A 71,767-nucleotide genomic window follows, 5' to 3' on the forward strand; every position below is an offset into this window, starting at 1 on the left:
GGTATAGTACATTGTGTGAACCATGGTACTATTTGAACTAGCTGAATTCAATATAGGGAGTCTCTGTCTCCAAACAGATTTTCTTGCATGGCCCTAACTGCATTCTTCTTGCTAGCTGAAGAATCACATTCATTGCTGTAATAAAGAATGGCTCAGTTCATGCATGAGTGAGGCTGCAGTACATTTTCATGCCATATTTATCTGGCACACAGAAAGAAAAACTATACTGCATGACAAAATCTGTGATCTTTCTGGGGGGGCACAGAAGAAGTATAGTTTCCTTAAGGTGCAGGATTTCTCAGTGAATGTGTTCAACCTGGTGTGAAATAATCATGATTTGCTGTCAAGCTGCTATTAGATCTATTAGAATAAATATATCAGATTTATCCAAAGATCATGCTGTATCACCTATGGCCTACACACTACAATGAGTGGCTGGGTTCACATAATAAGTTAAGCCTCAGCAAGCAAACCATATCATGTCTTAGTGACACAGGTGAACCAAGTAATGGACCGGCTAGTATTATTATTCAGCTTGAGCCTTTGAATATTTTAAATGAGTATGTTTTCCTAACAAAAATCCCCTCTCCCTGCAAATGTTCTTTCTTAAGGGAAACTATTCGTTGCAATAAACAGGGGATAAGTGTGTACATGTTTTAACGTATGCCCAAAATCAATACTCTGAAAAGGTCTACCATCTGCTGTACAAAGGATTAGGTTTCATCCCTCTGAATCACAGCTCATGCCTTTGTCAGAAAGGAACATGTGATTTTTCTCACTCATTTTGTTTACCTCAGCCTTCTTGCTCTATCATTCACCAAGCCCCAGATCAACCTTGCTGAAACTTGCAAGAAAATTAATTACAGGACAGGGGTGGATATGAAGGTTTCTGCATTCCTTCCCACTGAGCCGCACCCATGGCAAGTTGTTCTCTCAGAAACACAGCGATTACTCAACAGGTTGTGTGGTAGCTTTCCACTCCTTTGAGGGAACGAGGCCTAGAACACATCTTTGTAGGCGAAAATGCACCAATTCTATCACCCCATGGTCCTCTAAGCCACGGGCAAGGCCAATCTGTACTTTCCATCTGGGTCCCCCACAGTGGTTACCAACCAGCCCATATGGCAAGGAAAGATATTAGGAGTCTCTCCTCACTTAACAACTGCTCCCAATACTTTGAAGGAAAATAATTCAAGTAGAGACAGCTTTTAGTCTAGCACAGTGCTGCTCTCGAGATGACACTGCATAAAAACCAGCAGTACCCAGCACCAAAGAATAAGTGACATGATAACATGATCAAGAGGCAACTTTTAGTTCAGGGATGGGCAAGAAGGGATCTCCAGAGGCTGCTGAACTATAACAGTTGGTATTCCTCATAATTGACCATGCTTTGGGGATTTCTGGGAGTAATCATTCCACAGCATCTGAATGGCACCAGGTGTTCCATCCCAGGCGTAATCCCGAGGGAGAGTGATTGGGAAAAATTCAGATCTCCAGACTGAACCAAAGAGGCTTTCTTTGCTCTGAGCCATGGAGAAGCTAAAGTCTGACATACACTCAGTTGCATTCGGTTCAAGATATCCATCAACCTTTGCATGTTGTCATATAGAAACCCTCAAACAGAATTTGAGGGGAAGGGAAAGGAAGGGTGGAGAAGGGAGAAAATTATAGGACAGTGAGCTTGATATTTATCCTCTGAAGATCTGTGAGGAATATTAAAGTTGTTACCATGACACAAGAACAAAGGTTACTGAGGGAGAATCAGCAGTTTCTGCAAAAGAAATCACTATCTTTTGAAGTTCTTTGAAAGTACTTACAAGCATGTAAAAAAGGCTTGGCCTTATATACCTTGAACTCCAAAATTTCAACTCAACTATTCCAGGCATTCCAGGCATTCTATCTTTAAATAGCCCTATTTCTCCTGACAGCAAAGGGACCCATATTAACTCTTCTAATCTTCTTCCCTTTATAAATGATCAAAACAACTCTTTCTTCCATCATGTCTGTACATCTCATTGATTCCATAAATGCAGCAGCTACTAGGGAAGAGACATGATGGTTATATACCAACATTGTCACAGTGTTACTATCATGCAGCTGTGCAGATCCAAAACAGAAAATATATTTTAGAAGGGCTATGGGCATGCTCACTGCACCTGTCAATGCCTCCTTAAAGAAGACCTGCCTTTTTTTCCAGGACTTGCATGGCAGCTGTGCAGTCCCAGCACAATATATATTTGAGTTAAGGAAGCAGTGACAGTTGAGCAAGTATACCCAAGCCTTCTCCAAAGCACCTTTTCTATTTTGGGTCAAAATAGCTCCACATCCCTATAGCCAATCTTTCAAATATCCCCAGGCCTTGGGGTGACTAAAAACTCTTTTCCAAGTCATAACAACCTGGTTATAACAACCCATAACTATAGATACAGTGGGGCAAAAAAGTATTTAGTCAGCCACCAATTGTGCAAGTTCTCCCACTTAGATGAGAGAGGCCTGTAATTTTCATCATAGGTATACCTCAATTATGAGAGACAAAATGGGGGGAAAAATCCAGAAAATCACATTGTCTGATTTTTAAAGAATTTATTTGCAAATCATGGTGGAAAATAAGTATTTGGTCAATATCAAAAGTTCATCTCAATACTTTGTTATATATCCTTTGTTGGCAATGACAGAGGTCAAACATTTTCTGTAAGTCTTCACAAAGTTTTCACACTGTTGCTGGTATTTTGGCCCATTCCTCCATGCAGATCTCCTCTAGAGCAGTGATGTTTTGGGGCTGTCGATGGGCAACACGGACTTTCAACTCCCTCCAAAGGTTTTCCATGGGGTTGAGATCTGGAGACTGGCTAGGCCACTCCAGGACCTTGAAATGCTTCTTACGAAGCCACTCCTTCATTGCCCAGGCGGTGTGTTTGGGATCATTGTCATGCTGAAAGACCCAGCCATGTTTCATCTTCAATGCCCTTGCTGATGGAAGGAGGTGTTCACTCAAAATCTCACGATACATGGCCCCATTCATTCTTTCCTTTACACGGATCAGTCGTCCTGGTCCCTTTGCAGAAAAACAGCTCCAAAGCATGATGTTTCCACCCCCATGCTTCACAGTAGGTATGGTGTTCTTTGGATGCAACTCAGCATTCTCTCTCCTCCAAACACAACGAGTTGAGTTTAGACCAAAACGTTCTACTTTGGTTTCATCTGACCATATGACATTCTCCCAATCCTCTTCTGGATCATCCAAATGCTCTCTAGCAAACTTCAGACGGGCCCAGACATGTACTGGCTTAAGCAGGGGGACATGTCTGGCACTGCAGGATTTGAGTCCCTGGAGGCGTAGTGTGTTACTGATGGTAGCCTTTGTTATTTTGGTCCCAGCTCTCTGCAGGTCATTCACTAGGTCCCCCCGTGTGGTTCTGGGATTTTTGCTCACCATTCTTGTGATCATTTTGACCCCACAGGGTGAGATCTTGCATGGAGCCCCAGATCGAGGGAGATTATCAGTGGTCTTGTATGTCTTCCATTTTCTAATTATTGCTCCCACAGTTGATTTCTTCACACCAAGCTGCTTGCCTATTGCAGATTCAGTCTTGCCAGCCTGGTGCAGGTCTACAATTTTGTTTCTGGTGTCCTTCAACAGCTCTTTGGTCTTGGCCATAGTGGAGTTTGGAGTGTGAATGTTTGAGGTTGTGGACAGGTGTCTTTTATACTGATAACAAGGTCAAACAGGTGCCATTACTACAGGTAACAAGTGGAGGACAGAGGAGCCTCTTAAAGAAGTAGTTACAGGTCTGTGAGAGCCAGACATCTTGCTTGTTTGCAGGTGACCAAATACTTATTTTCCACCATGATTTGCAAATAAATTCTTTAAAAATCAGACAATGTGATTTTCTGGATTTTTCCCCCCATTTTGTCTCTCATAGTTGAGGTATACCTATGATGAAAATTACAGGCCTCTCTCATCTTTTTAAGTGGGAGAACTTGCACAACTGGTGGCTGACTAAATACTTTTTTGCCCCACTATATAGCATAATGCTCTGGGCACCCAAATTGCCTTGCCAAGTGTTCTTCTTCTTTACTACAGCAAGTAAGATTTTGCTTAGAATGTGTCAAAAGCATTGTTGAACACACAGCTACAAGCTACACAGAGGTTAATCTGTCAGCTGGAAAATAGTTATTTATAATCTTTCATTGCTTTCTACTCTATAGCAAACCTAAGACAAAACTGAAAAACAGGTGGCAGTTCCTATGTTATTGAACTATAGTCCCAACAACCCTGCTGCCTGCTGGGAGATATAGTTCAGCGACACCCGATGGGCCACAAATTTCTCAGCCCTGCACTGAGATGACCTATGGATTATCTGCAGAAAAGATCAAATGACCTTAATTTTTAAGTGTGGGTACATTCCAGCTATATTGCACCTAATCATCTCATGCAATCCAGGTCACTATTTAAATAACCAGCAGAAAAGAGACAAACAACCTGCTGAGAAAATAGATTTAAGCACAGAACAGTATTATTCAACTAACCAGTATTTTGCCCAGGAATAGACATGTCTTGGAAAAGGGAGATTTGAAAGGGAAATGAGCCTTATAAAAAAGACAAAAGGGAGCTCAAGTCACTGTTGTACATGTTTAACAAGAGCCTCTTGGTATAGGGCTATTGATGGCCTCCTTGGACCTCTGGTCAAGTGTTTTGTTGGACCACAATGCTAAGAGTTACTAGCATCTTATGACTCATGCTGTGAACCTGAGAACTTGGCAGCGACCCTGAGAAATGCCTTCATTCCTTCTTTGCCTTTAAGATGTTGGAACTGAACATCGTGCACAGGCATGTAGAAGAGCTTCCCAGCATCTTCTGACACTTACTATATACCCCTCTCAAATAATTGCATTTTGATCCATACAAATCTTATACACACTGACCCTGCAGTTTCTTTTTCCTAGTACATAAATCCCTTACTGGATGTGGGTATTTAAAGCATACACTATTTTTGTTTATACCTAGCCATTTTGGGGAAGAGAGGATCCAATAGTGACTTGACTGTCAGGCAAAAAGAGATTTTAGAAGGCTGAAGGCCCTTTATAGTGATTGTCAAGAACATCTTTCTCCTACATGCTACTCTGCAAATGTGCCGGCACTACAACTTCCCAGGCAGCATAAGTGATGGGGAACTGGTCTAGGTATCCTGGGCCACTTCTGAAATATGCAGTCGGGGAGAACCTGATGAGAAATCAGACAGCAGTTTGGCTGAACAGTTGCAGAAGCAATGCAATTAATAGTTTTTGCAATCCATAATGTGCAGAGATCCAAGTTCTCCATGTTCTTGATATTTTCTGCTCTGAGCATTAGGACTGGCATCAGGCTAGATCAGTATTTGCCATCCTTGATAGATGACCTGCATCCAGCAGCAGTACTAGTATACTTTGTGTTATCTGCCCAGTTCCCTTGGTTATTGACTGATTGATTGATCAAATGTATATGTTGCTCATCTCACTGTATAAGTGACTCTAGGCAGCTTGGTTATGGGCTTATCTGGTGATGCAGCTACATCTGGGAAGTTGCCTATCATTTACAATTGCCAACCTTCTGTAGCACTGCTTCAAAGTATTATGGGAAATTTCAATGGCAGGCAGATTCCAGATCAAACAGCTCTTACAAGGAGGCCCAAACCAAGCAAGGACTGACTCCAAGATCATTCGTATCTTTAGCCAGTTCTGCGACGCATCTTTCCAGTTCACTTTTGTATCCATGGCTGATAAAATATTTCTCACTTTTTAACAGAGTTAGACCACAGGTGTGTTGACCTAGATAGCAACCCACAGCTCAGGCTCTTCTTACAAAAATGCCTACGCTGCAGTTTGCTTCCTTATATGGTTGAAAACATGGTTTGTTCTGTGAAGGGTGTGGCAGACAGCTCAGGTTTATACAAATATCCCTTCCCATCTGTCTAACTGTTTTGGCAAGACCTGAAAGAGAAGGAACGCCCTGGGCACGGCTCTGGAATCCTCTCCCAGAGCAAGAGAGAAAGCACCCAGCTCTTCCCATTAATCAGTGACTAAGCTGAGGCATGTGCTGCAAAAACAGAAGTGTCAGCTAAAATTGCCTGTTTGACAGAAAGGTGCCATTACTAAAATGCGCTGTCCTTCTGTGGGAATGTGACCTTCTACTCTGAAAGTCAACCAATGAGGAACCATGGTGGTCAGGGACAGTTCGACTAGCAGTTCTAGCCTTATGCTGGAGCAAGTTGTCCTTACCTATAGAAAACTAGCATGTTGGAAAGGAAGCTAAACTGCAGTATGCCTTTCTTTCATGGCATGCTGATTTCCAGTACATAAATTTTCTCTTTTTAAAAAATATGAAAATGCAATCATGTGAGCTTTTCCCCAATTCTGAAACAATGCAGCAGAAATATGTTATTGCTGCAGTGAAAATTAGGGGCCTATCCTGAATTTCCTAAAGCATCATCACCCTTCAGTCCCACAGTGCCTCTTTTCTTAGAAAGGAATAGGCAACATGGTACAGTACTCTCAAAACAATATGGCAATCAACTCTATTGGTTTATTGGAAAAGTAGACATTTATTTTCCATAGCAATGGAAATAGGTAAGTTGAACAGCAAATGCAAAGGACACCTGCCCCCAGAACAGCTGAGGGACAAGGACATTTCTGAACTGGAACATCTCTCTCCTTGTATAATATTCCCACATTCTTCATCATCTTTATTAAAAAGTAAGACCTCTTTCTTGTTTTGCTTAAGTGCTGTCGAAGACCATGTCAACATGATTGCATGGGTCTAGGAAGTCAGCAGGAAAGAAAAAAAGAGAGCTTGATAAAAGAGAAGAAAGATTTGGTTAAAGAGAGGGGAAGATAAAATGAGCAGATGTGAACTTCATAGCAATAGTTTTTAGATAGAGATTATGAGAGTTGTAAGCCCATATATCTGGAGGGTACAAGGTTGGGTGATGCAGAAAAAATACAAGATTCTGCAAAAGAAAGCGGTACTACAAAGAAACAGGATATTACACTGAGGAGGGAGGGAGATCCAAAGAACTCTCTCTCTTAAAAACCTGTTTTCTTCTATCCAAACCACCCAGAGAAAAAGTAGGGTATTAAATGACTCTACCTGAACAAGTATTTGTGTGAATTACATGCAAAGTTATAATGTTGTCAAATGGCTTTACAGGACAGCATAGGAGCCTTTAGGAACAGGATTTGACTAGGTACCACCACGAACATCTCTGACCTCCATCCAACTCAACTGGTTCTTTGTTAGATGTGATCAGTGACTCTTAAAGGGACATCACACATCTATTCTTCTTGTCAAGTATTGGCCATCAAGTTCAATGAGAAAATAAATGAGCATGGCTGCAGTATACAAGATCAGTTGTGTGGGCCTATTAGCCCTGGTGGTCTGCAAGTTTTCTTGACCTGGTCCTGTTCTTTCACTCAGTTTGGTGGACCACCTGGAATATATAAAACCCTCTTGGATGCCAGGGATGTTGCTTTTGGATCCACCCCACTCATTAGGTCAAATGAGGTGGTTGCTTAAGGGAGCTGATTTTGGTATCATGAAGTATGAAATGTCAACAAATTATTCATTTCCAAAGTTTTAAAGGATTTTCTCTGCATCATGTGCCAAAATGACTTGGATACTGTGCCCCTTTTCTTGGTGCTAGAAGGGAGTATTTACCATTCTGCTTGAGCAGCACACTCTTTGAGCAGCCCTTTATTGGGAAGAGAAAGCAGCTGTTTAGAACAAAACCATTCATTTTAGCCAGAACCAATTGCTGCCAGTGCTGAAGAACAAGATGACACCCTGTCTTCCTTTTCATGTACAAAAGCCAACTAATCTGCAACCAAATTGTATTTCTATGTTGATGTAGAGGGATGTAATGGGCTGTGAGAAAAACTTGGGAGAGAGGAGGAAGAACCACAGCCTAGATAATGGTCAGATAAAAGAGAGCTGAGTCTGGGGCAGGAATGTAACCTGAGTAAACATCTCAGACAAGACCCTCCCTAGTTCTCACCAAGGTAAAGGGAGGGAGGGAGGGAGGGGAGAAGCACATTCAGGCTTGCAAGATTCTGTTAGCTTTACAATAAAAGTAGTACTGACCTACATGACATTGGATTCTTAGTCTGATCTACGCTGAAGGGCTGATAGTTGGTGACATGGTAGCATCCTTCACCATAGCAAGATAATTTAGGGGAGACAGGGCAGATCATGTGGCACACACAAAAATCTCTCTTCTAAAATATTGCCTCAGTCTTCCACTATCTACCCTTCTGGCAGCTATCTCATTATATTTAATGGTAAGGCTAGCCCAGGTCTAAAGGGAATACAATACATTTTCTTTGGCCTCCTTCTATTTCACAACTTATGGCCATTGTGGATAACAGGCCCAGTGGAGGTGAAAGTTGTGGGGCTACCTCTTAACCTTATACAAGAGGAGGCCTGTTCTGCCAAGCCTTCTTTTGCTTTGTCTCCAGTGAGATATTTCACTGACAGAGCAGAATCCAGGGTGTGTCTCAGTCTGCAGCTTTGGTTCCAGCCCTCACTGTTCCTGCAGGGCCTGGCAAAGAGGGAGGAAAACAGGGAGAGCAAGAAACTGAGATTGCTCCCACCCACAGAGCTTTCCTTCCCTCAGGGCTAAACACCAGCAGCCTTTCAAACGCACACTTTTGTGTGAGTTGTGTGCAAACAGCAACCCTGCCCAGAGCCTAGAGGAACCTGGGCCTCCAAAGCCTGTTGCTGCACTCCACCCTTTTCTGAAAAGCCCTTTCAAAGGGTTTAATTCACCGGAAACTTGTTAAGGAGACTCCAGTACCTGTTTCCCTCTCTGCATTTCCTGTACATAGCACTTGAATTCTGCAAGACAACAGTCTATAGGGCAGTTATAGAGAGGTTCAAATAGATGGCAGAATTCACTAAACCAGAATCACAAGAGAGGTATTTTCCTATCATTTAAAGCTAGGGTTTTTTGAGGATGCCTTTATTAATTCATTGGAACAACATATCCATATAATTAGCAGTGTTAATAGCATTATTAATTAATTATCTAGCAGTATTGCCTTTAGGTTGTATTAAACTTGTTTATGGAAGTCCTCTTCTTTATATGGTACTCTAAGTTTATGGTGGAGGGCTTCTAAAAGTCTTCTGAAAGGAATCCTCCTTCTTGAAAATGTGGACAGCAGAATCTGCTGCTCATTCCACTAAGATAGCCTTTGATTTCTACCCTAAAGTTTGCTACTCTAACAGTACTGGTAATCAGCAGACCAAAGTACCAAGGGATAGAAAGTATACCAGAATAAAACAGTACATTTCTCACTGCTACATGTTCTTTCACTGAGCTAGGTTGGACAACATCCTAAACAAATCCAGGTTCACGGAGCCCAATTGCTGTGCTCATTTAGGTCCAAACAAATAAACTATATGATGACTTAATATGATGACTTGATTCACACAACATGCTGAACATTGGCTGGGTTCCTACAAGTTAATGACCCACAAACTACCAACTCCATTTTAGCTTCATCTAGGATGTTATATATCTTAGTGGGTGACTAAATGCAGCCGATTTTGTCTGGGCTCAGAAGCTAAGCAGGGTTGTTTATGGTTAGTACTTGGATGAGATATGCCCAGAATTTCCAAGGCTTTAGGCTACATTAGGACATCAAAAAACATTTATCTACTAATGCCAAGAAAAGTGCATGCACACATACAGTACATATAATTGCCAGGACTTCTTTATCTTTTTAGTATGGTTGTGCAAACCCAACCTATGTGTTAGCTTTCCCCAACCTGGTGCTCTTGTAATGTGGTGGACATCACCCGTATATCATATTTAGTATGGTTGGAGTTAAAATCCAGTATAATACAAAGGTTCAGGTCAACGTAAGTTCATACAGGTTGTGTTCAGACTGCCATTCACTTTGCATACTGTCACACTGGAGACCTCATTACAAACCAGTGAGGTGGGCGGGCGGACAGACAGACAGACAGACAGGTTAAATACCACAACAATCTACTTGAAATAAATTAGATTTCTGTGAGTGTTGCAAAACATTTCTGAGTCTGTTCTATCTGGTCTCAATGAATATGGAAGACTAGCAGTCATGATGGGGAAAAGAAGGCAGAAGACAATGAGCTCAGCAAGAGCTAAGAAAACGTTGATTTAAATAAATTGCTAAAGTACATTGTGTACTTAAGGGATTAAGGAATATCTTCTTACTCAGTCTTTACATATATTTGTCTGGTATTTGTTGTTGGTTTACTTGAAATTGAAATATTTTGAAACCACCTTGAAACCATCAGGGAAAGGTATATCAAAGTTTGGAATAAATGACATGTGAGCTCTGCATTGTCTTCTGAACAGTTTTGGCACCAGTAGAAAGCTAGGATGAAGGGTTCTTGCCCTGCCTTCTTGTTGATATGCTAGGTTTCAATGAGCATGCATATTTTCATGGTGGAACATTCAAATACGCACCCTCCCAACAGGAATATTCAGATGCAAACATATACATTCAGTGTGAAGCAGCACTGTATTTTATGTGCTAAAAAACATTTTTATCTTGGTGTATAGATCTGCAGTCTTAAGCATATGTATTTAGAAATAAACTCTGCAACATGCTGACAATAAAGCAAACTGTCAATGCAAATATTAATTTGCAGGCTGTTCCTTTCTCCTTTGAGTTGCAGCTTGAGTCCCACACCCATTGCTCAGATTTCCTCCCCAACATGTGCAATTATAAAAGGAAATCCCAGCAAGCAGGGCCAGGCCTGTCTTTGCAAATGCTCTCAGCAATTTCCTTTTTCTGGGTTGGGTTTCTGTTGCCGAAGTTTTGTTTCAGAAGCACAAGCTGTCAATTATATCTTGCACCAGAAATGAAGAGTCTTCTCTGTGATTGTTCTGATATGCAGGAGTCATGCTTTTCTTATGTATTTAGCGAGGGTAGTCATGAGGACATTTATCTTGGCCAATGAAGACCTGTATAGAAAGTATCACAGGTTTTTTTTTTTTAAATGGGACCTCCTCCACCCCTCCACACACACACACACATTTTGTGGTTAAAGATTTCTTGCAACTCCATCCACAACCAGTCCCTGGGTCATAGCTGAAGTAACTATTTGCAAATACCACAAAACCAGCAGAATTATCTCTTTTTACAGAGGACTCAGAAAGATCAAGAAAAAAACAGAGCCTTTTCCTCCCACTTCAGTGGATTACTCTTATAGAGTGAACCATAGGAAGGTTGCATGGCAGTGGCAGATCAAAGTAGAAATCACAACTCAGCATGTGGGATAACTTTAGATGGCTTGAGCCAGGAATCGCTATTCCCACACATGTTCCCACACTGTCAGAAATAAAAATGGTGGTTCCTGCATCTAACTACCTCAGCCTATTATACTTGGGGGGGGGGATAATTAATGGGGTGCAATTAATCAGCACAAGGTGCCCTGTGTTGATGTAGAGGCAATATTCCTCATAGTTTGTATGGTCTCCTTCTTTGTTAAGAGGGCCCACGGACTTTGGTTCTCCACATGCTTCCAGTGTCCTACAGCCAGTAGCAACAACAGCTAAGTCAGTTTGGATTAGGTTTTCAGATCAAGAGCTTAGGCCAGTGTTGTCCAAACTTGGCCACTTTAAAATGAGTGGACTTCAACTCCCAGAATTCCCCAGCCAGCATCTTAAAGTGGCCAAGTTTGAACAACACTGGCTTAGGCTCTGAATATATGAAACCCTAATCAAGGCAGGAATGAGCCTCTGAATGGGTGCAGAGCTCTTGATTTTCCCAAGTACTTTACATTCTCTCATGGGGAAGTAAGTTGAAGGACTGAGAGAATTCTGCCCCGCCTAGCTTTGAGAGCCTGCTTGAGACCAAACATCCCCCTTTTCAGAAAGTAAGCATGGAAGAGCATTTTATGATCTTTTTATAAACAATAGCAGATTGTTTACAATCAAAATCATTGTACAGATAGTCCCCAGTTTAAAAACAAGTTCGGTTCCCAAGGTCTGTCCTTAAGTCAAATTTGTATGTAAGCCAGAACAGTATTATTGTATAATAATACAATATTGTATAAGTAGTAGTGTGTAATTAACTTGAACGATTGTGTATTTCTCAAATTTTGCTACAATAGACTCTGTTCTTAACTATGGGTCATCTGTAACCCGGGCACTAACTGAATTTGACTGCCTTTCTAGAATGGTGCTAGCTGATCCCTTGGGTATATTCCCAGTCAACCAGACCCAAGGTGAATGTGGGGAAAACAAACTAACATTTTTCCTTTTGCATGATGGTTTTTATGCTTTCCTTGTTTTTCAATGTTTGCCCACCGTTTTCACATTCTTCGGATATCTCCTGGCTAAATTAAGGCAAGATGCACTCTGTGTAGGGAAACTGCAGCTGCTATGAAATGTAGCAATCAGTAGCAATCAAATAATCAATGCCTTTGTATGTAGCAATCAGTTGGCTGATGTAACAGGACAAAGTATGTCACTCCTGCATAGCAATGGTTCAGAATTTCATTAGTGATTTTTTTTCCTTTGTGGAAGATACTAAAACCGGTACATTCATGAATGATTCTTCAAGCTTGATGGGCTAGAAGGCATGAGAAGGCCTTCACCAAAGTATCACCAAAGTTACGGCTTTCTTTCTCTTGGACTTTCAGAGAAATAATCAAGGCATTCTCAGTTTGCCCTGTATCTTCTTTGTCCCTTTTAATCTCTTCACCATAATTCCATAAGGCCAAAGCCTTCTCAACACACAGCAGATATTTACAGTAGAATTGCTGGCCATATTGTCAAGGTATTCTGGAAGTTGCAGTCATGACACATCTGAAGGACAATTGGTTGGAAGAAATTGCTCAAGAGTATGTTCCTCCTGGACACATATGTATCATTCCAGAATCAGCTTCATGCTTTATGATTCCATGATAAGCAGCTGAGCCATTTATTTCCAGCTCAGTTACAGCACAACCAAAAATGTTGCAAGCCTGATTTTCCAGCTAAAACACTGGAGCTCCGCAGAACTTGGAAACAGAAACCAGACCATTTTCCTGCCTCCCAGATTCAATCTCTCTTCACCTCCTCCTCTCCCAGTTGAGGTTTAGCCATGGGGGCATTCTAACGAGGCATTAGCATTTCACTATTCTTTTAAACTGGGAATTGGAGAGAAAGTATCAAGGTAAATTTCCCTCATTTTGGCAACCATGATGATTATAAATCACTAAAGAACAGCAGAGCTTGGATTTGGGTAATAATGGTCAGGTACCACTTTTTAATACTCTCTCACTGGTCAGCTGAAGGGTGCACTGGCTGGTTCATGTGTAGTTCCCAAATTGTCAAGACTGAGTGCAGTGAGGACCATTGTGAGTCTGTTTGAAAGTGCTCCTGTGAATATGGGTGATGAAAATGGTGCAATGTGGAAAGGACAGTGGATTTACTTGGAATGGGAACCCATAGTGTTTAAGGGAGATTACTCCCAGGTAAGTATTAATAGGATCCCAGTTCCAGGCACCATCACACTTCCTGGAATCTGGGCCTTCATGGCTTCCTGCAGACAGGCTATTCTTCTGTAAGCCACTTACTTCCCCCTTGCTCCTCTCTGGTCCTGGCTGGACTCAGAGGGTTGCGCTATTCTGACAAAAGACAAACGTTTTTGTCAAGCTTCTTCACTAAAGCTAATAAAAGTGAAAGAGCCACCAATAATTTGTCCTTGCATCCTAATACAATCAGCATAGTACACAAGAAGGAGGCAACTGATCTCTTTTTCTGTGTCAAAAATTAAGATAGTCATGGGGTGCCTAAAGTTCTCCAAAGTCAATGAATTCTTATCTCCTAGCCATTCCAGGTTGCAAAGTGAGAGGAATGCTGGGAATTATACAGATTTCCTGCATTGTTTTCTACCAGCATTTCATCAAAGTGATAAATGTGAATTGGCCTTCCAAATTTCTTCTCTAAAGGAGAAGAGGAAGTTCATGAAATGTTTATGGATGGAATGGGATAACCATGTACTTATTTAATTACAAGATGGGCAAGTCGTCTGTTCAAATGTCTGGTTATTTGTAATAATATCTCCATAATCTGCAGCCTCTCTGCCTTCTCATCCTTCCTTTGACTCACAAGGAAAAATACCACGAAGGAATGTCTCCAGTTGGGCCTTTTCAGATTAGGAACCATGGACAGCCAAAGAGGCTCCACCATAATGGAAAGATGTGTAACCATAAATAACACAACATCAACACTCCTGTTGCATCTCCAGCAATAAAATAAGCTCAAAACCACCACCAAAGGAAATTCCAAAGAAATTATCAAGCACTGAGAATATCACATGCCTTTTGAGCAGGTGAAAAACATTTCCAAGAAATTGCCAGGCAGGTTTTGGTGCAACATTATATAATTCTGTAACAGATGGAGAGCCGCATTTCACCCTACAACGGCCCAGATACACAAATAGCTTAAATGTATAACTTCCTCATTATCCCCAGTAAGGAGTTACAAAACTCTGGCCAGATCTCCCATCATTTAATTTTGAACTGTTGTCAGGGCCCCCAGACTGAATTGCACTCTCCCACTAACTCTTGTTTACTGCACTATTTGCCTACTAGAAAAAATAATTATAATTAGGAAAGTGATTCAAGAGAGGGGATGATAGTTGTTTCTGAATCAGAGCAACCTTTGGTCTAATCTGGCCCTGAATTAATTCACTTCCATGAGTTGTAAACGTGGTTTATTAAATATATTCTTAACCCTGCTGCACCCCTAGCTGGTGAACCATGCAAAGTATAGTTTTGCCCATTTCCCCTAACATATGGACTGCACTGTCACCTGGTGGTGATGAAGGGAACAATTTTCAGCCAGCACCCAACACACATATTTTTCAGCAGGCTACATCAGATTGTTTTAAAATGTCTACAGTAGTTCTGCTTCTTGTTTTCATATTATGCACTTGGCAGCTGATATGAACCATTTCTAATTTCCCCTTCTGAGATCAGGGTTCTATCTCACATTTTGGAGGGGAAACAAAAATCTTACAGTCCCTTGAACACCATTGCATGTGATTACAGTCTTCAAGAAGAATTGCTTAGATTTAAGGCTACAGCTAAATTCCTGGCAAGGCTGTATAGCCATAAGGGTTAATTTAACAATTTAAATTATCTGCTGGGTTATTTAAATCACCTAGCACTTCAGTGCCACAGACGATCTGATTATTCAGCCTCTACCACCACCTTGTGGCTGGAAGAAGTTATGTGTACAGAAGTTCATACCAGTTGGTTTGCCCAGATTTAAAAACATCTTACTCTGTCACAAACCTAGTTTGGCTGTAAAACACATTTAACATCAAATGCCCTCTTAGAAGGGTGCATTGCACAGCCATGTGATTGTTTTCAAGGTTTTGTGCTATGGATAGAAGGTATGGGAGGTGGATAGAAACATGGGAAGCAGCTTTGTGCTAAGTCAGATAATTCATTTATCCAGCCTAATATCATGTATTACATCCTTTTTTAACTATGTGCCCTCCAGCTATAGTGAAAATACAACTCCCAGAATTCCCAGTGAGCAGCTGTAGTTCAATTATAACAGGAGGTACCCATTTCAGAAGTCTGGTCTAGTCTAGTCAGAATGCAATGACTCTTAGCATGAGGCAGACCATCCTTCTGATCACCTACAACCTGAGATCCTTTTAGCCAAGATACCAAGGATTGAAGCTGGGATCTTCGGCCTGCAAAGATGCACCTAACTGCTGAGCTACAGTCCTCCCAGGTAAATGCACAATGGGGGGGAGGGGGTTACATAGAACCAGTGGGCTAAAGTAAATGGCAGGATCACAAAGGGCTCTTTCTCACAATCATATTAATGTGCATTCCTCCAATCCTTGAATTGGCATAAAAATATGGCAGACCCTACTCTGATTTATTTACAGGCTTGTGAGAGGTCCTATCCTTACAGCTTTACTGCAGGACAATTTAATGGCACAGTTGGTAATTTCCCTGGCTTCTCTTCCCACACAGCATCGCCAGTTACTCAGGAAAAAAGCCCCCTCTACTGTGGAAAGCTTGGGCTTGGGCAAGTGTGGGTGGGTGTCTGGGATAGAGGCTTTACTCACATTCAGGTTGCCCAAAGACAGGTTGTCAGTGCAGAGGTATTTAGCATGGTAAACTATTACTTGGGCTATTTCTGAACCCAGGTCTCCTGGAAGACTGTCAGACTTGTGTCCAAAATTAGCCCAATGGACAGGTAGGTGGGGTGGAGGAGAGGCTGTCGCATTTCATCCTGGCCCATCTCCCAGAAAACTAGTAAAACCCTAGATGGGATTTACCCATCTTCCTGTCCCTTGGTCTAGAAGGGGACACCAGCAGAACTCTGTCACTTTTACCCCAGCTCCCAAATAATGACGGGAAGAAAATGACACCGCAGGCAAGAAATGGCTGCAATCAGCTGCATCTAGAAGTATTCCATGGAGTACACAAAATGGTGTTAGAGTGGGCAAAATGGCCCTGCCTCCCTCCCAAAGTAACAAGAACAGCAGAAAGCACAGCTGTGCAAAACTCCTTGTCAGCAGAAGCAGCAGAAATTCTGCAATCCCTCATTTGGAACAGGACCTGCGACACGTTTTTCCCAGTTTAAGAAAACTGGTGGCTTTTTTTTTTTTAGACAAGACAACTGGTCTTCTGAAGAGCACTGTTTTAAACAATTTATTTCAAAAGAGAGAAATAAAAAAATAACCATACTGTACATCACCAACAGAAGAAAAAAGTTAGTGAAGAAAGAAAACCTAAACATGCTATAGTGACTTAAATAAACTAAATATGACAAAAGAGAGAAAAAAAGAAAAGAACAGAAAATATTGATACGCTTAGTATAAATAACAATATAAAGTTAATCCTTTAACCTTATCATTAAATCTAGACCATACCTCAACCTACTGTGTCATCTTCTCATTTTTAGAACACAGAGACTTTTCAAAAATAAGCTCATATCCTGGATCCATTTCTTAAATTAGGACAGTAAATTACTTTCCAAATACGTGATTATCCTCCTTGCCCTAGCCCAGGCTTGGCAGACCAAAGCTCTTCATGAAGTAGCAAAATCCGTGTTTTAGGAATATAGTTCAGAAAATAATTGATGTTCTTAACTATGATATTTCTTCCCAAAATTGTACTGACGTATATAGTAATTTGAAAGCAAAACAAAGATATAACTGGGTAAGACCAAATCATTGACTCTCAAATTTCTTGTAACACCAACATAAAAATCTAATGTCTATCCCTTTTTAAGTATTCTTGGTGGGGTCCAATAAACATGAAATAATATTTTCTGAGTATTTAACTTCATTTTTAAATCATATTTCACATTTCTTAACACCTGGATCCATTGATTCTCCAAAACTGGATATTCTAATTCTTCACACCATGATTCAGATATATAACTAATACTAACTTTCGTTTTGTTTTTTAATTCTTTTAAAACGGAATTGTTGATTTTCGTTTGAGCACTGCATCTCTTAAGAAACTTAAAATTTCAAATACCTAGGAGGCTATTTAAAGTGTATGAGCCATACCATTTAATAAGTACATTATTTATTTATTCATTCATTCAATTTTTATCCTGCTGCAATCTTGTGACTCTTTGCAGTTACAATTCACAATGAAAACAATTACAGAATTAAAACAACGTTCAATCCAAATAGGAAAAACAAAACCAAAGTAGGACAGAAAAAAAAAGAACAAGGGTACAGTTGATGTTACTGAAAGGACTTTTCAAAATCTTCTGATTTTAATAACTCCCTAAAAGATACCAGGGAGGAAGTCTCTGATCTCCATAGTATCAGTACTACTACAGAGAAGCAGCACTTTCTAGCTTTGGCACCCTTGACATCCCCACCTGGTTGAATCTGGTTGGAGGAGGCAGTCCTGTAGGTGCCAGATATTTCATATATACTGCCAAGCAAATATTATAGGTAAGTCAAAACAAATATTGCAAAATCTTTAAAACAACCATTAGAAATCAACTGATTTAAAGTACTAATTCCTTGTTCAGATCAAGCATTTCAATAAAAGAAGTTCTCCAATATTTTCAAATGTGGATCATTTTACAGTTTCTCATGTGATTGAGGATCCAAATATAACTGTTTACCTATTCATAATCAAATGTGCTTAGTAGCTTTCAAGGTTGGCAATGAAGATCCCAGTTCAATATACCTAGCCCTTAAAACTTGCGAAGATTTCAAAGGTATTACACACTTTCCAAATGAGCCCAAAGAGGAGAATAATCATAAAAAGTCTCATTCAAAAAAGACCACAGGTCTAGCAGTATTCCAGAAGACCAATATACCTGTATCTATTAGGAGCCCACCAAATGTCTGAATGGTGTTTTGAAAGGCATGGATTAGGCATCACACTGACAAATGTCTCCATGGAAACCAAGTTGGTTTTTCCTTTTGTTCAACCCAAAATGGCCATGGAGGGCACTGTCCAATTACTAGAGGAAAGGAAGCATGCCTGCAGCAGCCTCAACTGGCCAATCATAACTCAGAAGATCCCAGTCCCTGACCACATCATTACCAAATTCCTGAATGAGGCATTGTAGGTCATTCATATGCCAAGGCTTGTGTTAGGAGAAGGCAGAAAATACTGCTTTAAAACTGGAACAATTAAAAATGAATGAAGGTTATGTCATGAGGACACGTCCTCTAAAAACAGTTAATGTAGTGTCTCCAAGACATGGTTAGCAGGTTATGCAGAAGAATTCAAGGGAACTATGGAAATTAAGATTTAAAGACTTCAAACCCACTACGGTACCTAATTTCCAAAGTCAGAGTCAGCAGATACCCTGGCAGAAATGAAAGGCTTGCTTATTTGCAGGCCAAGTTTTTTTTATATGAAATCAATCAAAAAAAGTCATACAGAGATGTGCTCCCTTCCCCCTCTTCCTCAGCATCACCATCATCATTGCACTGTCACCATTGCTACAGAGAAGGCAGCATCTTTCAAAGCTGGTGCTCCACCTCCTCCACACAGGATGACACCACCTTACCATCTACCAGTTCTTCAATGACAGTCTTCACCCGACGGCTTACAGAAGGCTCTGCAAGGAGTGTCACAAGATGCTATATCAGGAATGGAGGGAGAGAGACACCATGGAGTATCTAAGGAGTTAGGGAATGGATAAACCTGAAAGGACAATGCTGGGGATTGGTATTGTACATTCAAATGTGTTCCAGAACCATTGACTGAATTTTCAGCTCAATATTTATGTCTTCAACTTGATCCACTGGGATTTTAGGATGAATAATATGAATTAAGAATCACATTCATTTTGCATAGTCATCTTGTTTAATTTAAACCTAGTATATCACATCTTCATTCTATTAGAGAGACTTGACCTTTACTGAAGCCAAATCAATTCCAGATATTCACCATCTAGTGCCACCATAATCATCCTTTTGAGTTCCCTTATTAGTAATTTTGTATTCTCAACCCAGCTGAAACGAGACACCAGCCTCTTTCCATTGTATATGTATAGCTGCTGCTAAGCCCCAACTGCAACTTTTGCCATACAGCTGTCAATCCACGTTTATGGTACCTTGCAGCAGGATGCAAAAACTGCATTGTACAGGTGATGGGCATTGCCAGCTGTGCATCTGCTGGACCTGGCTGGAGTCACATGGGCAGATTTCTACCACAGCCAAGTATTGAAGTTCTTTTGAGAACCAATCCACTGTGACTGACTCTTATTCATGTTCAGACTGTCTTTGGAAAAAAATTTCTCTAGTTCAAACTATTAAGAATCCCTTAGGCCTTCCTGGTTTCCCTGCATGAACCACCTTCTCAGCTTGTCATCTAGATCAAAGGTAGACAGTGGATATGAATGTACCAAATCTTCCAATATATCCCTGAGGTACAGTAATTTGCAATGATTTCTGACTCGGTTTTTTAAATTTAATATAACATCTTCTCTAATAATATCTTCTCACCTAAAGTAGGAAAAGAAGGAACCTTGGTGTGGAGTTAATAACTGACAGACCTCAAGTAAAAAAACCTCTGAACTGTGGTTCTAGTACTCCAACAAATTTTGTTATCAACGTTCTTTTTTTCTATATACATGTCTTTCTCACCAGGTACTCTTGATTTTTTAAAAAATCCTACAAACTGAAATCTGTTACTTTTGTGAGGAACTGGTAAAAAAAAAAAAAGGCCCTACCTTTAGCAAGGATGTTTCTCCAGTTATAATGCTCCTATGATACTCAGACAATGTGATAATGATAGAAGAGCTTTACTGTTGCACAGTCCCTGAAGACTAAATCCCACAGCTAAAATCATCCATTATAATCTCTTTGTTGGCTGACACATTCTGGGATGATTTATTTATGTCCTCTACTGATTTTTTTTTTCAGAGAGTTTGGAGAATGTTGTCTGCTTACTCCAAACACGTTCAGCCACTCATTCAGTATCCCAATTTAGCCACCTTTCAAAGATGGTGCCTGCTCTGCACACCATTAGGGATGGAATCATGTGTTCACATTGCAGTTCACATAGCTATCAATTTACTTTAAGCATCATAGTTAACAAAGAATCACGGGAAATGCAATTTTGTCTCAGTGCTGAGAATTCTCTGTTAAAGCCTCTGTACAGGATACTTCCTTTAGGAGACATGGCAATTAAGCAGGATTGAAACTAATTTAAATTTAGAATGTAAGCATACCCACTATGTAATCTGGGGGAATCTTCTAAAGGTGAGTTAAGCATATCAAAGTCCACCAAAAATCATAGTAATTTTACCCTGTGTGATGTTACGAGTATATCAGCTTTCATTCAAAGCAGTAGTGTAAACTTCCCCATGCTGAATGAAAGTTCTGAAAGTTGAAGTCCAACACACCTGGAGGACACCAGGTTGGGGGAGGCTGAACTAAAGTCTGAGAAATGTAGATGTGGAAACTGAAAGTACATCTTGCACCACTAACCATGTTAGCTGGGTCTGATGGGAACTCGAGTACAACTCAATTCAGAGTTTTTTAACTATAGCTATAAAAACAAAGTTTTTAGTAATAAATCAATGAGTTGGGGGTTTAAGTGTATTATGTAATATTTATAAAATATTTTATTTGTTAAATCATTTTACTTAATGCCAAATTTTAGACTGTATTTGTAACTTGGTATTCGGGCCTTTTGGCTGTAAATAAAGATTGAATTGAGTACAACTCTGGAAGGCCACAGGTTTCCTGTCTCTGGTTAAGGGTAGGTAGTCTGGGTTATGCTAAATCATTGTAAGACCCATTCAACTCTAGAAAAGATGCTGAGAATAAATGAATCTTTCGTTAACAGTTTTCTCATCACAAGCCCGCGGTAAGAGTCTCTGTCTAAAATTGCTGCAAAAGTTATGAATTGATTTTCATGTTGCATGTATGAATACAGATTTCCCCAAGGAGCAGTCTTAAATATCAAATCATTTAGCATACCTGGAGTAGTCAGTGGCTCAGATTCAGACCTAAAGAAAGAAAAGAACACCAGATCTGTGAACAGATTCATGGTTTTCCAAATTGCCTAACAAAGAGTTCATTTGTACTATCCAGTTCCTACTTGAATCCACATGCATTTCCCAAAGATCAGGCTCAGTATGGCTTAATATTCTGGGAGCTGCAGTGCCAACACAAGTGAAAGGTTCCAAGCTGGAAAAGATTGGTTTTAGGCCATATTCACATTACAATCAGTTACAGTAAGCGACACAGTCTTTTCACAGGATGCCTCCAGTAAACTTCCTTCTGGCTTTATTCCTTAGCATATCTGGGTAACGCAAACTTCTTTCATTGCAAGAAATTCTTTGCTAATCAACTCTACGTGCACCAATGGTCTTACAGAGCAACCCTCACTTATTTTCATGATCTGGTATTATATTGCTGTAAGGACTTTACTTCCCCATGCAGTAAGACATTCCAAGGACTGTCAGTGCTAGCAGAATATATAGCATAGGTACTATAACTAATAATTTGCACAGTATTTTATTTATTTTAAAAAAATGTACACTGAATGTAAAAGAAGGCCTGTAAAGTATAAATCTAAATCAAGCAACAGTTCTACAATCTCACATCAAATCCCAAGGACACACCATGCAGCACCTTATAACCATGTTCAAGCAGGCCCAAAGCCCATGTTGAAGCCTATAAACTCTGATATTTGAGACAATCTATAATTAGCATGACTCTTAGCTATCAATGGCTTATTTTCCAAGTATTTATGTTATTCCCTTTTAAAGTCATCCATAACTATTATCAAGCTCTATTGTCTCCCCCCTGCTTGGTCTTTAAAAAAAATCTAAAAAGACTCTCAAACTTATAGCTCTTCTTCACAGGGGATTTGATCCAGCCTATAATCTGCCCTACTATATATTTGTCATTTACTTATGTATTATTTATTAAAACATTTTATAAGTGGTCAACTACCTAGAATCTAAGTATGGTTTAGAAAATAGAAAAATAATGCAACGATTAAATATACATTAAACAGCCTTGAACAAAAATATTTTCCATCTTTTCCAGCTTACAGTTCCTTTCTAAGTTGCATTTCATATGGGTTCATACAGTAAATTTATATAAAGCATACAATAAGGACTTTAATTCTGCATGGAGACTACTGGTGAGAGCTGAGCAAAGAGATTCTTCTGTCCAATAAGCCAGCTCTGTCTTCCTCCAGGAAATTCTATTTCATCCCTCCCACTCACCACCAGATTTCCTTTCTCATTTTCCAACTGTCAGTCAACAATCCATGGCTGTCAGTGGGTGGAGGAAGGAATCCCCTCTTAGAGTTCATTTTTTAAAAATCAGTTCTTCATACTTGTTCAGTCCTTGGGTTTCCCAAATCTCCCACTTGAGTGCAAATGGTGCTGTTTGGGTTACATAAATATCAACATTTCCCTCTACATTGTAGAAATAAATGGATCGACAAGCTATCTGGACAGATGGCACTCATCTTCCCCACTCCTTCCTACCCTTCAAGAAGGCACCGGTAGGTTGCTATCTCCTGCTCCAGTCTGTTCTTGATATCCATCAGCCGCTTATAATCCTCAGCTTGGTGCTGGGCCCCAGACCTCAGTTGCAGCAGCTCCGCCTCCCGGGCAGCCACAAGATCACGTAGCTGTGACAACTGCATCCCATAACGGGATTCCACCTCAGCCAGGGTCCCCTCAAGGGCTCCTTTCTAGGAACAAGAAAGATTTTTTGTGAAGATGCTAAATGAAAAGATGGTACCTTTGCAGGGCCCAGGAACAGCAGAGAGTAGATGAAAAGAAACTTGAGTCCAGCTTAAAAACATGGCTTGCCTTCAAGGAGATATTATAGGGGACATACACAAATGTTTAGTTGAGGATATCAGCATGGTGTCCAAGTAACTTCCCTTAGATTGTTTTTAATAAAATAAAATAAATGGGAAGCTTGCGTACTGCAAGGAAAGCATCTTGTACATCATCTTTATTTACAAGAACCTTTCAGGGCATTCTTAGAACATAAAAATGGGGGGAGGCTGAAGTCTAAGGCTCAGAGAAATGGCAGACAGCATCTTGGAGGAGAGGGGGTGCAAACAAGCATCCCAAGCAGTTACTTTGTGAAAATGTTCATAACCTGCTCTAAAATGTCTAAATATGTCCATCAATCCCCCACATTGGGGCATTCCTGCTTCGGGCCACAGAAGAATTAAATTCATGCTAATCCTCAAGTCAGTAGCACTCTTTCTGCATTTGAGCTTTTAGCATAAAATCCACAAACTGGAAAAGTGAGTGGCACTGACCATGCTCCAAAGGGACTGCAGTTCAATCTCCAAAGCCTGGGCCAGCCGTTTCAGCTCCGTGATCTTCATCTGAGCACTCTGTAGGGCTTCAGTGCTGACAGAAACCTCCTGATTGAGCGCATCACACTGTGAAAGAGAGGAGAAGTTATATGTTTTGATATGTCTGACCATATTCTCTTCCATACAGAGAGTAGGAATCTTTGGAAATTGGGATTATCATTTGTGTATGAACAGGTGCAGTGATGCTGCACATTACTCAGTTGTTCACTTGTTTCACTCTAACAATTAAGAAGCCTTTGACCAGGATTCATATAAGTTACATTTGACCAGAGACCTCTGTTTATTTCTCACAAAGCAGAATCAGATACCAAGGGCAGACCTTGGCTAGTGACATTCATTCATTCATTCATTCATTCATTCATTCATTCATTCATTCATTCATTCATTCAACTTGAATTATAAGCTGCCGTTTTCTATTCAAGCCAGACCAGCATCTGAAAAGGGTGTGCATATGCACATGTCTATAATTGGAATGAATAAAATCAAAATTATGTACTAAGGTTATTCATATTTTGAGGCAACCCGTCCAGAGTTTTTGGAATCTAAATAGTGCAACCTATTGCAGATGAATGCTGTGCTTGCTCATGTCATCACTGGTTTAGCTTCTGTTGGCTGTGAGGAGGTGCAAGGAGAAAATGCAGAGTGCTGACTGCAAGATACCCAATGCTGCTGCCATCTATTGCCTATTTGCCTCTAAGCTGGTTTCTGAGATTTCACAAAGTCTTATTACTGTCCAAAAATGTTTGAAGCTGAACCTTAACAGTCACGGGGACTAGAAACATGAAGCTTTTTTGTTGTTTGAATGGAAATGTTGAACAGTCTGGGTTTGCAAAGTGGGATGGGAGATGTTGCAGAAACAGCTCTTCCTAGAAGCTGCATCTAAAATACTTAGTCTTCTTAAAAAAGAAAAAAGGTCTGGCTTGGATCTCAAGGTTGTTTCCCTCATTGTCAGTGGTTTGTATATCTGCCCAAACCTGCCAGTGAAAATCCACCTGAATTGGTATTTGCATTGGACTCCTCCTCCTCCTCCTCCTCCTCCTCCTTTTCTTCTTCCTTCTTCTTCTTCTTCTTCTTCTTCTTCCTCCTTCTTCCTTCTTCCTTCTTCCTTCTTCTTCTTCTTCTCCTCCTCCCCCTCCTCCTCCTCTATGGCCATGTCCTTAATTCTATCTGAAGCCAACAGGCTGACATCGGGTGTGAGCTGGACTCATTACATGGCACACAGCTATATCATCTAAGACCTCACTGCTACCTCCCAGCATCTCCTATACATCTGCTTAAGATGAAAGACGGGAACTTATGTCTTCCCTTATTTCTATCAACCATATCCTCTCTGACCACACATTTCATGGTGCTGGTGAAGAAATAACAACACAAAGAGGAGGAAATGAAAGGATTTAGGATGAAGGCCTACAAATGGTATAAATAAAAAGTCTTTTGGCTCTTCACTATATCAGAGAAGGAACAGCTTGTTACTGTGACATGAGAATTCAGCCAACACAGATTTCTTCTATTTTTATATCATGCTCTTTCTAGAGCCTACAGACAGCCCACACACACATGAGCTCACTTAAGGTTTAACCTCCTCCCTCTTCTGGCAGTGGAGAGTCATTTTAGTATTTGCTTTGCCAACCCTCTTCTCACCTGGGATTGGTGCAAAGCTTCAGCTTCCTGGTGGTTCTTCTCCATGACACCCTCATACTGGTCACGGATCTCACCCAGGATTTTTTGTAAATCAGTGCCAGGCATGGAGTCAACCTCCACATTGATAGTGCCCCCCAGACGCCCCTGGAGAGAAGCCACATCCTAGAGGAGGAAAAAAGAGGGTTCAGGGTTGATTAGTTCACCTCTATAGGAAACCAACCAAATGCCATCAGGGGAAAGAGATGGATGGAAATAGACAGCAACCATCAGTGTCACACCATATTAACTACATGAAATTAAGTAAAATTGTCACAGGTGGGGCCTGCAGAAAAATGCTGCATTGGGAAATGAAGCAATGGAACAGCCTGCCCCCTGGTGTCATGGGTGCATCACTGGAGGTTTTCATGAAAAGACTGGACAGCCATTTGTCTGAGATGGTCTCCAGATTCTTGCCCTGGACACTGGGTTGGACTAGAAAAGCTCCAAGATCCCTTCCAACCCTAGCATTCTATGATTCTGTGATTCTACAAAATAATCCTGAGCAGTATTCCGGTCAGTCAACCACGTCTTCTTTTATGTTTAATTTTATTTAAAATGGGAGGGTAAGCAGAAAACTCAAACACAAGCAAGCAAAGCAAAATGGAAAGGAAAATCAGGATTATACTGAGGTTCTACAACATTTTGAATTTGATTGTGCCCTGGGGGGCACAAACAGCACCTGTCTGGAATGCTTTAAAGTCACTGCATCTTTTCCCAGGATTATGCAGCTGACTCCAGTTGCCACAAGTCCCAGGAGAAGGATGGCTGCTTGAACTATAATTCTATAGTCTAACATCTGGGTTTCTCTTAACATAAGGTTTAACAGTTAAGTTATGGAGGTATGATTTGGATAGATTGATCTTATTGATTAGATACAGTATATGGACATTTTTCACCTTAACTTATATTTCATACTGCTCTGATTACTGTGGTTGATACTCATACTAATTTGATTTTAATAATGATCTATAGTTTTAAAATGACTTAAGGATTCAAATATGTAGAACTAAATTCACATTATTCTCAGAATTTATACTTAATTTTTTCAGTCAAATGATGCTTGTAAATCTCTTGTTCTATTTACTTTCTGGTTTTCTTTTTTTTTTTCTTCTTCATGCTTCTTTTTTCTTCTGCTTTTTATGTTCAATAAAAAATAAAATTAAAAAAGTATCATGCAAAAAACTGCCATAAAAAGAGTTTTTTCATATATATAGAGAGATATACAATATTAAGGAAAATATTAAATAATATTAAAACAGAATATAATGTGATAAATCTGTTTGCAGATGGCATACATATTTTTGTTGAAAATCCTAAAGGAGATTTAACTATAGCCATGAAAATTAAATATATGTAATGCAGTACTGATTTAGAAGTTAATTTTGATACATCATCCGCTATATTTTTTAATCTTAATAACAAAAATAATAGAGATGGTTTCAGTAATCTACTGGACTTCATGCTGGACTGGGTGGACTTAAAAAGATAATCTAAACTGGTATAATCAATGTAGGTATAGTCATGATAAAGAATTGATACCAATTAAGGAAATGTAACTTCTTCACGTTGCAGGTTAAGCTGCAGAATTTCTATGCCTAAACCAGTTGGAAATGAAGCTGGCTTAAGAAGTCCCTTTCCAGATTTCATCTCTTTCTCCCAGTTTGGCCATTATGATGGTCTGTTGTTCTGTCCAGACCATGTTTACCATGGCCTCTAATTGCTGGATTCCTCTGCTTCTTTATCCCTACTAAATCAGTAAAACATCTCAGTGTTACTATTTTTCCTATCATTTCAGCTAGAAGGGGAAAGTGACAGAAGTCTTGTCAATTTCACCTAGTCAAAAAAAGAGGGGGGAAAAAAGACATGGTTTTACTGTTCTATCAGGAAAATGGTTTTTTAAAAAGCCCAGCTTTTCACTGTCCTACCGGTTAAAGAAACTGGTAGTGGAGGCCAGCAACCAGTGAGTGGAGGGAAGGCAGTGTTCTAACCATAGAGCATAATAACCAAGTAGATAGAGGTGTTTGCCTACAATGAAATGAAGCACAACAAGTGAGCCAGACAACATCATGTCCCATAGCAGAAAAAAAGTGAACAAAGGTTTCCTTAATGATGGGCCAGGGTTAAAGAGAGGATAATATCATGCATTTCTATTCTCAAGAAACAGTAAGTGGCCCTTACTCACATTAAAGCACATAGATCAGCACCACAACTCTCTTGGGTGCAAGATTAAAATTTAGGTCACAACAACATATTTTGCTTTCATTGCTTCTTGATTCCATTCTCCCTCCCACCCATTTTTCCAGTCCTACCACTGAAAAAAGTCACTATTTTTTGGCGATTGAGCATGCTCAGTCCTTATTCTATTGCTTTGGCCATGCCTAAACATTAAAAAATAGAGGTGAAAATATTCAGCAGAGAGCAAGTTGAACATTCAGTTTTCATATGGCCCTTCAACAAACATCATGGAAGAATTTTTAAAGTACCATTCCTAACCATTCAGAAAGGAGGGATGTGCAACACTTTGGATTCCAAGGACAAAAGGTGCTTTAGAGCACGCAGGGGCATCAAGCAGCACCTCTCAACAAAGCAACTGCTGCTTTTCCCAGAACGGCATGGCTGCCTTTTGTGGCTACAGAGCAATCCTGGGGAAAATTGCATTTGTTTCAAGGCAGCAGCTATAGGTGCAATTCTTATATGCATTCTGAAGCATCTTTTCTTCTTCAAATTGGAAGTGTTGCATAGCCCTATTAGTAAAAAAAAGAAAAAGAAAGAATCCATTTTTTTAACATGTGTTCTTTATTACTTAGATTCCAAACCCAGACAGTGTAACAAAAGGAAACAATATGATAAACATTTGTATTCTGGTAGCCATGTAATTCCAAGCTACTTCTATTGAAGCACTGAGTGGCAAGACTGATCCAGCAAGCGTATCATTTAACTTGCATGAATACTATCATGGACCATTCTTCACACAGCTGTATGCACACTTACCTCCTTGTGGTTTCTTTTGAGGCAGGCCAACTCCTCTTGGAGATTGTCAGCTTGCACATGCAAGCTAGCTCGACTTGCATTCAGTTCTTCAAGGGCCTTGCGTAGTCCCCCAAGGTCTCCCTCCATAGACAGGCGCAGAGCTACCTCAGATTCCAGCCTACAAAAGGCAGAAGGGTCCACACAGCACATTTCTAGCTATGGCTCTCTATGACTACATAACTGAGAGAGCACCAAATGCTTGAGTCACTAGCATTTGTTGTTGGGGGCAAGGATCTAGGCCCTTGAGCAAAAAACAGTGGTCCTACCCAGATCTCCCCTAGTTACATCTCTCTTGGCTTCAGTTCAGATTATATTAAATCTAGGGACAATTAAAGAGACAACAAGAAAGAAGATTATCCCCCATTGCTCCTGCATACAATCCAAAGATACTAGTCACAACTTCTGTTTTGAAGCAATTATACAAAACCCACACACATTGCAAATCTCTGGATTTCATGTTCCTTTCCTAAAGTTCTAATCACTGTACTCTACAAGTAGCTTGACTGGCAGTTAAGGTTCTAGATTAAAGAACAGGACAATGAAAGTGTCAGTTCTTCAAGGTAGCCCAGATCAGGAAACAGACTCCACAGGTTTGACTAGAACTATACTTTATTGATATAGGTTTTAGTAACAGCATCTTGAAAGCATGACTGTTTTTTTCCTTCCTTCCCTCTTATACCTCAGTGAACTAGGGTGGAGCCAGTCTGAGCTTCTTTCTCATGCTTTCTCTGTTTCCCAAGCTTAAAGCGTACTTTTCTTTTTGTAACTGTTTCTGATACAGTATTTTCTCCAAGGTCGTCTCTGTGGCTCTCTACTGGAAGAAAGCTATGGAATATGTAAGGTCCTCATGAGGTCCAATTTGTAATTAATGATGGAAAACCTGCCTAATTAGATGTCCGCAGAACATGCAGAAATCAAGATTTCCTGACTTAATTACAGATATAATGCCATATTTAGTTCTGTTTTGGATACCCAGTCAATATTAGCAGATCACACATACAAGATTGGCACTGACTGTAATTTATTAGCAATACTTTACTTAAACGGTCTCCCAAAAGCTGAACAACTGGATCAGAACAAAAGTTTCTTTAAATAACTGAGTACATTTGCAAACTAACATTGATAAAAGGCTTTGGGGTGATTTATATTTAATATCTTGCAAGCCAGCCTTGGGAGACTCCAGTCCACATGCTAGTCAGCCTTGCAAAATGAGAATCTTAGTATTTATGAACAGACTAGAATTACAGTAAACGGATATGGAGTCCTCAGAGTGGCACTTAGGAGCACCAGCATGCTTATGGACACACCCTTTGCCTCCCACTAGGTTATCTGCTCTATCTGGTTTGTGCATTTTAATCTAAAATACACACTTTTGTACATCTTCCTTTGGCATTTTTTTTCTGAAAAGTATATACAATGCTAAATGCCAAGGATAACTATATTCGGATCAACATATCAATAAAAGAAGTGTGAAACTGTCTGATTTGCTTTAAAATGTAGACCAGATTAAACGATGAGCATCCCTGCATAGAATTCTAATCAGTAATTTGAGTGAGTCATCTTAATTCTTTCTTGTTGGTGATACCTTTTCAATACTAAAATTTTCTTTAAGGGCACAGCCAGTCAACCACACTAATGTGCTGACCTCTAGTCTGTGAGCTGGTAGAAAAGTATGTCACCATCAATGATAAATGATAATTGAATGAAAAGGTTCTATCTAATTATCACTTCACAAATTCCTTTTTGCAGCCTGCAGAGCAAGCAACCCAGGCTTTGCTTGTTATCAGCTGTAATGGCTGATCACACAGAGGGGAAACAATTTAACCATGTTTTGACCTTGCATCTATTACCAAAATTGTTCATAAAAAAAAAAAAATCATTTAATGTTCACATCATGTCAGGATGCCAACAAATGAAAACACAGGTACATGGTTAATTTAAAAAAAAAAGTCAGGAAATATGGTCATGTATGCGATGTAAAAGTAAAAGACGACACTGATTAACTGAACTTACTTCACCCTGAAATCAGCAGCAGCAAGTCTAGCATTATCAATCTGTAAGAGCAGTCCAGCATTTTTCAAGGTCTCCTTCTGAATCTACCGAAAAAAAAGGAGAGAGAGAGGTAGGACTTCAAAACATCATCACAAAGAACACCATTTAGCAAGGAAATTTGTGAGATTGCCAAATAAATGAACTCATCTAGCCAAATCTGGATAATGACAGTGCAAAACTCCAGGGAAAGACACGGGCACAATATTTGATTCCTGTAACAAAATGTAGAAATGCAAATTTGTCCCTTAAATTTTTTTGTTTTTAATTTCTAGAAACCTCAGGAATTTCACATCAGCATGATGGTACTTTCCTCTGAGTGCAGTTTTATGACACAGCCAGCAATTTTGTGAGACAGAATGAAACCACCACCTCAGGAAGCAGATGTTGAGGGCCAAAAATTGATAGAATTTCACATGCCATGTGTCCAACTCTTTGCCCTTAAGTAGTCTCCAACTTCAGCTGCAGTAGAGGACAAAACAGCATGACTGTGATGTAGAAGTAAAATTCAACTATCAATCTGTTCAGCTATCAATCTGTATATAGAATGGGGAGCCATCATCTTGATCTCTACCTCAAAAGCAAAATATCTTGAGCCAGTCCTGTTTCGTGTCACTAACACATCCTATCTCTAATTATGGATACTCTAACAGGAAAAAATAGAAAACCATTTCAACATAACACCTCGGACTTCAGCTGGGTCATGGCATTAAAATAGTCACTCAGACCGTGGGTACCAGCTGATGCTCGTTTCATATAGAACTCTTGGATATTCTGCTCCAGTTGCATGTTAGATTTCTCAAGGGAGAGCACCTGTTTTGAGGAAAAGAAAGCGAAATTTAATTAGAATATCAGAATAAAAAACAGCTTGCAGAATCCTAAAACCACTAGATATGCGCTGGCTGTTTGACTTTAAGTATCATCACTAGAAGGGGCTACTGTTAGCTGTGGAGATAGACAGACGGACAGACTTCCCTAACTGGTGCCCTCAGACTTCCAGAATCCCACTCTCATACAGCCAATATTAATGATTAGGTTTAAGAAAGTTGAATTACGGGCAGAAGCAAATCAGTCCCTCCTTCCTTCTGCCATTCCTTCCTTCCTTGATCTCACCTTTAATATTCTATACATTCTCAGAACTGGCATAGGTCCTTGGCCAGTTCCTCACTACAACCTATAGCATTTTCTCAAGTCATTGAACTATTGTTGTGTTGATGTAACTGAAAGGAGAACAGGCTTTATTTTGCTCCAGCAATGGCTGGTTGATGTTAGAAGACATCGTAAATCCTCAGTGAGGAAATGGCTTTAGTCAGTTTGATAGGAGTTGATACACACACACACACACACACACAGAGTAATTAATCCTGCAATTATCTTTTGAGCAATCCTGGATTGGTTCCATTCAGGAAATTTGGATGTAGAAAGAATGACAATGGGAATACCTGGGCTTTTTAAAACCACCAGAGGGAACAGAAATGTGGGGCATGAAAACTGGATGCCTTCAAAAGTCATATGGGCGGAATCCACTAAGACAGCCTTCCTAAATGATTGGCAACTCAGAAAGTTACAGTCTTAAAACCTCTGGAAGGTACCAGATGGGGGAAAGTTGTTGTAGGAAGCTCATTTGCACAGTTGCACATGTACTGTATTTAAATGAATAAAAGCTGTGTAATACTGCTCTCGGCTAATCACACGATCGCTGCCATGGAAGGAATTAGAACTGTTTCTGTTCTGCTCTGCTCTGTCTTGTTATGTCTCAAGTCCGAAAAGAAAAGTCATGTTAACTTATCCTGATGCATAGCATGGTCCCATGTTCCCATACTGAGTGAAAGAAGATGGATGACAATCTGTTCAGTTATTTCTGCTGTGGAGGACTAGTTATACTTCAGAATCCTCTATTTTCTCTGTTAAATATCCTGGCTTTTTAATTATTGTCTCTTTATATTAATCCTTGTTTAGAATTATAGTTCTTAAAGAAGGCTCATAAATTGACAGAAGTGTCAAGTTGGAGATAAAAACAGAAGTTCTAGAAGAGCTAAACAAGACATTCTAATTTTGTGCAGACAGAGAATAACAACTCAGTGGTAAGAGGATAATTCTGTCCTGGGTGTTGTCATACTGTCTAATGACATGTTGCATCAAACTGCAATCAAACCATGTCTCTGTGATACCAGACATATGGAGTTCAGGGAAACTTACACCTCCCCTCCTCCCACAAAAAAAGATGGTATTTCAGGCCATGTAAAACAGCAATGACTGGCCATTGCAAATAACCTACAATTAATCACTTCCTATGCTAGCTCCCAAATCTTTTGAATTCAACGTCTCACAACTTTCTGACATCACAATATAAAGCAAAGAAGATAAATCTTGTATAAGTAAAACAGGTTTTTTCCCCACAGAAATCACCAGAGTACAGACTGGGCCATATTCGTTCGTAGAAATGTATTTATTTATCGTTAATCCATAAGTTCAAATAGCCACCACCATTCTGTGTACTCAACTACCACTGCTGCACTGTGAAAACTATTCTCCTTCACATGAGCATGAGGTTTTCTGGTAGAAGTAGCAGGTTTGGGGTCAACAGCAGATGTATGGGGGAGTGTTGTCTTCGGAGTCCCATGAGGTCTGATTTTGCTGTTAATACTCCTGTTTTCTTTTTCTCTTTTATTGTTATGCTGTGAGCTGCCCAGGATTATTGTATATAAGATGGGTGGCCATATAAGTCTCCTCAATAAATACAACAATTAAGTAAAGCAGATCAGAATGCCTCAAGTTAAAGAAACTCCCACGCCCTGTCAGATTCCCAGTCTAGATCAGGCACTTTGTTATTTTTTTTTAAAGTACATTACTAATAAATTGCATTCAAAGTGTCTTGGCCCTTATTCAGCTCTGCAAGGTTAACCCCTGTGTATTCCCTTGGCATGCCTGAAAGCCACAAACAGATAGAACATTTTGCAACACTGCTGATAGAAAGGAAGAAAAACTCTGACAGACTGTTGGTCTTTGACTCCATTCTTCTCTTCCTCTTATCCTCTCCATTCAACACTCTTCTCTAGTTTTCTATCAAACACTGTCTTTCCTGCGGGGAGGATGGGATATGAACTAATAATTTATCTAAACATTTATCGACACCTTTCCTTCACCACTGAGCAACTGGACATGGTCCCACATGAAGCTTCCTTCCAGAAAAAATGGTAGAAAGTTTCTCACGTAGACAAGCATCTTTCTTGTCAAGTACCAGTCCTGTATCTTTAATCTCCCACATTCCAGAAGAATGCCGTAGGTAGGTAGGTAGGTAGGTAGGTAGGTAGGTAGGTAGGTAGGTCGATACATACATACATACATACATACATACATACATACATACATACATATTTATAGTATTACTCTTTCTCTGACTTTGCCACTGGGAACATTATCCAGTTACTTACTTTGTCTAGGTAGGCAGCCAGGCGGTCATTCAGATTTTTCATGGTGCCCTTTTCATTCATGTCCAGAGTATTTGTGTCCATAAATGCCTGCCCATAGCCACGTGACAGCCCATCCTTAGCCATGTTCCCAGTAGCCCTATGGATACTTGGCACTGCCTGAGACCTGCCTAAGGCAAGCAGGCTTCTTCCCCTGGGTCCCTGGATGCTTCCAGGAAAGGACACACTGTGGCTGGAAAAAGTAGTAGGCATGATTTCACCTGCAGAAGCAGTGCAAAATGGAAGAGTGAGAGCAAAGTAAATCTTTTGAGAGTCTCCTTATATAGGCAACTTAAGGGGCAAGACTAATCTTTAGCCTTCCCCTCACTGGACTGTCTGATTGTACCTCACGATAACATGAAGAAAAGAGTTTGTTTTGGAAACCAAGCCCGAGGTCATTCTTCCCTTCCCCCCATCCTTGAGGCTAGTTTGCAATGCCATTGCAAAATCCTCTGATCAGATCTTGATTCCAGCCAATTCATCAAAATAACCCCAGACTGAATGTTCACAACTGCCTTAAAGTTCCCAAGCCAGATAAGCACAGTGGATTCAGAAAGGTAGCAGAAGGAAAGGAAATGTTCCAGGATTTGCTCTCCTTTTAATAGGCTGGGAATGATTCCATAAAAATGGAAGAGGTTGAATAAGAAATCCTGGGGGTTTCCATGTGAGCTTTTGATGTAGAATTGCTGTGATTCAATCACTCACATTTTATGAAGGAACCACATGATATTGTCATTCATCAGTAATACTCCCACGTTTTCTCACTGCTGCTTCTACCATTTCCTTACTAGAGGAAATTCAGCTGTTTTGCAAAAATAATAGAATCTTCACAAGTACACATGGCCTTAATGGTGCCTTTCTAACGACCCTAATATAGGCAAGTTTCAATACTTCAATAATTGTGCCAGCATTTTGATCACTTAAAAAAAAACAACCCTTTTTAGTAGTCCTAATTAGCCAGTTCTCTCCCTCCCTCTCTCTCCCCCCCCCATATATATATTTAAATATATTGGTTACCTAGGTAATATATTTTTAATGTATTGAAATACTACTTATGGGACTGGTCCTTAAGGTGCTACCATGCAAAACATCATTTTTAAATTATATGAAAAAATAATTTACAGTTCACCATCATGGTGAATGTTTTTGATGATTTTTAAAAAAAAACATAATTTAGGGACATGCTAGAAATCATTTTCATTCATTTATATTACATAGCATATTCCCCAGTAATGTGGAAAGTCAATTCCAATTCCATTCCCTTCTAACAATGGAAGAGCAATTCTTTAAACACTATTATTAGGAATCAATTCCTGTCAAGGGTATCCCTAATTTTAAAGAAAATCTACTATAATACTAGAAAATAATAGGTCAAGTAAGGTTCAGACATCATGTGCCATCTTTCCTTATTAATACAATATGGGATAACTGCTACTTCCTTTGCAGACACTGACCAAGCAGAAAAGACAGTAACTTTACTCCAGCAATGTGATGGGAGAGTAAACCTTTCATTTAGCAGACCAATAACAGAATAATAGGGTGAAGGGGAGGGCATCCATTATGGCAAAATGCCCATTAAATCCAAATGGTATTTCATACATGTGTAAAATGACATATGGAATTCTATACAGGTACATGCATAAAATGCCAAATGGGGTTTTATGCATGTGCAGAAGCATACAGAGAGCCAGTTTGGTGTAGTGGTTAAGACATCAACCTAGAAACTGGCAGACTGTGAGTTCTAGCCCTACCTAGGCACAAAGCCAGCTGGGTGACCTTGGGCCAGTCACTCCCTCTCAGCCCTAGGAAGCAGGCAATGGCAAACCACTTCTGTAAAACCTTGCCAAGAAAATTGCAGGGACTTGCCCAGGCAGTCTCCAAAAATTGGACATGATTGAATGGATTAAAAAAAAAATGCATAAAATGCCAAATGGGGTTTTATGTATGTGCAGAAGCATAAAAAGTATAGACAGGTTTTTTCCATTGCATCCAAAGTCTGTTAAACCATGGTCCATTAAACTGTGAGTTTATTGTATTTTAATCTCCCAATCTCGCTGATGGGGAGTAGGCTTATATGTTCGAAGCATTAGATGCAAGTATCTTACTCCTTAAAACTGATACAGTAAATCTCCACCTTGAGACATTTTCTGTTAAATGAGTCCTAGGGATCACTGTTCCCATCCAGCTATGCTTATATAAAATCAAATTTATTATCAATTTAGCCTACTGTATAAGGCAATAAAGTATATATTAATCACTAATACTTGTATGGGGCACAATCCATAGAGGCCTGCCTATGAGTTTCAGTAAGACTTAGAATTTAATAATACATTCATCATCATACTCCAGATGACACAAATGTTGAATATTATATGTAAAAAGTCAGGTATACCTTACAACATGTTACATATTGTATTTATCAAATTAGATATAAAGTTTCTCCAATACTACAGAGATTTTGCTATTAGCTTTAAATTTAAATTCAGGATTTTCTGAAAATTGTATTTGGGTATACCCATTTTAAAAATAGGAAGGAAAAATGCTAAACCAGGGGTAGTTCACATGAAATATGTGGACATTCCAGTAAGTAAACCACAGTGGATTGATGCAGAAGGGGACACTTCTAGAAACATCAGCAGAAGAATGTGGAATCTTCAAATGCCTGGAATTTTCCACGGCCTTTTTCCCCCACGAATTGTATTTTACAAGCTAAAGAAATGAGACGGAAAGTCCCTAGCAACGTATTAAGAGTTTCGATAAGAGATTCCAAACTAAATCTCTGAAAATGCATTAAGCTTACAATAAGATATAAGACATCAGTCAATACAATAACCACCATGTGAGGCTTACTCCAGAACAGGCCAAAGCAAGGTGGTAAATTGCAGTGAGATTTGCTAGTGGTTACTCGAGAACTCACTGCTATCACACTGTGTCACACATACTGCTGCTTTCCACACTATTTCTGGCATGCTTTGAGATAGATATGTGGGAAGGCAAATGGTTGTCCTGCATCGTGATGTGCCATGTATCAGAAAGTTAAAAAAAAAGAAAAGAGTCTGCTGAGGCTGAGAGGAGGTAAGGTCTTCAAGGAATGCAGCTAAGTTATGGATGGGCCTCATGAAAAAAAATCAGGCTGTACATGCGAAATGGAATATGATAAGGAATAGCAACAGCAGCTTACGGTGAAAGAACCATGGAAGAAAGGATCCCTCAAAAATTTGGGGCAGAGGTAAGCTTGCTGTCACTAAGAAAAAGCACAGAGGAGCCAGAAGAAACTTTGCTAAAACCTGGGCCTTGAATTTTTCTGCATAGGGTCACCAGATTTCCTCATTCATTCCTGGTCTGCTACTGCCCTTTAAGAACAGCCAGCCACATAGACATTAACAAGTGAGGCTTTTCGGGCATAAAGATGGAAGAATACATCCTTTTTTTCCCCCAGCCCACACAAAAAACAAAAGTAGCCATGATGAAAAGCTCCGGAGAACTCATTATTTTGCCATTTTATAGCAGTGCCAGCTTTAATTTTGGAATTTTCTTTCATTTTTAGGTGCTAGGTTGCTGTACAGAGTATACAGGAGTAGATTGGGAGAAGGAGGGAGCGATGACAAGTCAACTGTGAGAGTCCATTTCAAATAATAGAAGGAATGTTTACTTCAGATTTGTAATCCCTCAATAATGAGAACAATTCAGATTAACATCATAATTTGTTGGTGTTATGCCTTCCTTGTCCTACTTCCCTTAATCTCTTGGGATCTTGCATTGTTCCTTCCCTCTTTGGTTGTAGGATTACGTACTTTCTTTTAGTTATTTATACATCAAATTTATACACCACCCATCTCACTATCAGTGACTCTAGGCAGCTCACAGATTAAAAAACATAAAATGCCTGATGGACAAAAATTCTGTGTGCTGTTTTAGGTTACAAAAAGATCCAGAAAATCATGTCTATAAATTTGTGCCGTTTAAAAAGGTAGAGAATGACGAACTGAACTCAATTCCTGGTGACCAGATTATTATTATTATTATTAATATTAATATTTAAACATATACTGCCCAACTCTCAATGACTCTGGGTGTCAATCTAGTTTTCTTGGCATCACTATGGAAGTAGTTGTTTGGGGTGGTTTGTTTGTTTGCTTGTTTTGATGCTTTCAAGTCAGTGTTGACTCCTGGTGACTGCCTGGACTAGCCCCTGCAGTTTTCTTGGTAGCATTTTTGGAAGAGGATTGCCATTGCCTTCTTCCTAGGGCCAAGAGAAAGTGACTGGCCCAAAGTGGCCCAGCTGGGTTTGTGTCTAAGGTGGGACTAAAACTCACAGTCTCATGGTTTCTAGCTTGATTCTGCAATTGCTACGCCAAACTGGATTTCATGGAAGTAATCTACCACTGCCTTTTTCCAGGATTTTTTTCTATATCCCAGTCTGGACTAAAGGGTAACCCTGATATTCCCTGGTGGTCTCCCATCCAATAATTATGTTTGACTCTACTTAATTTTTAAACCCCCCAAAAGCTAGCCAGATGCTACCATCTGCTGAGACTTGTTAGATACACATTTAAAAAGTCATGAAAAAGAAATTTCCAACAGACCAGGATTAACACAGCTGATCTGTATTTATACAACATGCTTCCTGCATTAGTCCATTGTGTGAATTCACAGAATACAATGAACTTTAATCTAGCCAAATAACCTGGCTCTGCACAACACGCTGTTCAATTAAAAGACTAACATTTAACAAGCCTAGCATGTTGTTGTGAGTCTATCTGTTAAAATCTCTGCATGATCTTATTAAAACATGTGAACACAGCCACATTGTACATATTAGGCACATTTGGTTGAATCTTATTCTAATAACCAGATTTCCAAAGTTCACTTGCAAACCCTTGGTGTGACTTCCAGGAAAACCCTCTGCTTTCATTTATTGGGAAGAAGGACTCCTTGATTTAGCTGCCCAGGATAGAGTTCTAAATGGAAAATGAATGGCTCCCTAGCTTAGAGGTGAATAACATATGGCCTTCTCAATATTGCAGAACTTAAAATTCCCAACAGCCCAAACCAAAGAGACCAATGACAGAACTTGTAGCTGAGCAAAATTTAGATGGTCATTTGTTACCCACTAGCTTAAGGTTTGTTTGTTTGTTTACTTACATTTTTTTTTTTTTGGTATTAGGAATTGAGCCAAGCTGTAATTAGTAATATGGAAAGGTATCATCCTGAACTGTTAAAATCACTGGGATTTTATCATTGAGTACAATGGATATTGAGAACTCTTATCCAACTCTTCAAGGTCGTGAGAGTATCAGTGTCAAGAGCATGGAAAGAAACAGTACAGTACAGGTAGTCCCCAGTTTAAGAACAAGTTCTGTTCCCAAGGTCTGTCCTTAAGTTGAATTTGTATGTAAACTGGAATGGTATTATTGTATAATACCGTATAAGTAATATTGTGTAATTAATTTGAACCATTGTGTATTTAACTCAAATTTTGCTACAATAGGCTCCATTCTTAACTATGGGTAGTCCTTAAACCGGGCATTCTTAACCCGGGGACTACCTGTATACAAATTCTGAATCTGCATTAGAGAAATGCCTAACATGTTCTTCATACCTAAACCATCTCTAAATGATTGCTGTAAAATCTTCCAATCAGTGATGTTGAAAAAGAAGAGTCTCAAAGAAGAAAATCAAGTTAGAAGGAATGTTTTGTTACATGCTGTGCTGGAGAAATGGACAAGATACAACAGGGGAAAGCTTCCTTTGCAGTCATTCTAGGATATCTCCTTTTCTAGCCTTCCCCAACACCTGTGCCCTCCAGATACATTGGACTATAACTCTCCCAACACATGGTTGAAGTTGAGAGAATTGTAGTCTAACATCTAGAAGGCATTAAGCTGAAGAAGGATTCCTTATTTACTGTACCCAGCTTTAATACAATTATTATACAGATTGTGGCAAGACTGTATAACATTTTAATTTGTTTACATCTTATGGATGGTATTTTTTTTCTTTCCTGCACTTTACTCAAAAAATATCCAGTTCATCCAGTGGATGCAATGAGCAAGGAGAGAATGTCAGAAACCTCAGGTGCAATTCATTCACATGCTCACATACCTATTCAATCCATGCTCACATACCTATTCAATCCATGAGAACTGTAATACTTCTTTGCATAAAGTAATCATATTTCAAGCAGCAAAAGCTACCATCAGCCACCTAAATCCATTCTAAACAGAAAGAGTTAATTCATTCTTAAACTTTAACCTATACTGACTGACTAAGCCACATTCTTCTGGAGAAAATTAAATACAAGATCAGTCAATGTACCCCTAATGGCTTCTTTGTGCACTCTGCACTCCATACAAAATAAGAATCAGGTTTTAGCAAGTCTGTATTCATTGTGCTGTGGCAAATGGTATTTTGAAAAATAATACCCAGATGTCTCTCTTCATTGATTACAGGGGATCAAGCAACCCCCAGAATCAAACCCAATACAAAAAGATTACAGTGGCACTTGGAACAAATCATGATGAGTTTAAAATCATGCATGCACAATGACCTCATCAAATGCCCCAATGACGTACTTGTGTTAGGATGCCTAATTCAAGTACCTAAGTCACAGTATTTGTGTGATTATCTCATCACAGGCATGTCACCATTTCTCCCTGTCCCACACATAGAAGATAGCAATTGTCTGTAGGAAAAGTGAGATTATAGCAGCAGCCATCCTATATCAAAACACATATGGGAGCAGAGCATACATAAAACACCAGCATGGCTGAAGTGGATTATATACCAGGCAAGGCACTCCCATAAGATCAGGATGGAATGTCTCCTTAGTAACTTTGAGCAAATGATTCAATTCCAAACTACACATTTTTTGAAAACTTGAAATCTCTCCCCAAGCACAATGTGCAGTGCGTAGAGGCCTCTGGGTCCAGATATGATGGTATCTCATTCAGAGGCAGAACACCTTTCAGAATAATTGCGTGTAAATCAGTTCAGTAATCCAAAATTCCCAAAGATGTACATTGCATCCAAACAGCAGCAAACTGTTTTGGACTGAGAATAAATTCCAAATAGTCTACAAAGTAATCTGAAATTAATAACATTGTTAATCATAAAAATACCAGAAAGTATCTTGTGGTACTTCTAGTTATCTTCTGGCCTTACATTGCATCATCCCATCAACTAATCTCATTGCTGACCAAAATGGTATTTGTTCTGAGAACAATGCATGCATCTATTCTTTTCTTTTCAACTGCTTAGAAAATGCCCTTGTGATTAGGCTAAAAAAATATTTCAATGTGTCCACATTTTAGGTACTTGCCCTCTGGGTGGATCAGGCAACAAGATCTTTGGGCTGCTATTGATATTACAAGCACAACCAATATAATCCACCAAGATTAAACACTACATAGAAATGGTATCTAACATAAATGATAGCAGAGAGGATAATTTAAGCTACTGTTCAGTTTTGTCTGCAAGCAGCAGCATTGTTAGACTGTGTATCAGTCTCTCAGGAATACTTTAAAAATATTTTGAAACTGCAGCTAAATTATAGCAATTTAAAAGAATTTACTGCTGTTTAAAACATCTTCATTTCCTGCCTGTGGAATAACAGCAAACTGCTTTTCCCATCAGATGCCCTCCATCTGCAGTCCACCTGAGCATTGGGTGGGAGCTATTGCTACAATTTCCACCTCTGGGTTTCAAAGCAGGCTTGGCTCAAAAGCACTGAAACTCATTGCTGGTTTAACACAAAATGGGATTTACTTCATAGATTTTCTTCACGTGTTTCCAAAAAAGGTGACAAGAAATCCTGTATCTGTGTGCCTACTAAATGCATGTCCTTTGGTAAATTATTACGTTCCTTTCTTTTAGGGGGATGTCAAGGCCTCAGTACTTTTCATTTTAGAAATAAAATATTATCTATTAATATGATTAGCCCACACAGAAACAGCCCTGGAAGGGCGGCATAAAACGCCTTAATGCGCATGCGCCGATTATTCGCCATCCTCATTTCCACCGCTTTCCTTTGTGGAAATATTTGAATCGCCCCTCCCGTCACTTGAAAATGGTGCAGACTCCCCGCGTCTGCTGCGACGTAGAAAATGACCCACGGCCGTTTCCCCTCCTTCTGCGCTTTTCAGCCAATCCCCTCCAACATTCGTGACGTCACAAGGAAAGCCAGTTACGCCCAGTTTGCGCTCGCCTGCATCACAAAATGCGGAAGCTGGAGAAGGGAGGAGCTGAGCGTGACAGACGTACGTCCACAGCCCAGCGTCTCCCATCCCCCTCCAACTTTTTTTCCTTTTTCTAGCCAATCCGTACGCTCGCCTCCCGATGCGCGTTGACGTCATAAACCCCGAGTTGCTATATAACCCGTCAGCCGTTTTAAACCCGCCCTTCCTGCTGCCTTTTCCTTTTTTAGGTGTCTCGGAGAGGCTGAGGAGCCGCCGCCGCCGCCGCCGCCGCTGTTGTTGCCGCGCCCCGCCTTTTTGCCGTCGCCGTTGCTGCTGTTGCTTCCGACCCGGGTAAAAGGGAAGCGAAGCGCGTCGTATGTCCGCTATCCAGAACCTCCACTCCTTCGGTGAGGGGGCTCTGGGAGAGGCGGGAAGCGATCGGGGAGTGCGGGGGAAACGGAGGGTGCGGGGGCCGCGTCAGGCGAGAGGCGGGATTTGCTTGGGCCCCGATGGGGGAAGGTCGTCGGAGAGCCCCCCGGGGGGGCGATTGCCCTCAAAACTGCGAGGGGGGGACCGAAGGCGAAGGGCCGTAGCTGCGGCGGGAGGCGGAGTCTGGGCGGGGGGTGGGAAGGGGAGGGGCCGCCAGGAGGAGTCACTTCGGCGGGGGGGGAGTTCGGCGGCGGGGGGAGCGATTTCATTGGTCGAACCCAAGACGGGCAGGAAGCCAGCGGTTCCAGGGACTTAGCCCTGGAGGGGGGAGGCCGGCCCGGCCCGGCCTGGCCTAGAACGCGGCGCTTAGAAGAGACCGGAAACGGGGACAGGCGCCTGAAAGAGGGATCTTGGCAGCTACTAGGACGAACGTGGGAATGTGGCATTGTCGAGAGGATCCGCCATCTTGTTGTTCTCCCCCCCCTTGTTGACGCACTTGCGAATTCCTGACGGTTGCGTCACCCTGGAAGTGGGAGGCCCCACTCGAGTCACGTGGCAATGTGAAGAATGTCCTCGTTTGTGTATCTGCTAGAGGCAACCTTGTTTCAAAGGCCTAGGCAGAGAGTGGGCAAGAACAATTTTTCTGCTTTAATGAGAAGGGCGAGGAGAACGAGCCTTTCTTTGTAAGGTGTAGTAACGGGTTCAAAAACGGATGCCTGGGACATTCCTGCTTCCTGCCAGCATCCTTTCTTCCCAGCTCCAGAGTGGGTGAGGCTGGAAATAGGGAGCTTAAGATGCCCATTTTCATACCTTAAAACCTCTCAGCCACTCTTTCCCCTTCCTCCTGTGGAGCAAGGCCTTGCTCACTTTAGGAATGTGATTTGGGTTCACAAACATTGACAATAACAAGTCCTTAAGCTGACTGAAATGGCACCTCTCTCATGTCAACATTGTATATACTTTTTAACTCTTTTCAGACCCCTTTGCTGATGCAAGTAAGGGTGATGACTTACTTCCTGCTGGGACTGAGGACTACATCCATATAAGGATCCAGCAGAGGAACGGCAGAAAAACCCTCACCACAGTCCAAGGCATTGCCGATGATTATGATAAAAAGAAACTGGTGAAGGCCTTCAAGAAGGTATATGTGAAATTCTTAACCCTCAGGAACTGCTTGGTCCTCAGGAACTGCTTAGAACTCAATAGTTAATATCTGTTTTTTTGTTTCTGTAGAAGTTTGCCTGCAATGGTACTGTGATTGAGCATCCAGAGTATGGAGAAGTGATTCAGCTTCAAGGGGACCAGCGGAAGAACATATGCCAATTCCTCATTGAGGTGAGCACACTTAAAATTTATGGGTTTTATGCTTGTTGGTCTTGTGTACACCTGATGTTTTATATTTGATCACTGCTACTAAATTAAAGCCAAAAGATTGTATTTGGAAGTAGCTGGTTTTATCTTGCTGTGATGGTGCAATAAATATAGCTGTTAGGCTAAGTATTTTAAAAAACAGAAAAGTAAAACTAAATCATATTTCCTTTTCTTTTTCCAGATTGGACTGGCTAAAGACGACCAGCTGAAAGTCCATGGGTTTTAAGGTTCTGTGGGTCACCAAAGTCTCAAGGGAGATGACTTCCCTGTGATGAAAGATTCTTTGTGTCCTGCCTCATTAGTTTAAACCAAGCCAGCTTGCATAATGTAATCACATCAGGTTCCCTTTAGTATGGACTAGTGTAACTCAGCAATGTAATAAACTGACAAGAGCCCATGTTGTGTTGTCTTGCTGTCCCTCATTTAAACCAGGTCCAGTAGTGTTGGTGTCATGCCAGAAATTTATTTTATAGACATTGCTGATTAGAAGTTAAAATATTCTGGCTGTTTTAGGGACATCTAACATTTTCAGGCCACCTTTGTCACAGAAATTGAGGCTAAATAACTATGAATAAACTGTGAAAGATTAGGTCTCAACTACCTTTGTGTATTTGAAGGCATCTTTGTGCAAAGGTATTGGGGCTACTGAAATCAAAGTCTCTGGAATAGACACTAAGGTGACTGAATTCAGGCACAGTGGTGTTAGCTCAACCTTGCTTAAATTTAAAGGAGCAGTTTTTAAAGAATGTCATTGCAAAGTGCTGCTTTAGCAACTAACAACTGTGTGAAGCAACAGATCTCTTGGTTGGAATCCTGATGTTCTGTGTGATGTATTTAAACATTTATTTAAATAAAAATGATTTTCAGAAATAATTGCCTTGTATTTTAATGCACTCTTAAAAGTAGGTGGGGGGGTGTTTTTCAGACAAAGTGGAAGTTACTTGTGTTCTTTCTAAGCCAGACTTGCACAATAAAAGCTTGAAAGTTTCAAAAAGAATCTGTTCTGACAGTGTTAGAAAGACCAGAAAGATATTTGCAATTCAGATAGAAAGTCTTGAGAATACTATAAAATACTGCTTGACCTTGCTATTTCTCATAGTATGAGAACTTCTCTTAACCTTACAGCTGCATCACAATGCTGAAAATATCTTAAAAACTTGATTATGTGTCATGTTTTCAACTCCTAGTGAGCATAAATATTCTCCATGGTGGTCTATTCCCAGCCTGGTCCTTCAGGTCCTCCAACATTCTCACAAACTTACTGGGTCATTAATCCAACAAGTCATGTTGGTGTTACAATTTTATATAACACAATGCCCAAACATAAACATTAGCTATGTTGCACATATTTTAAAAGATGGGAATGAGTATTAAGATACTTGACATTCAAAACTCAGCTTGCATAGTTAAGCATTATTTTGAAAGCTGTCCATTCTGCTTAATGATGTTAAAAGATCTTTAATTCTGTTACTGGAAATTAATCTTGCCCAATAAAGATGAAAGGGCTTTTTACTCTGTATAACCACCTCCCTCAAATCCAGGAAATTGCACTTTTGAGGGATTTTATGCATTTTTTAAAAAAACTAAAGGATTCTTAGTGCAGAGGGTGGGGGAAAAGATCTAAAGCAGTTACTGCTAGGTAATTTTTTTTAAAAAAAAAATATTAAGGATTAAATGTAATTTCTAAACACTTGGAAGAAAACTTACATATTTTATATTGAATTGTCCCAGACATACTAAGAAATTCACTTTTGATCATTTATCGTTCTAATCCTTGCTATTATAGAAAGAAAAATGGTTGAAAAAATTACTTGGACATAACTGGCAAAGTATATGACAAACTAAAACGCTTATTCTCCATTTCTGAATAATCTCAGAGATGGGTGAGATAAGAGACACATAGCTGACAAGGTCAAAGATGAGACCAGTTCAAGTATGTTTTATATTTTTGAGCATAACACATGAGTAGCCACAGTAATTTCAAACCACAGGATTTTGTGGGTTTGGAATGGCCCAATACAAACAGCACAATTGCCACATGCATCAGTGAGATGTACTTTCCTGTGCGTGTTTTTCAGGTTATTTTAATCAGGCATGCAATGCTTTTGCATGTCACAAATTTTGGACAGAGCTGGTGGAGAATCACCATAAGGAAATATTTGACAGGATGTAATCTGGAAAGGTTGGTAATGCATTTGTAAAAGGGCTGAAAATTGATTTGGCTGCCATGTAGTATATTTATTACATCTACCTTTGGCTTGTCAATAGACTTACAATGACTGATTGCTTGTTAATACTTTCCTAAAGAAGCAATGTAAGCCTGGTTGCTCATTAATGCTTTTCCCGTCTGTTGACGTTTGCAATTGATGTCATCTTCTGTTTCTGTCAGGAAACCAATGGGATTTTTATGTGTTAGCAACCAAATATGCTCTCACTTATGGATCAGCCTGTCTGTCTGATGGATGGATGGAATGTATGTTTATTCCCATTTTATTAACTTGTAATACTACAATTTTTCAACGCCAGCCATCAATTGTGTGCCTTAATCACTGGGATGATGTTATAGCCATGACATATCTGTATTGTGGCCATTTTGTACAGAGTTAGCAAGGTTAAGTATATGTTGCCAGAGTGTTAGCACTTAAGAGATAAGGATAATTTGTGGCAAGATGGGAGAAGTTCCACGTAGAGGTAATTTTTTATTTAGTGTTTTTCTCTTTTAGTCGTTGAAGGATAAAGGAAAAAAGAAGCTTGACTTCACCTTAAACCAATCTCTGAAACATTTTCTGGTAATTCGGTATTGCTACAAGAGATTTTCAGCTGCAGGTTTATTTGGAGGAGGAAATTTAGAGGGGGAAGTTGCATATCATTCCCAACTTTTTTTTTTCCCTGAATCTTGTGGGTTACTACAAATGATATTCCTGCAAAGAGTGAAAGATCATTGCAAGCAGGGCGAGACTATCAGTCAGCAACTGTAAGCGTTCCAGACAACAAGTACATATTAATGCTGTTTCCTTCCATCCTTGCATTATGGCCTTGCATTCAGAGAAACTTGAGACCCTCCATTCAGAACTTATGTCTTCAAATGGAGGCAGGTGTAGAAGCAACTGTGGAGTTGGTGTTCTCTGACCTTGGTTGTTTGATGACAAGTGTTTCATTACCCAACTAGATAACATCATCAGTGTTAGTAAGTGTGGGATTTGCTCCCTAGTGAGTGTAGGATTTGCTCCCTGCACCAACATTGGCAGAGCAAGCTACTGTATATAAACAGGGAGCAAACCCCACACTTACTAGCACTAGTGAGTATAGGATTTGCTTTCTGCACCAACACTTGCAGAGCAAGCTACTGTATATAAACAGGAAGCAAACCCCACACTTACTAGCACTGATGATGTTACCTAGGCGGATAATGAAATGTCTGCCATCAAACAACTAAGCTCAGAGGGCACCAAGGACTCCAGTTCAACCGTGAGCTACATATATTTTCTTCTATTAGAAGCTACTCTTTCACAACACAAAAATAAAAATCCATAGTTAGAGTTTAAGCTTTTATGCTGACTATGTTCTGTTCTACCAGCTCTCTAGAAAGTATTATATTACAATATTATTTTATTTGGACAGAAACAGCATAATTTTCCCCAGGTTTATTGGGGGAGGGGAGTAGATTAAAATACTTTAAAGTCTTGCTGCCACTGCCCCACTTATTCCCAGGATTGCCATTTGAGGTTTGGCCTTATATTAGCCTTTCTGCTCCCTCCCCTGCTCTTAGGGGTTGAGGGGTGTAATATTCTGCCTCTCATTTGCCCAACGTTGCGGGTGATTGTGAAGAGCTAAACCAAGATTTAACAAGAACAGCATAGGAACAGACAGTGCAGAAGCAACAGTGCAGCGGCATAGACTAGCTGTGTTAGTCTATGCAAAAAATCTGGAAGAGTCTGGGAGCACCTTTTCCAACTAATTAATTTTATTTAAAAGGCAGCAGGTTTCACGGGCGGCAGTTCAGTTTATTTTGAAGCGCATTAAAACGCCTAGGCAGTGCAGATGACATCATTGCAATGCCATTGTTTGGCCACAGGAGGGCGCCTAGTGCCCACTGCTGGCATTACAAGAACTTTTTTTTTTTTTAAACCAGCATTCGGCCTAGGAAATCTGGGGCTGTTTATAGCAGTGTTTCTCAAACTTGGCAGCGTTCTGATGTGTGGACTCCAACTCCCAGAATTCCCCAGCCAGCAAGGGCTGGCTGGGGAATTCTGGGAGTTGGAGTCCACACATCAGAACGCTGCCAGGTTTGAGAAACACTGATTTCTAGCAGTGTTTCTCAAACTTGGCAACTGGCTGGGGAATTCTGGGAGTTGGAGTCCACACATCAGAAAGCTGCCAAGTTTGAGAAACACTACTTTATAGCTTTATGCTGCGTGTTTCCTTGTCATTCCTGAACCTACAGTTACTTTAATGTAGGAAACAATTTCTCTGAAAACCCAGAAGGAGTCTCGTAGCCCCTTTTCCAACTAACATATATTAATAAAAGGCATAAGCCACAGCTCACTTCATCAAATGCCCATCTGGCTGAACGTGGTCCTTTGTGTTATAGACATTGCAGGAGGAGAACTGTGTTAGTCATCAGTGGCACAAAATCAAGAGTTCAGTAGCATTTTTTCGAATAACAGTTTTTTTAAAAAGGTACACAGTGAGTTTTTGTAACGTGCAGTGCGGTGCAGAAATTTGCAATTGAAATGTCCAAAAGAAACAACAAACAAAAAAGAAATGAATAGTGTAGAACCAAGTGAGAAGAAATGGGCTATGGGATAATTAGACCAGTAACGTTTTATGTGGTTCATCAGATTAAAAACAATTCGCTTTACAAAAAGAGCAGATTGGAATTGTGATCCTGGGGGACCACCAAAGTTTGGGGACAACCAAAGTTCTAGAAAATACATTTTTTGTAATGGTGTGAGAACGTTCCATTGTAGTTTGTTCATTGTGCGTACCTTCCAAATTCAGAGAATGCTCACGTTGTTCTTTTGAAAAGGAAATAGCTAATTCTAGTTAAATATGCTTCACAACTCATGGTTTTTTCCTGTTTCGTTTCTGGCTTTAACAGCACTTTGCGTGACACACAGAAATTCCCCAAAATTAAATCGATGCATTTGAAAGGTTGCTTTCCCCATCATTGTCTCATACAGATTGATGCTTTATTTCATTCCCTGGGGGAAAATATTTCTAATCTTCTGTTAAGGTAGAATGCACTAATGAAAAGCTGCAGGAGTTGATTTTCTGCTTGTTATGCTTTCAGTCAGAGAGAAAAGGTGGCAGTTTTATCTCTACTCCAGAAACTATTTAAAACAGAAAGAGCATCCAAGTGGAAAATGATAAATTGAACGCAAATAGATACATGTTTTTAGCTAGAAATTCAGCACATCCTGATTATTCGGTAACGGCGGAATAAATTGTTTGTGTTCATCTTGCGAGAACTGAACAATCCCTGATAAGTATGAAATGGCCATTTTTCCGTCTACTTGCCCTTTTCCTTTAGTATTAAATCCTAATTATTCCCAAGTGAGAAAGGGCAGCTTTGTGTGCTGACGTGTGCCATACAAGATGGTAGAAGGAAGATGTCCTAACCTTACCTACAGGGGGGAAAAAATGAAAAATGCTAATCTGTGGTTGCTCTGTACATGTTTACAGAGCAATGTCTGCAATTATGGGAGGACGGAGGAGAATGGGCAGCCTGTCACCCTCCACCACCATCTCACCCTGGCACTCTAAAAAGTCTAATGCCTCTTCATATGGGGGACTATTTCTAGCCATGATTTTAAAAATGTTCTGGTTAGACTGATTCATGCCAGGCATTTTTTTAAAAAGAGAGAGAGAGAGACCTATATGTGTGAAGCCAGTTCTGGAGAAAAGAACAAATGTAGATAACAGGGCTTCTTGAGTACTTTCATTGTTGTCAGGGGTGTCCACCCGGTGTGGTTAAAAAAGTCAAGATGGTGGCTGTGATGGGGCAATCCAAGCTCCATCTGCTTTTATGTGTATTGTAGGGTGGAGTTTCAATTGCACCATTGCAACTACCATCTTGACTTTTTTCAACAACCCTGTAGACAGCCCTGGTGGTTGTTATTCTCAGAGGAATCAATGGAAGGAGAGACCAGTGATGGTGAAAGAAACAAGACTGGGAGTCCAGCAACTAAAACAAGCCTGAGGATCTTTGTTTGGCCAAGGTCTTGGTTTCCACAATTGGTCCAAAATGCAGCAACACAGTCAGTAAGGGGCACTCCTCATTATGCCCATGTGTCATCACTACAGGGTGAGCTGCACTGGTTGCCAATCGGCTTCTGAGTGCAATTCAAGGTGCTGGTCATCGCCCATAAAGCCCTTCACGGCATAGGACTGGTTATTTGAGGGACTGGCTGTCTCCAAATGTTTCTGCCTGTCTGGTACGCTTGGGCAGAGTGGATACACTGTGGGTCCCCTTAATTAAACATGGTTATCTTGTGGGGTGAAGGAAGCGTCCCTTCTCTGTTGCAACCCTTACCCTCTGAAATAGGATCCCCCCTCCCCAAAGTTACCTATGGCTCCACTCTCCAAGTGTTCTCAAAGGATCTTAAGGCCTGGCTCTGTTCCCAGGTCTGGGGTGAGGCTTCTTGTGAAGCCCCTGTGGAATCTTTCTGGAACGTTACTGTTGTGGTTTTGTCCAGGTGGTCATGGTTCTTACATCATGTATTTTAAGTACTGGAAGCTGCACAGAGTCTTTTTGGAGTCGAGGGACCTCAAAATTCAATCAATCAATCAAAATAAAAAAGAACTTTCCCCAACCCATTGCCCTGCAGATGAGTTAGAACTACACCTGCTAGAATTTCTATACTGGACAGAAAATTGGGGTTTTGCCTTCCCGATGTATTTGCAGGGCAATAACTGGGAAAGGGTGAAACATCACTCTACAGTGGTTAGAGTGAATGTGAATTCATGGATATTTTGCTTAGAATTCGGACCTTCTACTTAGAAGAACTTGGCAGATGTAATATTTTTTGAACATGCTATTTTAAGGACTTTTTAAAGGGATACTATTTGATCAACTTTCCAACCTTCTACCTAGTCTTCAATAGTGCAGGGACTTTAGTCAAAAGCAATTTAATTTCCAGGTACCATCACCAGGTAATGAATGAATAAATCTGCAGACTTGAATCTTTATGATAAAAGTCTTATTAATACTGGAATATTCCCTAAATATAAATTTATTTCCAATTTGACAGGTTCCATTAGGAATGGCAATTCTTTAACGGGTATTAAGAATTATGTTATTGTCAATTATATCAAATACAGCCCAATGTTTTAGATATTTTTGTCTAAATTAACACTTGGGATGATCATGAAAAGTTATCTCTTCTGGCCTGTTGGCTGATATAGCCTAGTCACTCTCATTTGAATATTCTCTGGAAAATTGTTTCAGGACTATCCCATATTTATTTAACCCTGCTGGAAGAATCAGTGAGTGACCTGAGAATCCACCATTGTGATTCATAAACCATGGTTTATAGCTAAGCACATCTGAACCCATCCAATTGTGGCTTATTCAATAAGCCATGGTTAAATGACAATTGCTTAGTATAATATGCCAACCCAAGTGATTTAAGATTCAATATTAATATAATTTCCACTTACAATATAGATCTGACAGGCAAAAGTTAAATTTATATGCCGATTTACATGCTAATTCAACTGTTACATATTTCTTCATCCTTCCTTTATTCAGTTGTTCTTCTCTCTTGCTCTCTTGAACTTTTTCTGATGAAAATGAATGAGGACCAAACTGAGAACCAATAATTCAGCTTAATTTTTTTTTTCAGCTTCTAAAAATACATCGATGCCTTGTAAATTTGAATACCGACAATAACTAGAAATTTCCACTAAGTTGGAGGCATACTTAAGAAGAACACTTTGAGGTTAGTATGGCTTAAGTTAGATGTCTACTGTTCACCCTGTATTCCAAGGCAGCAAAGTCCACAGAGTGGGGTCAAGACATCAAAATGACAGGCATAACTGGGCACCAGGAACTTCACCCCTTTTTACCTATGTATGATGTGTGCAGCTCATGTTATAAAAGAGGGAGGCTTCCATCAGCCAGTCTGTGCCATTTTGTTATTGCTGACTCCACAGACAGACATCCCTGTGACTGGATCCAATCCATATTCTCAGAGAAATCTCTTTATACTTCATCTCTGTAATTTTATTTTTTTCTATTGTTTGCTGCCCAGAATTCATTAGATTTGAGGAAGGTTGATCTATACAATAAAAAAAATAGAGAGAATGGAGAAACTAAGCTGCATGAGAAAGGTCTGAGGAAAGAGCAAACGCTTTAAAAAAGTTACTTGAAGGTGATGTAGGAGGGGAAAAAATGGCTCTAAAATCAGTTCTAAATCATTCTCAGGACCTGCAAACAGTATGATTAAAGGACAGTATAAAGGATGAGGTTTCCCCGGTGTTCTCATGCAATTGTATATGATTCTGAATAGAGTTTGTCACTGTGAACCCAGCATGGCCACTCCAGATGGGCAAAACCTTAGAGGGGAAAAAAGCAGACCAATCCAGACCTGAATATTTAATTTTTCCAAGTGTTTTCAAGTAATTTTATCTCCCAGGACAGAGTGGAAAAGTATTTTTCTGTTCTTGTTTTGACTTTGCTGTATATTACTGATTTAACTTTCTCTACTGTAAATAATCTCTGTGTCATTGAAAATAACCTGCTGAATTACACCATAGAAAGAAACAGATCACTACCATCTCAGTATTTGGGTTTTTAACCATCCCATTCTTTGTGTGCTGAAACAATAGGCAGAAAATGTATTTGCATTTTTTCTCTTTGTATACGCTGACATACTGATCCTTATGGAAAACGTGATGTGCTTATTTATAACTCGCTTTGCGTTGTCTGTTATTAAGTTCAGGAGTTTCATTATATGGTTCAGCATTATCTGTAAGTGATTAGGAGAAACCTGAACTTCTAGTTAGTCTAAGTGGAAGTGACCTGGCAGCTGCCACAGCAATGTTTCTCAACCTTGGCAATTTTAAGACGTGTGGACATCAACTCCCAGAATTCCCCAGCTGGCCTTCCCCACACGTCTTAAAATTGCCAAGGTTGAGAAACACCGTGCTGCAGCATCCCATGCTGCTGTTGTTTAGAAGAGCCGTGAAGACCTGGCTCTTCACCCAAGCCTTTGGCAAGGGACAGTGAGATCCCTCGCTTCATCACACTTGCCGTCTTTTATCTTTATTTTGAATGTTTTATTGATTTTATTGTAATTTATTTGTTTGATTGTTGTGAGCCACACAGAGTCATTGAGAGTTGGGCAGCATACAAGTTTAATAAATGACATATCTCAGTCTCAAGTAAATGTAACCAGGCCCATTCCTGAAAAAAAGTGTCAGTCGGGGAAGAGTGTGCTGGAGGCACAGGAAACAGCTGCTGCTGCTGAACTTAGTTCCTTAAACCCAGATGATCCAGGATGGTGGATTCACTTATGACTGCCTTACACTGCATGGGCCAGGACAAATGAATATCCTCATGATGTTGCCAACATCAGTGAAAATAGAAGTTTCCACCAACCCCATTACTGAAGCGAAGTCCCCAATGGTGACAAAATGGAGAGGCTATGGCTTCTATACTCAAAAACCCAGAATGTTGTGTACTGTTTTTGTTGCAAACCCTTCTAGCTACATTGTGTTTTTCAGAAACAAAGGACTGGGAAAATCTGGATTAAAATCTGGTATTCCGTGAGAAGGCAGCAAATGACCAGATGTGAAAACATGTAGAAATGAATTCAGGTTGAAGCCCCCATAGATCATTAGCATCAAGAGAAGATTGCATCAAAGTCTCTTCTGAAAAGGTTCACTGCCATTGTGAGAATGTTTATTCTCCAAAATCAAGCACTGTGTGGCACTTCAGATCAGCCGAATGAAACCAGCAACTCAGCCTGGGACAATGCTCCCACAATGTCTCTTTTGACTCAGAATGGCTGAATATAAAACAGATCTTGCATCTACATCAGATATATCCACGGCATCGGGTACTTTCATCAACATGGTGAAGGCAGCATTGCACCATCACAACACAAACTCTAGCACTTTTATACACGTATGCGATATCACAACACATGTACGAAAGAGGTGGAGCTTGTGTTGTGTCAATGCCATCCTGCTTTCATCATTTGCTCCCCCTCCACTCTGGATGCCTCTGGATCTCAGCATTCAATGGACAAATATTAGTGTCTGATGGGTCTAATACAGTGTTGTCCAAACTTGGCCACTTTAAGATGAGTGGACTTCAACTCCCAGAATTCCCCAGCCAGCCATGCTGGCTGGGGAATTCTGGGAGTTGAAGTCCACTCATCTTAAAGTGGCCAAGTTTGGACAACACTGGTCTAATAGTTTCATGGCAGCAGTATGATAGAAATCTAGGACTGCTAAGCTTAGCAGGAAACTGAGAATATAACAGTAATAAAAATAAAATATTCTATTGTTGTATGTTGGCAGCCACTAGTCACTTAAAATGATCTATTTAGATATCAGTGAAATATTCTGTCTGCAGAAAAATCTGGAAAAATTATAGCAATGACAGTGAAGCAAAGATGATCAAAAGATGATACATGAATATTGAATGTCATCTTAAAACAGAAAATGTTTGGGCGTCCATGCTACTTTTATGTTCCACAGTGTTTTATTTGACCATGATTTCCTCTAGTAATATGGTATTTACATGGCTTGTTATCATGACATCTAAAGGCTGATGTCTGATGTTTCTGAGATAGGTCTGTTGTTGCAGGCAGGGCGGAGGATGCATGAAAAGCCGGGAAAGTCATGAGGAATGGAGAAGAAGCAATGGAAATGGTTTGGCTCAGCCCGCTAGCCAATCACTGAGTAGGTTCTCACCCTAGTCACAGCGGGATATGTTTGTTTCGCCTTGTAGACCAAACTACTGTCCATCATTGTGAATCCGCCACTGTGGCTTTCATGGGTTACACACCCAGATTTATGCTGCCATAAAATCATTGAGTCATTTAAGCCAACTCCAATGTAGTGGAAGAACCCACAGCATCTCCAACAAATGTCTATCTAGCTTTTGCTTGAACACATCCAGCAAAGAGAAGCGCCATGCCTCCCTAGAAGTTTATTAATTCTGACTTAGCACAATGTATAAACTCAGCAATGGTGGTTTTTGTCCAAGGTTTACAGGATAATATATTGTGTAAAGGCTACTATAGCTTGTTAAAACAAACCATGGCTTAATGCAGAGATGCATAAACCACAAACCTAGATCCACATGAACCCGCCTCAAAGACTTCCAAAGGTTGCCACTAAATTATAATGTTTAATGTAACAGAAATGGAAAAATTGATTATATGTCATTTTAAATCAGATCATATTTATCCTGGCCCTATCAGCTACTTTTTGAAGTATGTCCCCAGCATGTTAGTCAAAGACCAACTTGAAACCTGGCCAAGAAGTTACCTTGGCCTTCATCTCTCCTGCTACTCTCTCATCAAAATAGCTTTATACCCCAAAAACAAGTTGCAGGTCTATGGCTTCAGAGAAAAGTGATTTTAATTGAAATAATCCTGCTATCCAGAAAACAACATTCATCTATAACCCTTAAAACATTGAGAAACAGTGGGCAGGGAGATTTTCAGGGCTTGAAGTGAGTACAGTACGTAACACTGACATTAGAGGGTGTTCCTGGAGGACAGTGGGAGGTTCTTCTGAAGTGGGAAGAGCAATCCCAAGTCCAGCTTTAAAAGAGCAATTTGCAATGTTGGAAGAAGCAGAATTCCTGTTGCAAGTGAAGCACGACTTGGACAGAAAGCTCCTACAGGTAAGAGGATGGAACATCTGGGTCAGGCTAATTGCTACTCTAAAAACCCAAATGGTATCATACTTTCTCTTGCTGTGTCTGTGTTTTTATCCTATTTCCCCACAGAAATGCGAATTTAATTTAGAAGATTCATTCTTCCGGCTTGTTAAACTATGGTCATAAAGTTCTTTTCTATCTTTTAGAGCTTAGGATGATCCCTTAAGCTGAGCTAGCTCACAATTTTCTGTGCTGTCTTGGTAGAAAATCCTGAACAATTGATTTTTAAAAATCAAAAGAAACACAAAAATATGAATCAGTTTTAAATGTTTATCATTCTATATTCCCAGGGCAATTAGAATAAAGTTTAAATGCAGTTGTACTCCAACCTGGTAATCCCACATCATAAAATTGGTCATGCTCACCAAGAAGAATGGGAATTGTTGTCTCACACATACCTAGAGTAAACCAAATTGGGCAAGCATCATTTAATGAAAAAGAAAGGGCATTGGAAGAAGAAAATCATATTCACAAATAGCAGATGGGAAACAATATTCAGAAGGGCAACCCCCTGCAAACAAAACAGTGGAATATAATTTATATAAATATGTCTATTTGTGTTTCTGTCTGTGTATATATCAACAATATCCTTCCTCGTTGTTTCCCATCTGCTTATGATGTGGGATTACCAGGTTGGAGTAAAACTGCATTTAAACTTTATTCTAATTGCCCTGGGAATATAGAATGATAAACATTTAAAACTGATTCATATTTTTGTGTTTCTTTTGATTACAAATTACAAATATAAGATAACATCTTAAGTCCCCATCAACTTTCTGTAAGTGAGACAGGTAGATTAATAATTATCCATTATGGAATTAGAGCCATCATAATATACCTAGAATATCTCTGATCTAACTATTATCAGAGATATTCTAGGTATATTACGGTGGCTCTAATTCCATAATGGATAATTATTAACCTACCTGTCTCACTTACAGAAAGTTGATGGGGACTTAAGATGTTATCTTATATTTGTACTTCTCCTATGCCTTCTCACCAGTTTTTCCCATCTTCTTTCTTACTCAAAAATCCATGAAGAAGAGAAAGATTGAATAGCCTACAGTTATTTGATTAGGAATATAGAAAGCCACCATTTGTCTTTCTAGCCCAGTATTATCCATACACGGAGTGGCAGCAGTTCTCCAGATGTCAGGTGGGCATATCACCTGTTGGACCTCTAGATGCTGGAGATGAAGCTAGAACTGTATGCATGCAAAGTTGGTGCTTTACCATTGACATACAGCCCTACCATCCTATTCAAAACAAAATTAGTCAGAACAAATGCCACTGGTCTCAATGGGACTCAGTAATTAGGTAAAGCTGGAGTGAACTATGATCTTCTGATGATTCTTTAAGGTGGTAATATTCAACCTGCAATGTTTCTGAGATAGGTGAAACCCATTTTAGTTCCTCCTCCTTTCCTTCAGCCATCATTACTGATGTCTCAGTGCAACATATCCCATCAACTCACCTGCCCCCATCTTCCCTGTCCCCTCCCTCCACTCCCCTGCCTTGCCTCAGCATTGCTGTTACCACTGATGTCCGCGCACAGCACCACCCAAAAACTCCTCTGCCTTGGCTTTTTTTACTTTTTTACCCTCCCCTAAACCACTCCTGCCCAGAACAATTACATTTCCAACTGTTTCTGGAATAAAACATCCTATTTTGATCTCTATACAAATCAAAACATCCAAATCAGGCTTTCAGGGACAGGCCACCCAAAATCAGCTTTTTAGTGCACGGAACAGTTCACACATTTCACATGTTTGTGGGCAATAATATAAACACAATTTGCTATTGCTTTCTTTTGGAATGCTTTTTCCAGCTCCTCAACCTATCCTACAGCCCTGGACTGTCTTGATGGTCTATAAGGACAAACCAGGTTGAATCTTGCTTTGAATTCAGCCAAGGTCAAATAAGTGCTGCCATGCTGTTACGATAGACCTATTCCTTCTGGAATAGATGATCATTGGTCCATTCTTATTTACACCTTTTTATATCCTTCTTCCCTCATTTTTATTTTTGCATTAGCAGCACTTGAAACCAGCAAATCACTTGGTCAGCCTGCCTTCTGCATGCAGCGGAAGAAGGATTTGTACGCACACTTGAACTGCATGCTTGGTGATACGATAGAAGGGACTACATAACTTCAAAGGAGGGCCATAACTTTTAAAAAATCTTTATATGAATGTGTAGCTGGGATTAATGCTCTTCAAACAAAAATTGCATTTTGCCAGGGCACAGGAAAAAGCTTTGAAATCTAGGTAAACGGTTATTCTGGAGAGTTGAGTGAAGAGGCTTTGGAGTCAAGGGAGGGGGAAGACAGGAGGGGATGGGCTGTTCAACAAACGGCATTCTAACATTCTTTCCAGATATGCATGCCAAGATGTTTGCTGGCCTGTTACTGACCATCCTTCTCAGCATCAGCTTCTTAAGATCTGAATCTCAAGCAAAGGTTGTTCCAGGGCCGGGCAGGATGCAGAGAAGTGTGGGACTTGTCCGGCGGGACTGGCCAACGCAGCTATCTCAGGACCAGAAGCATTTGATCTCCCAGTTCTTGCCTCACCTCTATGCCTGTAAGATAAATTGCACATGCCCCCTTCCCACATTCTTGGAAGATCCTAATAGTGGGCTGGGCCATTCCTAAGGAGGGGTGCTTGGTAAGAATGAAGATAAGGGTAGCTTTTATTTTTGCATTAGCAACACTTGAAGTGTGAATGTGATTCTTTCAGGCCACATGGTTTTACAGATGAAATGATGGGCAAAAGATAGCACTAAATCAAATTCTGGATCAGCTTTTAGTCATTTCCCTCCTATCATGCTTATTCTTTATTTCTAAAACTGCTATATGAATTTTCATCCATTTAGTCCCTTATTTGGCTCTTTTTTAAAAAGGGAAATTTTTGCTAAGGTGCAAATATCCTACACAGGAGGATTATTGTTGATCTCATATGGAGCTGGCAAATAGCCAGCTTCTGCTCCTAACACTTCTTGGTGTTTTTACATTGCAACAGACATTCCCCAAGAAGTACATTTCAAATGGACACAGCAATCTTGGTTTTTTAATTCAGCTTTCTTAGTATACTAATTAACTTGCCTGAGTTATTTTCAAGGGAAGGAGTTTTTGCCCCACTATCACCTTGGCAGCCACCAACATCTCTACAAGTTTTAATTTTCAAAATCCCAAAATTAGTTTTGTCTCCTTTATTAAGCAGCCATGTGAACAGCAAATTTAGGATAAAATTCAGGGTACATTCATTGCAGGAACTTTGAATTTAAGTTTGAATTAGCAGCTGGAACTACTGCAGTTGGTAAGGAAAATTTAACCTTTTCTGGCATGGAACTATCTTTGTGGAAATTAGTCTACTATTCCAAAAACTTACCCTGGAAACTAAAGCTCTTAATGACAGTATTACTTTTTTGGTCAGAGGAGATGGACAATGAAATTAATAATTTCAGAGGTTCAAGGCAGTTATAGCCATTTAACCTGCCTTCCATTAACCCCAGTGTTTGCTCTCCAACAGCTGAACTTGCTGCTTTGGCGGATAATCTAAATGAGGCCGATACTCACTTTCCGAACTGGATGGATTTTGGACGACGAAGCTCTGAAGATCAGGATGGAGATGCCAAAGTTATCCTGAGACAGGAGTAATTTGAGCCCCAGACAAACACATGGTGGATAGAGGCAGAAGCACAAATTCCAAATGGTTATTTGATCATCATTTTGTCCATTTCCAGATTAGGTTTTCGTGCCTATTTGTACCAATAAAAAATGATGCTAGTGATACCTGCATTGGTATGGTTACATATGGGGAAAGACAGCAGAGTTACTGGATTTTAAGCCCTAGTTTCATTCACCAAAAGACACGAAAAGAATTGCAGCCTTAATCACAGAGCGCACTAAATCCAAGACAAACCACATGGTGGCCTGGCATGATATGTGAATCATGCCAGGCCTTTTTTTGTTGTTGTTGTAACCCCCTTTCAACAAAAATGCAGCTTAAAAATTTTGGGTTGCATTATACACAAAGTAGTTTGTGTGCATATATGAGTGTGGGTGGGAGGAGTTCAGGGTTCTGCCTGGAAACTTAAGCAGTTAATATCAGTCATTTTTTTATTATGTAGAATTGGGAATAAAGAGAGGGAATCTGAAAGATGGAGCTTTTTTCTCCACTCCAATTTTTACACTTTCCAAATGACTCAGTTGTAAAAAAAACTAATTATTTAAAGTGAAAAACTCCATAGGGAGTCTCCATTATTGTTCTGTCCCCAGTACTTCCAATTTAAAGGATTGTTGTAGGCATAAAGGGCTAAGAAAGCCACCAAAAGTTACATATCTCCAATATCAACTCAGCTTTCTCACTTGATTTTGTTCTAAACTTTCCCAGCTACAGTTCTTTCTCTCTCAAAACCTGAATTTGCAGCTTCTTCACAAAAAGAGTGGGTATTTAGGATATTATTTTCTTATTGAAAAGGGAGCTAAGCCCTGGTTCTCAGTCTGCTTTCTCCATTCACAATAATTCAAATTATGAATCTGGACATGGCGACTAGAGAGCTATAGACTGTAAGTACCACTTATAAATCAATTTTGAACCAAATAAAGACTGGCTGCTCTACATACTTTGGGCATCTGATTCAAGCAGATGATGGCCTAGAGAACAACTACTGTGCTTGGCATGTTGAGGGAAGTAGAAGAAAAGGAAGACAGTGGAGAGATAAAGGGAAGACAGTGGGTGGACAGATAATGCAGGACTGCTTTTGGAGAAGCTGCCAAGTATTGTAGAAGACCGATCAAGAGAGGAATCATTTGTTCATGCAGCCACAACCGAGCCCAGTTCAATGGCATCTAATTAAGCTAATGTATGTTTGTACAAACCCATTTGTTATGACTGTGTCACAGTTTAAAAAACGACTGTTTAATGTAAACTGTGAACCCAGTCAAAATGAAAATTGGCCAACTTTTAGCTGTCTAACCTAATTAATTATTGAGCAATTATCAGAGCCACTTCGAAAGGATCTTGGTCAGCAGACTGAATACCAGCTCTCATCAGATAATAAATGACCTCTTTTTACTACATGCCCTTGAAATGCTTGCTCCAGAGATATATGAATTCTCCATTTGTTCTAATAGCCTTCATGGGCATATCTCCCATCCCCTTTCTTTCTTATAAATTTATCCTTTTGTGTCAAAACATACACATTGATATTGTTCATGCAACCAGATAATTTCTGCTTTTATTTTTTAAGATAAAGTGCTTGCTATGCTTCAGTTACCTGTTTATGCATTATTAAAAAAAGGGAAGAAATCATTACAAAAAGAAGACAAAATAGGTCAATATTTGCATTTGTCAATTGATACGCTTGCAGGTGAGTTTAAATGCATGTTAACTCTGCTGTCCAGGTCTAACTGTGAATGACCTGCAACGCTTCTCCTCCTTTTAAAAATTCTTTATCTATAAACTAGTTTTGGACTCATCAGATATAGGGGCACATTCAGGTCTTCAAACAGAGGGCCGCTCAAAGGCTTGCTTCACACAACCTGCTAAAATTGTTTGTTGCATGAACCCAGCCGAATGTGATTTAATCCATTTAATCAAACTAAAGAAAAATACATGACCATTCTAGCTCCAGGTTTCCAACGAATCCAAGCAAAGCACACTGTTTCAAACGATCAGTATGTGATCAAAGGGCAAAACCCTATAAAACATTGCTAGCTAATTGGGAAGAAGGGAGAAAATGGAAAAACTACTCACTCTCAGAATTACCCAAAACAGATAACCTGGAATCCTACCAACATGTCAATTCTGCAACATAGTGATGCCTTCTGAAAATCCAGTCGTAAGAATACAAATAACGTAGAGAACACCATATAGATTTGTTTCAAGCAGGAATGGACAAGGGAGAAAGTCTCTTTGGGACTGGAGATGTCACTGGAGCCAAACCTTTTCAGTGAGAGGTTGTTGTTTTTTTGTTTTGTTTTATTTTTTGTTTGTTTTTGGAGGGGGGTTGAAGGTAGGAATGGAAGGAGAAGGCTTCTGGAAGGCAAACCTCTACTATTTCCCCTTAATTCTGCTCCAAATACACAATCATGTAAACAGAAAAATGTTGCACATCAATGGCAAAGCCCATATTTCCAGGTGCTTTGAATGAATTCAAGTCTCCTGGACCAGATGGATTACATTCCAGGTGCTAAAGGAACTGGCAGATGTCATTTCAGAGCCACTGCCTGAAATCTTTGAGAAATCCTGGAGCATAGGGGAAGTGCCAGAAGATTGGAGAAAAGCCAATGTTGTTTCGATATTTTAAAAAGGGGGAAAAGTGGGCCCAGGAAACTACAGAACAATCAGCTTGACATCAATACCTGGGAAAATCCTAGAAAAGGATTTGTTGTGGGTTTGCAAGCACTTAGATACAAACAAGGTGACTACCAGAAGCAAGCATGGATTTTTTACAAACAGGTCATGCCAGACAAATCTTACTGCTTTCTTTGACAATGTGACTAGATTGGTGGAGCAAGGGAATGCTGTGGATGTTATGTATTTAGACTTCAGTAAGACATTTGACTACCAACTCCTTCTTGATAAACTGAAACAATGTGGGATGGATGGCCCCTCTACCAGATGGATTGTCAGTTGCTGAACAACTGAGGCCAATGCATAGTCCTTAACGGGTCTATGTCCACATGAAAGGAGGTATGCAATGGGATGCTTCAGGTTCTGTCCTGGGCTCAGCACTTCAACATCTTCATAAATGGCTTAGTTGAGGGAATAGAAAGGATACCCATACAATTTGCAGATGACACAAAGTTGGGAGGAGGGGATTACTAACATCCAGAACACAGGCTCAAGATTCAGAAGGATCTTGATAGACTTGAACATTGTCTATCTACAACAAAACTATACAACAAAATATTGTTCAATGGTGAGAAATGTAAAGTTCTACACTTAGACAGAAAAAGATAGATATGCAAGTACATGGTAGGTGGTACCTGGCTTAGAAGCATTTGCAAGAAGGATCTGGATATCCTGGTAGACCACAGATTAAGCATGAGCCAGCAATATGCCACAGTTGCCAAAAGAACCAATGTGGTTTTGGCCTGCATCAACAGAGGTATAGGGTCAAGATCACGGGAAGTGAGAGCGCCACTCTATGTTGCACTAGTCAGACCACACCTGGATTACTGTATCTAGTTCCAGTCACCACATTACAAAAAGGAAGCTGAAGAACTGGAAAGTGTGCAGAGAAGAGCAACAAAAGGGGCTTGGAAGCTAAATCCTCCAAAGAGGGTTTAAAGGAACTTGGTATGTTTAGCCCAGTGACGGCAAACCTATGACATGCATCCCAAAGGTGACATGCCATGATGTTTTCGGTGACATGCCACCATTCACCAACACCAACAACTATTCTCTCTGTTTCAGTTACCAAAGAAACTGAATTTGTTTTACTCGTATTTCATTTTTATAATTATTTGACGTTTCTTTATGTAATACATAGCACCACACATGATTGGACTGTATTTTTTTTTAAATAAATGAATATGTAAAGAATTGCTTCTCTTTTGTTTGGGGGAGTGGGGTGACACACCAGCAGAGTCATGTTAGACATTTTCCAAATTTTTGACACAATGAGCCCAAAAGGTTTGCCACCACTGATTTAGCCTAAAGAAGAGAAGGCTAAGGGGAGGCATTAGCAATCTTCCAATACATGAAGGGGTGTTACAGTGAACAGGATGTGGATTTATTCTCCAGAGCACTCAAAGATAAGACAAGAACCAATGATTGGAAGCTTTACAGTAAGAGATCCAAACTTGAACTAAGGAGGAATTTTCTGACCGTGAGATTCTATGATAAAAATCTTCTAAAACAGGATTTCTGCTTTGCCTTTCATAAAAACAGCAGCTGCAAGAAATTTTATGATTGTTGGGACATATACTTGAATAATAAGGGATTGCTGAAATAACCACAAAACCATGACCTATCTTGTTTTTGTTTTAAAGGAGGGTTATAAACCAAACTATGGAGCAGATTTAAAGTAAGGGACAGCTGACAGAAGCACTGAACTCAAACCAGGACTTGGACTACCGTTTGCAACTAGAGCAAACTCCCTGGCTCAGTTTTCAAGGTTCTACTGAATGGAGTACAGCTGTTTTACTTTGGGTGTTCCATCATCTGATTAAGATAGATTTGTGAGGCCAATTTTAACAGCTTATGGAAGATATGCAAATTCACATGTTGCAGTTATCCACTATATACACTCTCCCACACATATTTTGATTTTGTGTTGTTTTAATAATACTGGAAACTTTTATTATTTTTTATTATTTTAAGTCAAAGCGGAACAACAGAATTTGCATGGTTCAGTTGGATACGCATGTAACTACTTAATCTATTGTATTTACACCTGGAAAGTGATAAACCACAAAGTTCTTTACTCTTTGGCAGGGTGATTATGATAAAGAAATTATCTCCAAAATGAGGGAATACAACTTGAAAATATTATCTATGTTGATTTATTTGTAATTAAGGTATTTGCAAAAATACATTTATATGGCAATTTATTACAAAAGTTACATTATAAAGTTTATGAAGCACTGGAGAGCAATCTAAAATTAATTGTCTTCTTTCTTATTCTTCTCTTGGTCTTTTGTGACTGTTCAGTTTGTGTTGTATTGCTAATTTAAAAATGTATTTTGTTTCTGGCAAACTTCTCTTGAATTCTCCATAGCATAATTGAGGCCAAGACATAGCACTCAAGATTGAATGCCCACTCATAAAAAAAATGAAGCTGAAAAAGAGTGACTAAACATGTATCACCCTACCACCTCCCATAATTCCCAATCAGCATTGCCAGTCGACCTATTGTAATTGAACACATTTAAAGATGGTGCATGAGGACATCTTCACACTTCTGAGAATATTGCTTTTCATCTTGTTTTCTGTCATTGTTTTTACCTTGCAGGTGACTTACTTCAGTTTTACATTTTATTTTAATTGTTCCACATTGTTTTGAACTTTTTGGAAAAAGTGATAGATGCTTTTTAACGCATTCTATGCGTCTGCCCTGATGCCTGAACAAAGACGGTATTTTGCTTAGTGCCCTTGGAAATATAATGGCTCATAATGAAGCCGGACAATCGTCACATTTTCTCTGTCTCGCTTTATCCATAGAGTTAAAAAAAAAAAGAAAAAGCAGGCGTTTTCACATTTAAGAGGAAATAATTGCTGGAAGCGGGCCCCCTTTTTAGCGGAGGAACTACCTCAGGGCGCACTAAGACCCTGCGGAATCCAACCGGGTCTGCCCCGTCTGCCTTCCCCCTGCTTCCCAGAGACTCCTGATGGGCCTCCGAGCGGCTGGTCTGGTCTCAGGAGCAGAGTCGCCCGCCGCAGGGACGGCATGGAGCCGAGACGTCGGGGGCTCCCGCTGGCTTTCCTGCTCTTGGTTGCGTCGGCGCCTCCAGTCGACGCGCAATACGAAAAATACAGCTTCCGCGGCTTTCCCGAAGCTGAGCTGATGCCGCTACAGAGCGCCTACGCCTATGCGTTAGAGCAGTACGAGGGCGAGAACTGGAGGGAGAGCATCCGCTACTTGGAGGCGAGTTTGCGCCTCCACCGCCTGCTCCAAGACAGCGAGGCGCACTGCCATAAGGAATGCGCGGGGAGCGAAGAGCTGGGTACCGGCCCGGTTCTCCCAGAGCTCGCACAGGGCGCGCAGAAGAGCCCGTCGCCTTCGGAGCTCCTGAAAGACGCTGCGCTTGCAGAGCTGGAAGACAGCGCAGGATGCGGCGCAAATGCTTCAGGGGGCACGCCAGGCGGGGGGCTCCCGGACCAGGAGATGGAGCTCTTCGGGCTCGTCCTCCAGCGCGCCTCCTGCCTGCGGAGGTGTAAGCGCAGCCTTCCCGTCTTTCAGCTCAGCTACCCGCCGACCGAGACTTTGCGGGACTTTCAGCGGCGCATTCCCTACCAGTACCTGCACTACGCGCTGTTCAAGGTGAGCTTGGAATTGAGCAGGGCGCGCGCTCCGGGGCACGGTCGCAAGTACGGATGGTTCCCGCGAGGCGTTTTGCTTCACGCTTGATAAGACCGTAGGCGGAGCTTAATCAGCGCCCTGGCATCTCCTTTCAGCACAGTACTAGGGCTCGGTTTTGGAATAGACAAGAAGCACGCCTGGAGCAGGAAAGTGCAGTTTCTACCTTACTGAGTAACTAATGGGAGTGTGTTGAGGATGTTTCCATTCATCAGGTATTAAACGGAGATATGATGCAAAGGATAATATCGCCATTAATATTTGTGTTTCAGCATCCTTTGGAAATGAAGCACTGCCACTACAGAGCTGGTACTCTTGGGCAGCACTCGTTCCCATTTCCCATTGGCTACTTCTGCATCTTCTTTGAATCATTTCAGTGGGGCAGAACTCACTGGCAAAGGCAGTGGCCAGCTGTAGCCTAACAATATCAGAAAGATGATGGGTTCTTCGGGCCTAATTTAAGTATTGATCTTAATTTGTTCCATCTCCATATTCGATCAGAAGGCACTAATGCCAGTGGGAAAATTTAAGTGCTTGTTCAGTCAGACCAAGAGCCCATTTTGGCACAGCATTCTGTTCTCACGCTGGCCAACCGTGTGGCCTTGGGAAGTTTTTAAATTCTTTGATGCAAATTGATGCACCACTAGGAGATTATTTTTATCAAAACCGTGACTGGGGAGAGAAGGCAGAAACCCTCCTTTTCCCCTCTGACCAAATGCTGCATTGAAATCATGATCACACTCTCTCAAAACTTGGTATTTAACTTTTAAACTTCTAAAACATTATTGCTTGCACAAAGTAGCTATGTCCTATCATAGGAGGGACAGAAGGCATGTGTGGGGAGGCTGTTTTGTGGGGCTCAGCAATGTCTCTGTTACATCAGACAGAACAGGAATGGAATTCAGGGGCTGGTGGGAATAAAGCTGATATGTTCAAGCTGTTCTAATCATTTAAAAAAGAAAACAATGCAGTAATTCAAAATAATGCAATAGTTCTGATTTGGGCAAAGCGATCAGGAAAAGTGTAAACTCTGGGGAGCTCAGGGTTATTCCTTCTTACAGGAATGTACTAAAGTCTGCATGCGAATATACTATATTTTTACATGTTAATCTGTTTCGGCAGGGCCCTTATAGCCATTACAGTAGCCAGAGCCTCAGCTTGCTGTTAGTGCACCACAGTTCATTTTTCCTCACAGACTTACACTCCTTCAAAATCCATGACCCTTCCAAAAAATAAGTTTTTTTGGAGGGATGAGCTAGAAACATATAAATCCTCCCTATTGAACAGCCTTCACTGTAATAGGCGTGCTTCTCAAATGAAACTAAAAGCTTCCCTGTCTGTTCATTGGAATTGACAATCTTCTACATAAAGGGAGGGGGGATGTCATGCTAATGGCAGCCCAGGCATTTTGTGTGTTGAATTTGAAGCCCTTTCCTTTGTCTCTGTGAGGCACAGTGCAGTCATGTCCTTCTTCTCTCTTTCTAGCTCCCTGTGCAGCTACGTTTACCAGTCAAACAAAGTTGCATACTTTTTTCCCTTGCCTCTTTTCCATCATGGTTCCTTCTGAGTTTCTTAAGATGTTTTAAGAGAGCACTGGCCCTTTAAATCTGGAGGGACCAGAAGCAACTGGTCTTCTCAGTTTTCTCCTCCTCCTCCTCCTCCTCCTCCTCCTCATCTCTCTCTACCTCCTTCTCTGGTGAGGGAGCCCTCCTGTACCAAAAGCACTCAAATGCCACGTCTCTCTGGCACCCAGACTCCTGACTTTCTCAAGTGGACAGAGAGCGAGGGAACAAATGAGTTTTCCTATGCATCTGACCCCTCCCTGTCCTGTTATTCATTCATTGGCAAGTTCGTTGATTTTTGTGGAGTTTAGAAACCATTTACTTTCCTGGGCAGGAAAGTGATGCAACAGATGCCACACTGGCTACAGAATACTTCCGGATGAAATAGATATCAGGCAGGAGTTTCTCCAAGGAGAAAACTGTCAAATGAATGCAGCTTTTCTGCGCATAGCTGTTAAAACTGGCTGTTTGTGTCTGTTGGGTTGCATGTGTTTCTGAGTCTCTCCCACCCAAATTCTGCATTCATTCAGACATAGAAGAAAGCATATGGAGGTTATGTGGAGCTCCCTGTACCTTTAAATGTTTATTGTTTTTTCTATGAGGTCATAAACAATCTAAGATGGATAGTAATTTCTATCTACTATGAATCAGATCCTCTGATCTGCAAATTCTGTTTTGTAGTCCCAGATGCACGTAGTTGGCTGTGGCTACTCCATCACAATAAACATGTCTGTGTTTACAAGTTTGTGCTGGTATCATGCATTTTCATATTTAGGGCCTAGCCACAACAATCCAAATAGCCCCTAGCTCTAAAAGTCTTCAGCTTAAACCGGGATTCTTAATATTTCATGTGTCAATGGGCACTGGTTAATATGCATAGAAAAAAGTTACTGAGGTTTAAATGGGATTGAATGTCAAATCCTCAGGCCAGGAAGACTCCTCTCTAAACCAGGGGGGAATTCTCATTTTAAAAGAAAATGAGGCACTCCCCCTTCCATCATTTTGCCTTGAACTGCTGTGCACCCCAGCCATAAGCTGAATATACAGAACATATTTAAGGAGTTCTGGAACCTGGGATATGCTCTGCTGTTTTTCTGTGTGTAAAATATTAGATAGATAGGTAGATAGATAGACAGACAGACCGACCCCACACTATTCCCTTTTGGGGTAAACATTATGCAAAGCACAGCAGGAGAATAAGAACGAGTAAGCAAAATAAGTTAAAGGCGTGAGATAAGAAAAGGAAATACAGCTAAATCTAGTTTACACTAACACCATTCATTATATCTTTCCATGGTTTCTTATCTTTCCCAAATCAAACCATCCTTGCTTCTATCACGCCCATCCACCACTTCAGATATAGCCTTTTGCTCTTTAAACTTATTTCTTTAATTAATTAATTCATGCTTTACCGTTTACTCCATTCCAAATTGCAATCTTATTTATTTATTTATTTATTTATAAATAAGCATATTTCTACCCTACCACAATCAAAAAGGCTCCTGGTGGCTCACATAGAAGGTAATAAAGCAGTTTAAATGATTCGTTAGAATTTCCAGTTGTTAAGCCTAGAGTTGGACGGTCATTTATATCCTCAGTCTCCTCACCTCCCAGCATAGTCCAGTTCTTTTCTGTGGGGGTGTCATTTCTTGTCAATACGTAAGGTGGTTGATCCATGTGGGCAAATTCTTTGGCTAGGCTTAGTCCATTTTCAACTGGCTCTGTTGTAAACATACGGTGGGGCCCTAATGACCAGTCATGGGATAACAGCACTATAGGGCCTTTGTGTGGGGCAACTAAGCCATTGTCTAAAAGAGAGTTAGGTGAGGGTCTTGTTGGAGGAAAAAAATCTGTGATCTTGGCTTGGCTTCCTCCCTCTGTATAATCTTCTGCTACTCCAGACACTGGTTCTAATCCTAGTCGACAACAGCCACCTCTTGTGAGGACCATTTTGAGTATTTAAATAATAATAACGCCCTCCTCATTATATTCTCAATCATTCTTCCATCCTTCTGCAGTAAGTGCTCTCAGCTTTACTAACTGGCTGTCTGTATTATGGTTGCGAGAGCTAAAATAAATTTTAGTGAGATAAGACGCTGGGAATTCCATGCTTAGTTTAAATTCTTTGTTATCGGCATACTACGCTTTTGCAATAACGTAGCTTGTTGCAGTCAAACCACATGCTAATGCTGAGTGCTTCAATTAAAAAAACTACCCAATGTTTAAGGTATAAAATTTAGAATTATCAGATGGTGTTCACACAGGTACAGCCACACATGTTGCCATCTCATCAGAAGTCTCATAGAACAGTTTAAAATGTCCATAGTAGCACATAAAGCCACGGAAGAACTTCACAAGTAAAAATAAAAACACCAGCAAACAAAAATACAAAAATGAAAATGAAAAATGAAAATTAAAGATGGCATCATAAAATCAGGGAAAGGCTCTCTGAAAAACCGTCTTCAGTAATTTTTGAAATGTCGACCAAGAGGAAGCCGCCATAATCTCTGTCAGGAGTCTGTTCCACAGCATTGGTGCTGCCACAGAGAAGCAGCACCTTCTCACTTCAGCCCTTTGGAGTGCACAAAAATGTGGGATTTGTAGCAGATTTTCCCTAGTTGATCTAATCTGTCGGGACAGTGCTGATTGGAGTAGACCAGTGTTGTCCAAACTTGGCCACTTTAAGATGAGTGGACTTCAACTCCCAGAATTCCCCAGCCAGCCATGCTGGCTGGGGAATTCTGGGAGTTGAAGTCCACTCATCTTAAAGTGGCCAAGTTTGGACAACATTGGAGTAGACGGTCCTGCAGGTATCTGGGCACCAAACCATAAAGGGTGGTATTGATCAAAGCCAGCACCTTAATTTGTACCTGGAAACTAATCGGCAATCCTACAAGCTCTGCAAAACCAATTACATACTCTCAATACCAGGAGCTGGAACGTATGCAGGCCACTGCATTTTGAACAATTATATTTTCTGAGTCATTTTTAAGGGCAGCCCAAGTAGAGCACATTATAGTAGCCTAACTGGGTTTTGCTAAGGGCATGTGTTACTGTAGCGAGGTTCATATGCTATGATCATCACCAGATTTAGTTGTAGTTCACTACCTATCACGGTTTGGTCAATCAAGGCTTTCACATAATGCTTTTTAGAAGTAGAACGAATAGACTAGGTTACCAGCCTTAGTTGTAACCCTGCCACATCTAGTGTTCCTACTAATTTTAAGAACAGTCCTGATGTATTTGGGCACATTTGGGCCAATATGTAACAAGCACTATCAAAGCCCAAGCTATTCTGTGCAAGCCAGGATCTCTAATTTAGAAACTGTCTAGCAAGCCAACATACATGTCCTACCAAATCAGAGGTACAGGCAGTGTGCTGATACACATTCAAAGTTTAAAGTATATAGATAGGTTTCTATTAGACCACATTAATATTAGCCAACAGGTCCATCAAAATGATGTGAGTTGAAGGCCCGAACATCTGAAAGCACTAGGTTGAACAGTGCTGATCTAGTTTATGAGCATGCAGGGAACCTCTGCTTTCTATTTTTGATACAGATTTCCATACACCCATATATATGAGCACTCATGATGGAATAAAATACATTCTGCAATGTGCAAAGGGGGAATTGTCTCCTTTATTTCTCCAGAGCTGTACGTTGGTACTGAGGCAATGTGATAAAAGGTAAATTCATTTGACTTTCTTGGGTGGGTCCACAATCTGTTGAATGCATATAATGATAGATTTCGATCTGGATGAGGTGAAGAAAAAATGGACAGAGGAATACGAGATAGAGGAAGGCACTTAAAATGTATTGGAGGCATTTGAAAGTGCCTGAAACAATGCAGAAGAACATTTTTTTAAAATGCATGGAGGGAGAAGGAGATAAATACTTAATTAAAAACTGACTCATTTTACCTTTAAACATCCTGGTGGGAGGGAGCATTCCCAGTGGAAATGCTAAGCCCAGATTTATCTTGGAAAAGTAGTACTTTCAGCCGCCTTTTGGGTTACCCTGAAATTAGTATCTTTTACTCAGGCATTGGCTCATGATAGACTGCTGCGTGACTGCCCCAAAGTGTTTTAGGAAGCCACCTTCAGAGGAGGAATTGAAGCAGGGCTGACAGAAGAGTGGTTTTATGGGAGGTCTCTATATTTCTAGTTCCCTCATCTTTGACATAGGACCCATTATTGTCAAGAAATCCACATGTATTGGTATAACTAGGAC

At 40.2% G+C, this 71,767-nt stretch overlaps 4 protein-coding genes across 5 annotated transcripts in view; 3 read left to right on the forward strand and 1 right to left on the reverse strand.

The window, feature by feature from the left end:
• Positions 1-16,794: 16,794 nt before the first annotated feature.
• Positions 16,795-34,439, reverse strand: LOC103064284 (keratin, type I cytoskeletal 17). The gene is made up of 9 exons (XM_025166553.2): positions 34,033-34,439; positions 31,283-31,411; positions 30,563-30,645; positions 28,511-28,667; positions 25,481-25,642; positions 23,780-23,905; positions 22,986-23,194; positions 21,460-21,488; positions 16,795-19,088 (listed from the first exon to the last, which is right to left on the reverse strand). Exons 1-9 carry the CDS (start codon positions 34,279-34,281, stop codon positions 18,991-18,993), a joined length of 1,242 nt encoding a protein of 413 aa, XP_025022321.1. The 5' UTR covers positions 34,282-34,439; the 3' UTR covers positions 16,795-18,990.
• Positions 34,440-42,466: 8,027 nt separating this feature from the next.
• Positions 42,467-44,918, forward strand: EIF1 (eukaryotic translation initiation factor 1). The gene is made up of 4 exons (XM_007428051.4): positions 42,467-42,652; positions 43,652-43,815; positions 43,908-44,009; positions 44,227-44,918. Exons 1-4 carry the CDS (start codon positions 42,622-42,624, stop codon positions 44,269-44,271), a joined length of 342 nt encoding a protein of 113 aa, XP_007428113.1. The 5' UTR covers positions 42,467-42,621; the 3' UTR covers positions 44,272-44,918.
• Positions 44,919-51,890: 6,972 nt separating this feature from the next.
• On the forward strand, positions 51,891-59,729 carry LOC103062863 (gastrin/cholecystokinin-like peptide). Of its 2 annotated transcripts, none has more exons than XM_088143258.1 (3): positions 51,891-51,988; positions 58,323-58,526; positions 59,475-59,729. In XM_088143258.1, exons 2-3 carry the CDS (start codon positions 58,325-58,327, stop codon positions 59,600-59,602), a joined length of 330 nt encoding a protein of 109 aa, XP_087999384.1. In that variant the 5' UTR covers positions 51,891-51,988; positions 58,323-58,324; the 3' UTR covers positions 59,603-59,729. The 2 variants fall into 2 exon arrangements, with proteins under 2 accessions (XP_087999384.1, XP_007428112.1); XM_007428050.3 differs by lacking the exon at positions 51,891-51,988 and adding an exon at positions 55,858-55,911.
• A 5,516-nt stretch (positions 59,730-65,245) lies between these two features.
• P3H4 (prolyl 3-hydroxylase family member 4 (inactive)) overlaps positions 65,246-71,767 on the forward strand; it is a 20,145-nt gene continuing 13,623 nt past the window's right edge. The window contains exon 1 of the mRNA XM_025166548.2: positions 65,246-65,937. Within this exon, the coding sequence (XP_025022316.1) occupies positions 65,344-65,937 (594 nt within the window). The 5' untranslated portion in view covers positions 65,246-65,343. The remainder of the gene's footprint in view (positions 65,938-71,767) is intronic.

This window comes from Python bivittatus, unplaced genomic scaffold (assembly GCF_059951505.1).
Source record: "Python bivittatus isolate LINGU-HERP-01145 unplaced genomic scaffold, Pbiv_v1 ctg000410_np1212, whole genome shotgun sequence".
Taxonomy (NCBI): domain Eukaryota; kingdom Metazoa; phylum Chordata; class Lepidosauria; order Squamata; family Pythonidae; genus Python; species Python bivittatus.

What these genes read in the sequence shown, in the direction of transcription:
- EIF1 (XM_007428051.4), top strand. Translation starts at nt 42,622, where the DNA reads ATGTCCGCTATCCAGAACCTCCACTCCTTCG. An exon ending in TGGTGAAGGCCTTCAAGAAG is followed by an intron (nt 43,816 to 43,907) that starts GTATATGTGAAA and finishes TTGTTTCTGTAG; the next exon opens with AAGTTTGCCTGCAATGGTAC. An exon ending in TATGCCAATTCCTCATTGAG is followed by an intron (nt 44,010 to 44,226) that starts GTGAGCACACTT and finishes TTCTTTTTCCAG; the next exon opens with ATTGGACTGGCTAAAGACGA.
- LOC103064284 (XM_025166553.2), bottom strand. Translation starts at nt 34,281, where the DNA reads ATGCCTACTACTTTTTCCAGCCACAGTGTGTCCTTTCCTGGAAGCATC. An exon ending in GCTGCTGATTTCAGGGTGAA is followed by an intron (nt 28,668 to 30,562) that starts GTAAGTTCAGTT and finishes TGCCTTTTGTAG; the next exon opens with GCTGGAATCTGAGGTAGCTC. An exon ending in TGAGCCACTGACTACTCCAG is followed by an intron (nt 19,089 to 21,459) that starts GTATGCTAAATG and finishes CACTCCTTGCAG; the next exon opens with AGCCTTCTGTAAGCCGTCGG.
- LOC103062863 (XM_088143258.1), top strand. Translation starts at nt 58,325, where the DNA reads ATGCATGCCAAGATGTTTGCTGGCCTGTTACTGACCATCCTTCTCAGC. An exon ending in CTTGCCTCACCTCTATGCCT is followed by an intron (nt 58,527 to 59,474) that starts GTAAGATAAATT and finishes GCTCTCCAACAG; the next exon opens with CTGAACTTGCTGCTTTGGCG.